General features: G+C 47.3%; 1 protein-coding gene and 1 pseudogene across 2 annotated transcripts; one reads left to right on the forward strand and one right to left on the reverse strand.

Moving 5' to 3' along the window:
* The first annotated feature begins 6,495 nt into the window (after positions 1-6,495).
* LOC144133011 (serine/threonine-protein phosphatase 2A activator pseudogene) lies at positions 6,496-7,820 on the forward strand (annotated as a pseudogene). Its single transcript, XR_013314958.1, has one exon. The product of XR_013314958.1 is annotated as a serine/threonine-protein phosphatase 2A activator pseudogene (transcript).
* Positions 7,821-9,712: 1,892 nt separating this feature from the next.
* On the reverse strand, positions 9,713-53,731 carry LOC144133012 (uncharacterized). Its single transcript, XM_077665799.1, has 12 exons — positions 53,442-53,731; positions 49,708-49,886; positions 37,137-37,233; positions 36,972-37,027; positions 34,786-34,833; positions 31,748-31,862; positions 29,364-29,424; positions 26,333-26,431; positions 22,816-22,896; positions 22,071-22,261; positions 13,179-18,710; positions 9,713-11,143 (listed from the first exon to the last, which is right to left on the reverse strand). Exons 2-12 carry the CDS (start codon positions 49,865-49,867, stop codon positions 10,024-10,026), a joined length of 7,560 nt encoding a protein of 2,519 aa, XP_077521925.1. The 5' UTR covers positions 49,868-49,886; positions 53,442-53,731; the 3' UTR covers positions 9,713-10,023.
* Positions 53,732-72,089: the final 18,358 nt, after the last annotated feature.

The raw sequence follows: 72,089 nt of genomic DNA on the forward strand, positions 1-72,089 counted from the left end.
AATAATGGCAAAATTGATTTTCTGTTAATTCAGTTATAAATGGCTGCTTATATAATGAATAATTATACTGTAATAATTTAAAATACAATTAGTCCAAAATAAAGTTAGCAAGAAACAAAGGGGGGTTGAGGCATCCATGAATTTAACTGCTTGTGGAATCAAACATGCGCTCCAAGAAACCAAAGAATTCACCAGAAACAAGTATGAGAATCTCTGCATTAACTGCTTACTTTCATACAGGTATAAATAGAATATGCTGATAGGATAATTTTACGGCAATAAACAGCACTGAAAAGCAATGGAAGAATAAAATTTTACCTTGCAATAGTTAGAATATAGTTTACAACAGACACAAAGCCTTGCTACTGGCCCTTGAACTGCGTTAACTTTGTGTATTTCTGTCGAACCCTTTCATGATGTAGCCTATGTGTGATTGACCTGGCAACGTGATGCATTCTCACATCCAGATATTTGTCAACTATTGCCCTCATTAAATGAGCTGAGTGGCTCTCCAGGGCATAACTATCGAGCATATGCTCATCTAGAGCCTTAAACAGGTCTCCGCCAATGAATGTAGTCATTGTAGTAAGGGCAACCTTAGCTGAAAGTGTTTGGGATGGCGGTGAGGAATATGCAAGAGCCCTGCGCAAGTGCTTCTCTGTTTCTCGGCAAATCGTTAACACATCTCTTGAAGGATAGTTAAGTCCACCGGAGGACTTTCTTTGTATGAGAGAGTGTGCAGTGTATACAGGGCCTGAAACAGTCAGTGCAGAAGTGCACTCGGAGCACTTGATGCGGGCCTGCAAATGACGAATAACAAAACCGGCAATGTGTGCAATGATGGAATCACCAAGATCCGAAATTTTGCCTGGATCTGCGCAGTACGCGTGATCTTCCGGAAGGGTCTCTGTTGAAAGGGCTTCACTGTCGGCAAGGCTTCTTCTCGAGGTGCTCAAGTTAATCACGTCAGTGGAAGAAGGCTTTGCGGTTGAACTCGCATACAAAATTTGAATTTGTTCTAGTGGAAGACAGTTCTCAGCAGCAACATCCTTCACCTCATTTTTAATTATTAGGCGTTTGTATGCTGCAGCAAACTGTCTTGCTGTAGGATTGTCATTGCATTCCCCCAATGAACGAATTGCACCAAAGAACAATTCCAAGTGATCTTGACTTAGTTTTATTGTCGGAAGGTATGCCAGTAGCTGATTGTCCCGGATTAAATGATTGTATAGAGAGATAACACTTTCGATGCAGATAATAAAGCCGATAAATCCAGTTTTTCTGTTAGTTTCAATTATTAGCTTTCCATCTGCTGACTCTCTCAGCGAAGAAAAGGAGGACTTCAGATTTTGCAGGTATGCAATGACAACAGTCGAGTTTTCAATGGTCAGCGGCTTCTTCCACCCATACTGTTTTAGGTGTCATGAGTTAAGGATATCAAATGTGTCATTTACATACCTCAAAAATTTTTCGGTTGCGGAAGTTTGGCGGAGTCTTGGAATATTCTGTGCTCTGCATTCTGCTAAAGCGTCAGCTACAGACTTGCTGAAGAGCTGTGCAGCAAGAGAGACTTTCATCGGCTGACTTTTCCAATCTATGTGCGACTGTCTCAGCTTATTAGCTAAATGGAGCCCTTCTGCATACTGAACCTCATGGAGGTCCTCAGTATGCTTCCAATTAGCCACTCCACCGTCTTCATCTACAATGATTCTTTTGTCAGAAAGTGTGTTGCGCAGGAGCTTCAGCATATGGCATGCATCCAGCATTGCAAAAACCGGTTGTTTTGTAACTGGATGTGGGAAAGATGCATTCAGTTCAGCAAGGTCAAGCTTGCAGCCAAGGCTACGCAACATTGATAAGTTTGCTGCAGCACCATCACATGTGAGGTTCACAACATGTGCTCCTTTTTCATGAGCATGAGAGAGAGCCTGTAGAACCAGGCTGCTCCTTTGCTCTCCTGTAAGTCCATCAACTAAAAAATAACCAATTGGAAGTTTCCAGCGTCCATTAATCGCTACCAGCATTAAACCGAATGCGTCTCTAGCGATTGGGAGGCAGTCATCGTTTACCTCAGTTCCCATATCGACATATCCATGAAATCTTTTCCCATCCCACTCTACATGCCTTCGAATTGACATTTCATCGACAACCAAGTTGCAAGTTGTTGGGTAGCCTGTGTTTGAATTTTGATTAACTTTAATTTCTAGTGCAGCCAGGGCTTCATTTGTGAAACCAGCAGCACCATCAATGCTCTGGTACCATTTCGACAAGGTTTTTGGATGCGGTAAGCAGGTGTCAAATACAGCTCGCACATAGTTGTAGGCCTTTGGTGAATAAAAGTGTAACGTCAAGGCAAAGGCCCTGAGTTCCGGTGAATAAACAGTTGGCGTTGCTTCCCCTGACTTCTGTGCCATTTGACGCATCAATAGGTCTTTGTTAGGTCCTGCAAGGCTTTCCAGCGTTGTGATGCCTTCGTCGATAAGAATGCGGTTTTTGGATAAGTCCTTGACCACATCCTCTAGATGGGCGACTTTGCGTGCAAGCCGGCGTCGGGACTGCTGCAAACTTTTAATTTTCTTTTTGCTTGCAGTTTGTAGATTCGTATACCGCTTAACTTCGCTTCGCAGAAAAGCCTTTTCGGGAGTATCTTGTACGGCCTGCTGCTGAAATGGATTTTAACACAAACTAAGCACTACCTCATCACACATTTCTAAGAAAAACGTAAACAGCTAAATACATTAGCTCATTTCATTTCTAAAAGTTCCATAGTACATCATGCAAAATGGTCAGTGCAAAAGTTACCAGTTTACATGCCTAATCCACTAGCATTCAAGTTTTTGTATAGGATATAATGTAATTTTATGCATGAAAGCAGGTCAGGCAGCCCCACGGCAGTGCTGTACAAAAAGAAAAAAACTTTTTAGTTCATTGTGCTAGAACATAAATATTTGATATTGGTAACCGTTTCAATTGTACAAAAGTAATTCTTAGGAACAAAAGGTATCCGAGCAAGGTGGTTCGTTACTTTCTAGATGATTTTTTAGCTACATGGCTTGACAATTCATCTTGAAACAATTACAGGTGAAGCCCAAATAAAGCATGTATTATGAAATGTTAATAATTCTCGCATGGTAGTGCTGAATTTTTTTTATTTGGGATGCACAAACTCTATGAAGAATCAATTCTGTACAAAGCTCTTTGAGTCTGTGGACCGTCATTAATCATGGAAAAAAGATTAGAGTTTCCAGCAACAGGTCTTTCTTATGCCTTCTTACCATTTCACATTGTGACGTTGATGGTCTTTCTAAGATGTTGCTAGCTTGCAAGGATGGAGGTGAAGAGGCATCCATACTTTCGTCATGCTGCCTTGAACTGCCTGGCTAGAGAAAAGATGACCACAATGCATGCAAGCAAAGAAGTTTGTTCTGTTAAAGTAGTCAACTTACGGTTCCCACTATAACTGGTACAAAAACAGAAAAAATAACACTCAAACCATGAAGTGCACAGAATAAAATTAGATGTTACCTCATTTTGCGAATAAAGTGATCTTGCGATGCTTGTAAAACTTGAGCCTACCTTCACTGCTTTGTGCTTATGGTCAAATAGAATGTCACTTTTGGCATGTCATGGTGCACTGACAGCATCACAAATATGGCATTAGCATAATATTTAGTAAAATCCTTTCTAAATTAAACAAATTGTGATTTCCTGGCAGCACAATTTGGGATTCAAGTAAGCCAAAACAAACTTTTAAAGAGATCCATAAAGGTATTTCTCACCATATATATGTGCGAAATCACTCAATGATACCTAATAAATTGTCCCTTCACTGGTTAAGGTATTTCACTGTTTTCAAAAGGACCGTCTTGCAACATTTGAACACCACTAAAGTTTGCAGATAAGTATGCCCTCTAAGAACATTGTAAAGGCCATTTGTGTGTACACCCAGTGCCACTACAAACTATGGCCTGCAGCTATTTTCAGCATCTGCAGTTTTGCAACTCTTCCAGAATGCAGCTTCACATATAACTATCAACAACATAAACTATGTTGTTATATTCACCAAATATTATATAAACAAGTAGAGCATGCAAATACACAAAAGCCATAGTAGAAAACATAGTAGACGTATCATAAGGGTAAGCCCATTACGTTGACATAATGTAATAGCAACCCTTAAGCCCCAGACCTATGACTTGAGCACTATGCATACGTTTTACTTTTAATGAACCACTAATAGGTCAAACAAAGATCTTGACATTTGCAGGATATGAACATGCACATACTTCTGTTACATTGGATGTAAAGTTATTGGAGGTGCTTGACTTACCAACACATCTTGAGATGCTGACAAGTCACTTAACACGCCCACAGTGACAGGCTCATCCGAAATGTCCATATCTTCTGAGGCCACGTCAGAAGCTGCCTGTAAGGGTGCACACGAGAAATGAATCCTGTCCGGTGCAGGTGTGTTTTTTTTTTTTAACAGCACTGCCTAGTGAGAGATTGAAAGTAATTCGACATATATATACTGTATCATCTTGAGGCGTTTGCATCTCTCGATGAAACGTGCTCATGGCCTCTGTTGTCAAAGGCGCAGTGCTTTGTTCTAGAGAACGCTGGCAAAAAATAAAACAATATACAATGTACAATGCGTGCGCTTGGCATCAAGAAAAGCCAATAGAAACGGTCACTTAATAATATATATAAGGTCGCATTTTTCTTACGTATTAAAAAAAATGCAGCCACAAATCAGCGGCTGTCTCTCAGCCTTACCATTGCAAAAAAAAAAAAAACTCTTTCGCATCTGGTCATTCTTGAATGCAATTAAGAAAAATTAAACCAAGTACACAGCAAAGTATATTTGCAGACATACATCAGAAAGGATGGCCTTTTTGTTTTATCTCGCGCACGAATAAAACCAGTGTGTATATTCCAGGACATTAGGAGTACAGATGATCAAGCGGCAGTAACGAACGGCATTTTTCGAAAAACATATATGTTACAAACGCCATTCTTGTCGCGTTGCAAGAGCAATGGTTACCGCTTTGAACTCCGCTATATTATTCAGCCAGCTTGGTAATTTCGTTTCCGGGGGCTGTTTGACGTGTTATTTTCATACTTCACGGACTTGTCCATCTCTCTGAATGGGGGAACTCTAGCACGCAAAGGCAAACAGCTAGTCCAGCAAAAAGCAGAGGACCGGAGTGTATATACGTTTGCGCTCAGCCGAGACGTGGAAACCTGAGACTGCGCGCACTTTTGCTCCCTCGAAAACCACCACCTTAAGAGCCAAACGTGACCTCGCAGCGGAGCGGCGGTGCCGCTGAACATACATATATGTAAAGCAACAAAAATGCGCCGTACGTGAGCCTAGCTTTGACGTCGCCTGGCGAAGCACTAGTTGCCGCAAATTTATGTGTGTGTATTTTGCTTATTGAAAAAAAATAACTATTTCACTATTTGCTTGAAATAATCGTGGGAACAAGTGAAGACGAAAACGATAACGTAGATTCCACAAACCTGTGAAATTGACTGCACGGCTCTTTGTTTCAGCCGACCTGAAACCATAAAATCCTCAGACTTGAAGTGTATAGAGCAGACACAGCTCCATTTCGATGGCGTCCAAGTTTCGTCGCGTTCCAGCGCTTCTCTCCAAAGAGTTTTCCGTTTAGGATCTTTGGAAACCTGTTGTGAAAATTGCAGAACGTATCAAGATATGTGAAATTGAATCGGCATTCAGGTTAAGTAACGTCATTTTTGTCCTAAGTCAAACTAAAACGAGTTTCGTATTAAGCATTACATAGGCATGCCGTAGTCGGCAATAGTTTCGTTTCTCAAGGAATGAGCGCAGCGTATTTACTCACCAATGGAACGAAACCCCAGGACGGCGTTCTTCGGTGCGGCTCCTGCATCCCGGCACACAGCACTTCATTGCGCAGCTCAGACGACCCAACCGCACTTCGCGAAACACACGGGCGCACTGAGGCACTGGCCTCTCGGCACATACAAATCTCCAAGCTCCATGGCCTGTGTGCGCTTCTCAAATTTCGAGCGCAGCCGTGTTGGTCGTCTGACGTAACACAGCGAGAGAGCAAAACCGAAACCGAAATCCGGCTAAGAACTACCGCTGCCTTGTCACGTGAGGGCCTATTTCCCAAGATTCCATTATATTTTTTATGACTAGGCCGACTAGGCTTCAAGTTTATGACGTCACGCTCCCTCCTAGTTTTTTTCTTCCTCCATGGATTATATTGCAGTTTTTATGTCTCACGTGACAAGCCAGTACACGTTGACGTCACAGTGCTGATTCGGTTGTTGAAACCGGAAAAGCATGCATTTAGCTGTCGTAGGAGATTACCAGGTGGTAATCCATGTATAATAATGCCTTACGCATCTTTACAAATAATAAAATGCGCACCCAAAATTTAGGTATCTATACTCCTTTAAAACTCTTCGTAGACAAAGTCAGCTGCGTACGTCAAAAAGTTCTAGCGCCATTGGGCTCATCGCCATCAACAATATCACCAGCGCAGATTTATGAGGGACGAGGAAGATGGTTCGGTGTCTGCTGGTTGCTTGGGAAGCCAGACGCGCTCAGCCATTCAACGTCGAGGCATTCCTACTAACGGGATGTCAGAAAGCGAAGAAGAACCTGTGTACGCCGAGCCGCAGCCGTGCGTACTGACGCCGGATGACATGACCCGCTGGACCGAGAGCGAAGCGTACATGGAGTATGTCGGCTTCGTCCTCGCCCTCAACGAACGTGTCAAGGGCAAGAAGCTGACCGATGACTTCATCGTATCGGATGTCACTTCGAATCTGCTGTCGGTGCTGGAGACGCTGGGGCGCTGGGTTCAAGAAACGCCTCCACTCAGCCAACCGCAGCGGTTCGGAAACAAGTCCTTCCGCACCTGGCTCAAAAGAGTCCAGGAAGGGAGTTGGCGGCTCCTAAGCGGAGTGCTTCCTGCACATCTCCATCCCGCTCTGGTCGAGGTTGTGCCCTATTTTCGAGACAGCTTCGGCGACATGACCCGGATTGACTACGGTACGGGACACGAGATGAACTTTGCAATGTTCCTCTACTGCCTGTTCAAGGTGGGCGCCTGGACCGAGGAAGACTCGCAAGCCGCCATCCTGGCCGTCTTTCACAGGTACCTGGAGCTAGTACGCCGTCTCCAGCTGGAGTACCGCCTGGAACCCGCCGGCAGCCACGGAGTCTGGAGCCTCGATGACTACCAGTTCCTGCCGTTCATCTGGGGCAGCGCTCAGCTCATCGACCAGTCGACCATACAGCCCAAGTCCTTCCCAACGCCGGGCTTCGCCCAGAACCATTCGCGGGACTACATGTTCATGGGCTGCATAGAGTTCATTGTCAGAGTCAAGAGCGGCCCGTTCCACGAGCACTCGAACCAGTTGTGGAACATCAGCGCCGTTCCGACCTGGGCCAAGATCAACGCAGGACTGATCAAAATGTACAAAGCTGAGGTCCTGGGCATGTTTCCAGTGGTGCAGCACCTAATGTTCGGGAGTTTGCTGCCTTTCCGACCGCATAAGAAGCGGGACTTGCCGAAATAGCGACAGTCCGGGACTGTGCGCGTTATCCCGACACGAGCCACTCTGGTTGTTTAATAATAGCCGTTCTAAATCACTACGACATACGAGGTTTGATCGCTACGTATGTGCCGTTCCCTCAAACAAGCGCGAGGGCTACTGACGAGAACGGATTGCACATCGCAATGTACCAAGCACATGAGGCGCTTTTTGCGCGAAGTCGCGAGGAAGAAAGTAAACACATAAATAAAAAAATGAAAACTTCATGCGCCTGGTTTGAAAGCGGCTGTAAATTGCGTGCATAACGGAGAGTGAAGGCTACTGACTGTTATGCCGCATACTAGTCCTCGATAGCGAATTGATAATTTGCAAATTAATTTTTTCATTCGCGAGCTTCGCGGCGACGTCCGGTGCCGGTTTGACGCGAGAATCACGCTATGCTCATGTGGCTCACGTGACCTCAGCAAAAAAAAAATAGTAGCAGCGGTGGAACTGCTAACATGTGGCTTGTAGCAGTTTTATTACTACTTCTAGCAGCAATTTCCCATTTTGTAGCGGGAAAAATGGCGTTCTGTAGCAGACGTTTCAGCTGTTAAAAAGTGTTTAGCAAAATTTCACGACAAATAAAGGGTGTCGCAGCAAAATGTCAGCGTTTGAAGCCTGCAAGTTCAGACGATCGCTGTGATTACAGCGAAAAAAAAAAAAAAATTCAATGCCCTAAACACAAAAGCAGTCTTCAGAACCCTCCTTGCTAGAAAAGAAACAAACAAAATGCAAATATGACATTCTTGAAAACAAGGCCTCCATGTACTATTTCCTGTCTGAGCAATTCTGGCTTTGTCAATGCTATCGACAGAACAACTTGGAGATCGTATCAAAACAAAGTGTCAAGAAACAAGAAGTGGCAGCTTGGGCTAAAATGCGAGCGGCACCATTCCTTCCATGCACCATCGTAACGCGTGAAGAGCAGAGCTGGCCAGGCAATTCTGCCAAAGCGTGGCTTTCTTAGATGTAGCGCACTTAGTGCTTCCGCAGTGGTTCTTCCACGGTCAGCTCTGCAACGATTTGGGCAGCAATATTTTCCTTATAGCACATAAACAATGAGAGAATAATTTGAGCTGTTAGCTTTAGCAGGTAGTTAGAATTCCGAATGAAACTTTCTATAAGTATGTAAATAGTTCATAGGAGTGGCATTCGTATCCCAAGCCATTCTAAGCGTGCTTTCACTACAGCACCAGGCGGAGCTGACGGCCGCTAGGGAAGACTAGCGGTGGCGCTCACCACGGCAGAAATTTGACAAGAGCTTCCCTCTGAACCCGACCCCGAATCTCTCGTAATGCGGCCTGTTTTCTAGGCCCTCTCGGTGGCAGGCGTGTACGTGAACCTCTTGCTGCTGTATTCTGTTATGTTCATTTCACCAATAGAGCGATATAGCACCCTGGAGACATACTAGAGTAGAAGTACACCGGTTTTGCGTACAACCCCCCGTCAAAAGTATACAGCCCAAAGGGTTTGCTTGCGAGGCCTGCAGCGTGCCTAGTTATACATCCGCAGCGGCCGTAACATCTCGAAAGAGGAATGGCTTCGTGTTCTCAATCCTCCCAAGCTTTGGACTGCTAAATGTGCTAGGGAGCCACGCTAAGCAGCCTAGAAGCAAACCTCTTGGGATGCACATTTTTGACGCAGGCTGCATGCCTGTTGCGCAAGCGCAGTGGTCCTACCCGGCCACATATTTGCAACAGTAGATGTGAAGTTATCAGTTATAGAATACTCCGTTATTAGTACAGCAGACTCAATTTGCATGAGAACTGAAAGATCGGATCAATGCAAGTGAAGTTAAGACACACACATCCCTGTGTGCCAACAGGTGAAGTCAATGTGATCACAGGAATTTTCAGATACGCAATGTAGTGGTCAACACGTTACGGAGGTGTCTGCCGCTATGGAAGTGTCTGCTGTCCCAGGGGGTACAATGCTGTTTAGCAACCATGCACGCAGTAAGCATTACACTAATCTTGTTACATGTTACATGATACAGCAGCAACCTGCTCCCATGGTGTGTCACAGAACCTGCATTTCTTACCCTGGTGGCACGATTGTCGGGGCTCAGCCTCTACCACCATACTGCTGCCCACCACAAAAACAGACAAGTGAAGTATGTAGCTTAAATTATACAAAAATTTATTTATCATACACTATGTACAAAGCTCTTCTTGTCCTGTACATGTTGTTTTACAACAAAAAACAGATCCTTACCATAAATAAGCTAGAAATTAGCAGTGCTATATGTTAAACAATGTCCAATGCCTCTTTCACTGGGATAAACAAATTGCAGGGAAAGACTGCACTTGCGATGAAACAGGTGCACAAAGAGAAAGGAGAGGAATATGCTCTCTTTACAACAGAGACAAACAAGTGACACAGAGCAAAACAAACCGGGAACACATTTGCCACATGATCAGGCCTCCACTACCTAGGGACACCTGACAGAGCTGGAAACACAGACAACTTTGGTTTCTTCTTCGGCTGGGCACTTCCGCTCTTCCACCTCAGGCTCCGACGCTCCTTAAGCAGTGTCTCCTTGTCATCAAGGAGCTCCAATCTGTGCAGTACCACTACACAGTCCTTGGGAACGACCTGCGTTTCAAGAGGTGGGCACACCTCGATGGGAGGCTGCTGCTGCCGCTGCTGCTGCTGCTGAGCTGCAGGGCTCTTCACTGCACCGGACAAGGCATTGCTGGCTAAGCGCCTTCTCTTCTGGATGATGGGAGCCTTGCAGATGCTGGCGGCAAGTGCTCGCTTCCGCAGAAACCTCCTGGACACTGCAGCTTCGGGCTTAGCTAGTGGCTCTGGCTTGGCTAACGGCTCAGCCCTGCCCGAGCCGCCGAGTGTCGCAGGCAATCTTTGGTCAGGTGCTTCAATGCAGCCTGTCAACATCCGGCAGCTCCTCTGGCTGCCACTGACTGTAGTCCGCGCAGCACTGTTGATCCAGGAATTTGCTCCAGCACCTTGAGTCTTTGGTATAAACTTCAGTCCATCAAGCAACCTCGACAGCAGGTGCCTGTCAAAGTTGGGCCCAATCACAAGCTTGCTATTTGACTGTGGTGATGAGATGACTAGTGAACTTTCAGCAGTGGCTTCGACAAGCAGCACGTTGCGAGCCATGCATGGCCCTTCTCTCGGCTGCTGATGGTAGGCGGGGACAAGGCTATTGCCTAGCTGGCTGTCCAAATGCGAGGCCGCTTCCAATCTGCACAACGGTCCAGCTCCCTGCTGGCCAGACAGGAGCCGAGATAACGCCGAAAATATCATGTGCTCAACATTATGAGAGCCTGGGCCTGTGTAAGCTTGCAATGCCAATGGGGAAGTGCTAGAAACTGCTGCTACAGACTGTGCTGACACGTAAGAATGTAGTCCATTTTGGGGAACGCCACGGTTGACTAGATTGGGCAGATGTCCAGTCAACAATGAGGAGAGCGCATCCACAATCACAGTGCCTTGAGGAAGCCCAAAACTTGCCGCAGGAAGAAGCCTCGATAGGCTCTTGGTCGGCAGACCTACTGGGGCAGCAGGCCGTGGTAGGAGACAGCTGTAAAGGGTGGAAAAAGCCAGTGCACTGTAGCCGTTTACCACTAAGGACACACCTTTAATAAGCGACCCCCAAGGCCAGACAATCTGAGATTTACTAAGCACCTAGGTGATTACCTGCAGTGATAGCCTCTGGGCACAGTTTGCAACTACTACATGTCCTATTTGCAAACCTTTGAAATAGCCATTTACTGAAATGACATAAAAGCAACGCTAAAGACACTCCTGCGCACAGAATTTTTGTGACACAGCCATATGACGAGTTATCCTCTCCATAAACACACAAAGGCACCACCCTCACGCAGCACTCATTTTCTCAAATACCACCTCAAAACTGCCCAATTTCATCGACGAACTCGCACACTGTACCATTCTAGCTTCTCTGCACATACCAAGCAGCCCTGATCTAAGCCTGTCAGAGCTATCATGACTTAGATAAGAGACACCCTTCTCTCACCGTTACTTCTACCCCTCCCCATGGCCTTTAGTGACATTGCGAATCAGCTGAATTTAACACCTTTACACACTCATTGAGGCAAATGCTTGCACGACAACTTGTAGTAATTCCTGTATTGAACAAGGTTGTACAGATCGCTACAAAAGTTTATGGGATGCATATGTGTGAAACAAAAATGATTTTGATGCACTCAAGCAAGCCGATCACCTGAAGTTCCCGCAGGTATAAGAGGATGAGCATGCCTCACCGCTGGTGCCAATAACAGGTGATTGAGGTGCAAGGCAGCACTACAATAAACTTGTTCCTGAGCACATGCACACTGTAAAATTTTGCCGGCCATTACCTTGTCTACCCTAGTACCTTTTCTGAGCGTTTGTTTTATTAGTCGCGTGCACTATGGCTACAATTCACATGTAACCCCCCTTTACTCTATGTCCTAGCAGGTCTGTAAAGCCTAATGAGAAGACAAATAAGCTCCTTAGTTTGCATCAGCAGCAATTAAGATCACTGTGCTATGAAACAAAATTTGACTACAAGCACTTAAGGGTGGTGGTATTAAGGGTGTGGTAAATACAGCAGAACCACACCGATCCATTCCCGTTCATGTGAATTTTCAGTTTGTGCATTCAAAATGTTTTATGCGTTACACAGTTTTTCCTCTGGTTAATGCACACCTGGATAATACGATATTCCTAAAAGTATAGTATGACACAATTTAAAGGTTATCATAGCCAATTCAGCTGGAAAATTTTTCCTGATGTGATGCCCAGTCACTTTTTTTGTACAAGTGAAGATGACCCCCTCCCTAAGAACAACAGTCTACAAGCACAATAAAATCACTCCAAATGTTGTGCCAACAAACGATGATTGGGCTTTACAGGAAGTGAAAGTGTCGATAAATGACTCTGTACCTAATATCAAGCATTAATGATTAAAATCGTGCAGTTCCGCATGACATGCTTTCCTGGACTATGTCCTTTTCAATGTATCAATGCACTGTACGTAAGCACTAGGACAGGGGAACGGACAAGAGACGACGCAGGTAACTTGGGCACATTACCTGTGTCCATGCACTTTGTCCGTTCCCATCCTAGTGCTCAATAATTTGAAGATGCAGAGCCAACTAGCCACCTTTGTAGCTTTGCATATGCCTTCTTGCAGCCTTTTCTTTAGAGGACGTGTCAATGAGGTTCTGCTGTACTTCAACGAAATACACAGCACATATGAAATACATAGCATACGAAATACACCTTGTGCCATGGCACTCTTTGGCCGCAGATGCCCTTGCACCATAAAAATTAACTATCATCATCATCTTTAAAAAAAAAAAAAACACCGCAGCGGTGGCCTAGTGGTTGAGCATCCGCCTCGCATGCGGGAGGTACGTGGTTCGGTCCCCAGTGCCGCCAGGTACCCACCGGTGATACAATGGGTACAAGCTTCCCCTGGCCTGGTGCTCGGTTTAATCAGGGTGAAATGCATGGGAAATGGGCCTTTGACCCCCATCTTGAGCAAATACTTCAAAAAATGCCCCCAACATGCAATGAGCAACTCAGAAAGAGCAAAAAACAATACTCACTGCATCTGGCTCTGCACAGGACGTCTGGAAAAGCAACCCCCGGACCTTTTAAGATGAACTGTCCTGCACATGCTCGGCTGCCCAGGAAAAGCTGCAGGTGCCGCAAACTTCCTCCTCAGCCCCACCAGGTCCCTAAGCTTCAAACTACACTTTAAACGTTTCACAGCCTTCTTTCGCAGCTCTCCACATCTGAAGTGTGCGTTGACAGTCGTAACAACAATGGTGCCGATGTCTGGCTCTGGAACTGAAACCGCTGCCGGCTCATCCTGCACACCCTCAAGATACAGCTGCTGTAACGCAGTACCCGTGCTTGAGACTCCCCACTCAGACGAAGAAACAAGTGCCTCCTCTGACGACGCTGGTGCTGTTGGTGATGCCCTGCAGCCTCGGCCACACCGCAGCAAGAATCTTTCCACCAAGGCCTCGAGGGCAAGCACCCGCGTCAGCTGGCTCGAGGACAAGTCAGTGGTCAGCTTCTTAAGCAGGCTTATGACCTGAAGAAGAACCTTCTCCTTGACAGAAAATGCGTGTTCCACCGCAAGCCTCATCTCCGTGGGAGCTCTTTCCAGGGTGCAGAAGAAGCTGCCAAGGTTAGTGATGTAATCGTCGATGATGTCGTGCACAGTCGCCCTCCCCTTCATGGTCTCGATGATGCTGAGCGTCGTGAAGAGGTCCAGCTCGGCCACCGTCGTCCGGTACATGTTCTCGCTCGCTTTAGGACTCGGCATCCTAGTAGTCACCTGGCTGCTGTGAGGCTTGCCGGTCTCCCGGGCTTCGTTTGAAGAACTGATTCTGTGCCCTTCTGGTGGTCGGCAGGTGTCTTTCAGAGAAGACTGCTGCGCTCTGTCCGAAGGCCTAGGGGAAACGCGAGGCTGCTCGAGCTCGGCATGCAACCTGGCAGAGAACCTTTCCTCTGGTAGGACAGTTCGTGTTGACTTGTATGTGGTGGGAGGCGATAAGCTGCCCTTCTGGTGAGCCGCTGTGTAGGCGCTCAGCGAAGCTGGTATGTGGATTGCACTTTTGAAGTCGCTCTTTGACGTTACGGACAGCTCTGGGTGTGTGTGCGACAACAGGGGGCCGCACCCAAGGAACTTGTCGTCTATGCTTGTGCCCCTGTACTGTGGCAGTGCTTCTTTAGCAACAAGATCTACACATTTGCTGCCAACATTTGACTGTTGTGGCAAGCGTAAACAATCTACAGGGTGGTGTGAGGAATGTGACACCTGATTTGCTTGTGTGTGGCCTTTCATTGGTGCGTTGTGCGTGACAATGCTAACCGAGAGAGATCTAGGCACCTGTGGAACGTTGAGAATGTGTTTCTGCTGGTTTCTGTGTGGCATCTGTGCTCTTGCCTCTTTCACTTGCCCTATCGAGATGCTTTTGTTAGCAGCTATCCTCTGAAGGGCCGCTTCTTCCGCCAGCTGCTTCGAAGAGCAAATGTCGGCAGCGGGACACCACAAGTTCCTCTCCTTCTGAACTTTGCTGACTTTAGCGTCTGTTGTCTTGGCGGAAGTACTGACATCACGAAGGCCCAATGGACTGAAACTTTTCGCTTCTAACAATAGTGGAGATCTTGCTGGGCTCGGCGCTTTCGGTGCTTGTCCTGCCTTGGAGGGTGTTTTTAACACTGCAACACCACCAAATGTTGGCAAGCAATTCGTTTGTGATTTAATAGGCTGAGAAATTTTTGAATGCCTACCAAGCAATGAGTCGCTTAATGCGCTGCTTGGTGCAACACTGACTTCATGTGTTAAAATGTTCACACTTGCTTCTGCCTTATGGGTACTCCCCTGTGAAAACCTTTGTGAAGGCTGTGGCCTGTAATGTGCAATGGCCGCAGCCGGAATATTCTTCAAATTGTTCCTGCTGCATGGGTCATCTTTTAGGCCTAAGGTGAGATAATTATCTGGCACTGTAGCCTTCATTTTAGATGGGGACACTGAACTTGTTCGAGGCACTTTTTCGGGTGTTGCAATGCTTTCAGTTGCCCTTGACTCTGCCGAACTGCAGGATAACCTTCGAGCCCCCTGCCGAAGCTCCATCATGCTTTCTTGAACTAGAACAATGTTCCGAACACTTTCAGACATTTCTTTTGTTATGAAAGGTGGTGTGCCACGACTTTTCGGCTGCTCTATGGCAATTTTTTCTGGTACAACTGCTTGTTCCTTGGGGGTTTTTACTTCAGGTGCAGGCATTTCTTCCGCAACTTCCGCTGCTGGGAATTCGAGTCGAAAGACACCAGTTTCATTAATCCGTGGAAGGATTTCACAACCAACGGTACTGCTTGGTGATACGCTACCGGAGACATGTCCCTCGGTTGACTTTGGTGACTGTTCTGACAGGTGTTTCTCGACAGTCATGGCAACATTAGGAGTTCCTCTACTTCGTGGCTCCAAGGACAGTGTCGGTGGCCCGGTTTTTGGCGACTTGTTGTCTAGCCTGTTACCAAGTGGTGTCGGTTGGCGAGGAGAAGTGCTTGGTGAGGTGTGCCCTTCTGCCATGTGTAGAGTGCCTTTTACGCTGCGAGAGGAGTTCGCCTTGCTTTCTTGAACTAAAGATGATGTACTTTCCCGTGTGCCATCTTGTGAATTTTTTGGAACCTTACATGAGTTCAATGAGGAAATTTTTTCGACAACTTGATGAAGGTTTAATTGTGACCCAGTTCCGTGACCTGCTGGAAAAGGGTCAGCTGATTTTGTGACCCCCTTGCCTTCAGCCGCTGAAGCTGGTGATGTGTTAAGTGACTCCCGAGATGATTCTTTTGTGGTTTCTTGCAACGACTTTGACTGGGCCTCTGATGAGGAACACGGGTTTTCAAACACGGGTGATGGTGCCTCAGTTTCTTTCATTGAAAGGTTCAGGGCTTCCTTGAAGAACTTGCTTTTCTCAGAATCTTTCTCGGGCGATGATTCACTACTTGTGCCTGCACTCGAGCGAGCCGAGAGGTCAAGACAAGAGGTAGACGACCTGTCGGATTCCCGCAGACGCTTATTCCGAGCGTGAGTGACAGTAAGCGGCACGCTTGTGGCTGCATTAGGAATGTACCTCGGGATGACAAGCTCTGGAGACTTTTTTGGGTGGTCCAACTCTTGCCTGCCTTTGCTGCTTCCCTTTGGGCTATGACTGCTGTTTCTAGATGCCGTTTCTGTGCCCGCCTCTTTCTCGACAGGAGATTGTGTAGAAGGGGTTACAGGCTCCGTGGAAGAACTTGAAACTTGAAGAGAGGCACTTGCAGAATTTTCCTGTTGAGCATCAGCCAGGGGTGCTGGCTTTTCGATCTTAACAGGATTCGTTCTCTTGCGGCCTCTTCGCTGCACTTTGATGGGTGCTTCTTTCGGCACCACAGAGGCACCAGGTTTTGACGGTGTATCCCGAGTGCCTGCTGTGGTCTTTGTGCTGGGCGGTGGTACAATGCCCTGATGCTTCACAGTCTCCACTTCGTGTGTCCGAACCCACTTGCTCTGCTCGTTGACCCATTCTTCCACAGACTTCCGCTTGCTCTTTCGCAAGTCCTTTCTGGTCCCGTGGTGTATGTGGCGAGAGGCGACGATCTGTTCAAGCCCCTTGCTGGTGCTCGACACCATGTCCTGGTGCACCGGCAACTGTCCAGCCTTAGCCGCTGCCCCAGCAAGCTCGCCTTTCTGCTTGGTGTCGGGCACGGGAGAAGGCACGGATGACTCCGCGACAACGTCCTCACAAAACCCCGAATCGTGAAGCGTCTCGGAGACGACCGCAGGACGCAGCTGCTTCTCGACCTTCAGGTTGCACTTCTCATCGCGAGTCACTCGCAGCGTGATCTTCTCCTGTCCCTGCTCTGGAGGCTTGGAGCCAGGTGTGCCGCCTGCCAGGGTCTGAAGAGGCTCCTGTGTTGCTGCCAGTCCTTTCTCCAAGCTCAGCTCCTTCAGCTGCGTCACCATTGTCTTCAACTCCGCTGGCCCACGCTTGCGCTTGCTCTTGCGGCGCCCGATCGAGTCCTCAGCATCTGACTTCTCTTCAGAGACGTCTCCTTGACTCCTTGATCGGGGCCGCAGCTCCGGTTGCTCTCTTGGTGCGGTTGGCGAGGACAGTGGTGCTGCGTCTGAATGCGGAGGCGGAGGAGGAATGGGCTTGATCTTGAGGCTTGTGATCACCGGGATGACTGGAGGTGGCTTGGATCTGTCTGTGGTAGTGGTGGCAGCCAGCTCGCTACTGCGAGCCATGTGAGCCCGCTCGATCTCCTCATTTAAACTGTTCACGGTGGCCAGCTTTGGACGGCCCCGCTTCCGTGGAGACGCATGGAACAGCGAAGGATGAGACTTGCTCAAGGTCAGATATGAAGGAATAACAGGCAGCGGAGGAGTCACTGCCCGAGTGGGTGGTTTTGAAGCTGGCACGTCGTTTTTCGGCGCCAGGTCCCCCTGGCTGGGGGTGGTCTTCTGAGGACGCTTGTCAGCTGAGCCTTCACTGTTGCTTCTGCAGGAGATCCTACTGGCCCTCAGTGTAACTGAAAGGCCCCCAGTCTCTTTTGTGTCCTTCTCTGATTGACTGTTCTCTTTCAGTAAAGCGGCAGCAGCCTTCAAGGCGTTCATCTTGGCCTCTGCCTTATGTGCGGCACGGCTTATACACGTCTGCACTTCTTCCGTTAACGGTTTATCTTCAACCTTCTTGGTCTCCGGCAGAGCTCCGCCATCTGGAGCTATGGGACATGCCACCTCATCTGGGGCCTTGACAAGTTCATCATCAACTGCATCGTTTTTGGCCGTCACAATCTTCACCAAGTTAGAAGAAAGACCCTTGTCAATGCCATTCAGTGAAGGCATTACCTTGGGCGGGTGTCGCAAAACAAAGCCTGCCGTTCTGGCACTCGAGCCGGCGTCCACATTTGGGGTTGTGATTGCCTTAGCTCCAACGGCGTCTCCCAATAGGTCCAGTTTGCTAGGCGTCTGCTGTGTTGACAAATTTTCATCGACTGCACATGCCGACGTTTCCTTGTCACTTTCATCCATGCTTGCCAAGCTCTTCACTAGTTCTGCAGGTACTTCCACTGTTACACATAACGCAGGCGCTTTTGACACACCATCTGCTTCCTCACGACTTGTAGCTGCCAACTTGCTGGAATCAATGGTGTCAACAGGTCTGGGGACAGGAGCAGAGCCTATTTCCAGCGCCTTTGCAGTATCCACTTTCACGGCATCCGGGCTTGCTGCTTCCGAGGTTGAAACCAAAGTCTTCGAGGCCACTGTGCCGACTCTGCTTGAGGTCCCGCAGATGATGTCAGGTACTTGTTGAATGCTGCCCACTTGTGCGCCTGTAGTTGTGGCAGTATTGTTCTCCGGTGGTGCGTCCGCGACAACTGCTGCAACACTTAGACCCAGACTTTGCGCGGGGCTGGTTTCGCTTTGTACTTTTGTCTCTGTGATACTAGAACTGGTTCCACCGGGTTTTGTCATGGGTGACTCGGCAGCTGGTGCTTCGCTTCTGTCACCGGGCTTTGTGTTTTCGGGCGAAGCAGCTTCCTTTGTGCAACCTCTGCTTTCTTGAGCCACACTGGCACTGCAAAAATTAAAAAAAGAAAAAGAAATAAGGCTGTCTTCAGTGAAAGCCAGAGGTTTTCAAACTAGGTTCCACGGAACCTTCAAGTTCTTTTGAGTTCTTTAAGCACCTAAATCCATATATGCCACAACCCCTATCTTTCTTTGGCCTGTTTTATTTCAGGACTGACCATACTGTAATTGCTTATAGTAGCAGACATTGTTTCAGCATAGAGACTGTCATTATTAAATTAAGTTTTAGCATTTTTTGAAGGGCTGTGTCCTTTTTTGCTTGCATGTTAAAGAGGAAAAGACGTAAACGAAGATATGTGGTGTTAACACATTCTGAAAACCATTCAGTTCTCAGAGGCTAAAAAGATTGATGCTATAAGCACTAATCCATGAAGCTAAATAAAAACAAACTTTCTGTAGGTCAATATTTATCAGACAGGCGTATGCAGTGGTTATTTACCATACTAGAGCCGAGCGGAGGAGTGGTGTGATAAAAAATTCCGTCATGCATGCAACTGACATTTTAACAGGACATATAACATCAACAGTAAATGCTCGTTAAATAAAATTTCAGGAGACCAGGGAAAACGTCTGATTTATCGAAAAACCCCGGAAAAAAACAAAGAACTGCTTGCAATAGGTAAATATATTTGGTGAAAATTTGCGTAATGGTTGCCTTATTTTGGGATGAGAACAGCAAGGCAATGAGTTTTTTTTTATGTTCCCATCAAAGCTTCATTGCGTGCATACCGTTGACAGCATTGAAGCAGAACTGTTCGAAAATCGTAAGGGCTCCTTGCAGCTTTCCTAGTGCGACACGGTGGAGTTCCAACGATACAATTTCACACTCATCAAAGTGGCACTGTCACGTGTAAGCAGGATTCACAGCATGAACAGAACTGCACGCGGTGAGCACGTACCGTAAAAACCGGAATATAGGTCGAACTTTTCTTCAAAAAACCATGGTGAAAAGTCGACCCCCGTCTTATATACCGGTCATTGGCGGAAAAAATACGGAAGTCTTGCAACAATGGGTGGCTGAAGTCAACAGCTTCCATCACCATCGCCATCAGCAGCAGTGCTGCCATTTTGCGTTTTAGTAGATGCAAAGCGGAAGCTAACGGCAATTTACCGTCGCCTTCAAGAAAAACACGATTGAGTACGAGGAAGCTCACGGGAACCTGGCGGTACAGCGCGAATTTGGAGTATCCGAAAAGACCATTCAGTACTAGCGGAGGCAGAAGCTGCGTATTACAACTTGCAGCAACCAGAAGAAAACATTTCGTGGGCAGACCGTAGTGTATCGAGAATAGGAAGGAAACGTTGCGCTGCGAGCAAGATCGCTGCCTGTGACTGCCGAATGCATCCGCGTGAAAGCGGCAGAGATCGCGCGTGCCTCTAGACTCACGAGGGCGCAATTCAAAGGCTCGCCATCCTGGTTGCGGCGATTCATGAAGAGGAGGGCTTTGCTCTACGGCGCCGTACTTGCCTGTGCCAGAAACAAACACGCGGGCCGATTGGTGCGCGATATTGTTAAAAAAGTTGCCGGGTGTACATACAAGCAGCATTTAAATGAAATTAAATACTGTCACCATTGTCCAACCTCTCGAGTCGCATTTGTTTCCAAGTAAGGATGTCTTTCGGTACTTTTCCCATTGAAAAAAGATCTTTTTCATTTTTAGAATTGGTTAGTTAGGGGGTCGACCTATATTCCGGTCCGACCTATAGTCCGGTTTTTACGGTAGTTTTGCTGCACTGGAAGAATGAAACCATGTGGACAGAAGTGAAGGAAACTGCTCAGCGGTGATAAAAAATAAACAGAAAGAAAACAGCAGCTTGGTTAGATTGGCTGGTAGAGCCGCCATCGCTGTGCACTGGTGCAAAGCTCACAAAAGCTGCACTGAAACCCAGTGGTCTGATTGTTCTTGGAGACAGGGCCGTCCGTTCATCGTCTCGCCTGCTGTAGCATGTCAGTGAGAGGTGCAAGAGCGACTGTGCAGCATGAAACTAAGCATGAAACTAAGATTTTGAGTACGCCTATTACGACGATCTCTTGCTGTGCCGGTTATATCTGGACTTGGCCTCCCAGAAGGCCTTCTGAAGGGAGGCCATTTGAATTAATCGATGCTTCATTTGTAGCATTCGATTAGTGAGCATCTGACGCCACAAAGTTGCATGGGTGCTGGACGGAGCCGAGCCAGGAGTTCGAATTATCCGAATCGACAGGGGTCGAATTAACGAGCTTTAACTGTATTCACATCTATTACAAGTGCACTACTTTTGTACACCGCGTTGCTATGACTACTAACTATCAAGTCAGTGAGTTGCAATGCCAACTGCCTAGTGCATTTCATGATCTCATGATTTTTTAATGGCACTACTCAAGTGTGTGTGCTCCCTTTTCTTCTTTACAAGTGTTTATGCACACTGCAGTGGTTGCCATATCAGGCTCCTCTGACGAATTTCCTTGGGCTTCCCCCCGTTTCCTTCATCAACCTCACCTGGTAACAGTGCATGCTGTAGTAATTGTTCACAGCTGGCTGGTTCATTGCTAAAGCCAGTTAAGTATGGCACTTCGATGGCTCTGATGAGCTAATTGAGACAAGGTGGCAACAGCAGTTGCAAGACACCACAAAAAATGCCCGACACCATGAACTTTAAAAATAAATACAAGAAATGCATCTTAGGAGCCATAATGAGTAGCTCAGTTACATTCAATCCTATTGCAAAAAAAAAACTGCCACTAATTAAACTTGCATTAACTTGCAGTCACAGATATCCTAGCTGAGAAAAAGAAAAAAATGGGTATGGGCAAGACATCAAGTGCAGAGAGAAGAGGACGTAAGCGTAGCGGGGGGGGGCATCAGGGATTGAGGCAGGCAGACCTGATTACATAGCTTGCAAGGATAGGGTGGCTGCAGCTGAGAGAGATAATTGGATTGTTACGGGAGAGGCCCGTGTACAGTGCTAGACATAGTTAGGCTGATGATGATGGACTGGTTTCTCAGAAGGCCAAGGAGCTGGGTGCGTTGGTTAGAATTCATACTGCAACAGCATGAAAGACTGGTACCTCAGTCACGTTATCGAAAGATACAATGTGACACTAATTAGACTTGCATTAGCTTGACAGGCTAATCAATACACTGTAATAGCAAAAATGCATTCTTTTAAGCCCCATTGAACTCATCCATCACAATTACCTTATCTAAAAACATTCGTCCTCCTCATTGCTGACTTGCCTGAAGTAAGTGCATTCAACAGCGCAGAGATTCAGCCGGAGTGAATGGAATAAAAGTTTTGACCACTACACATGCTTTCAAAGAGAGTAGAGTACTGTACCATACCACAGAAGAATGATAAGGTCGTTCACCTCTGGCCCAAAGTGGTTGGACCTCTAGTGTCGATGCTCGGAGTGATAAGTGACGTGAAGCTGCTGCTTAGCTGAGGCACGTTGTGCGCTACACTTGATGCTGATGTCCGCAACTGGACCTGCGATGCAACTTGCGCGGCTGGCTTCGGCACATTCTCCGACACGCGGTAGAACAGTTGCAAGGGGACGTCCTGCAAAGAAAGAAAAAAAAAAAGAGTGACTTAAACAAAAAAAGAAAAGTCACCGCTGCAGCATGTGGACAAAAGCCAAAGATACGGTAATGGCCTCCAATTCTCAGCAGTGGGAAATCTGAAACTTCCGTAAAATTCGAACAACGAATCTGCAATGTCCCACGGGGAAAATACAGCAGAACCTCGCTATTACATTTTTCACAGGACTACAAAAAGGAAACATAGCAGCCAGCACCCTCCCCATTGAGGAACACTGGAGCATGGCCAGTGAGTCGGAGGCACTGCACAGAGAATCCAAATAAACAATCACCACCACTGATGAGCAGTGTGCTAAGTGGGGGTGTCATCAGCGGTGGAATCTCACTGCATGGCGCCAAAGCAATACTTTCTGCAATAAGGACTGTTCAGTAGACAAACCTTCCAGTCCTTTAGCTGGACGCCAAACCTTTAGTATTCCGGCAAAAAGACAAGAACTAACAAACTTTGCATTAGCTGTCACAAGAAACATAACTTTTCAATTTCGGAATGTTCCTTCAACTTTAAGGCCCACTCACCATTTTCCAAGAGTAGATGTAGGCAACGTCCATAAGCATATAGTGGCTCCAAAGCACGTCATCCATGTACAGTATGTCCACCTACAAAAGGACAGGCACAGATGCTTAGGCTAGTAACATTCGTAATCAGTAACACTCATATTCAGCGAAAAGGTACAAAAAGGCTCGTCTCGCATGCGATGAAGAAGTTACTGCAAATATACGGTCTCACAGAACACCCGCACACCACTTTTATCATTTTTCCAGAGCCGAACTCCGTGCGTCAAGGTACTTAACGCCTTCCCGATATGTAGAAGTGCCCAGAGCCATAACAATCAATCACGAGTGGCAATTTCTTGGCCGTGGTTTAGTCGTGAAAGCTCAATTTGCGCTGTTCTTTGGGCAATGTGCTGGCACAAATGCATCTCAAATGGTGCAACTCCACCTAGTAGCCAGAGGGAGTGTTTCTGACCTTATGCCGCCATTTTGCTTTTCTGGCAACACGTGTGCGGTGAGTGCAATGAGTGTACTACTCACAGAACCGCACCATTTAGACTGCGAGATAGATAATCCAAATGGCGTACAACTGGAAATACAGCTCTTACTCGCATAATCTGTGCCGGCACGTAATATATGCACTCCTAATTTACTGCCCAGATTATATAAAAAAAGTTTACTCGCATATTTTGCTCTCCTTATTGCGCAAGCACAGCAGCACGCACGCAGGCGCACACAGGGCAGGCTTCAGAACATCAGCGCAGCCATGTAAACGCATATGGCAGCGAAAGGCGAGTGAGTGGTGTTAAAAAACACGGCAATAATTCGTTTGTAAATTGATTCCGCTACAGTCAACTGTAGTATGCAGTAGTATGTAGTATGTAGTATGGGGTATACTGTAGTATGTAGTATGGGGTATGCATCAATTTATATTTCCTGTCAACTTTCTTTTGGCTAGCGAGGGGCGCGAGTTGCGGGGTCGACTTATACATGGCAATATACAGTAAAACCTCGTTAATTCAGACTTCAAGGAAGTGGAAAAAACGTCCGAATTATCCGAATGTCGAATTATCGAATGGCCCCCAAACTGCCAAAAACGGTTCCTGTGAAAGAGAGATTTATTTTGTGGGAACCTGGGCAATTGTCGCATTTTACGACGAAATATGCACAACAGCGATTTCTCGCTGTTCCATCAAATGTTTAATACGTGCATCCTATCGGAAGTGGTGGAAGTAGAACTGCTCCATAATAGTAGCGGTCTCTGCGGCTTCTTTCAGCATCCGAAATGGTAACGCTGGATCTTCTTCGCGTGTGGCGTCACATGTGAGTAGGCTTCACTGCACAAACGGCGAACAGCACGCGACGAGCTCAGAGTTTTGGCACGCTGGGCGAACGGAAATACCACGCGGATAGAAGTGAGGGAAGCGCGCATTGGCGCCAGAGCGGCAGGATGCCTTCGAAAAACAACTATAAGCAACAAGTAATCGTTGTACCAAATGGTGTGTAGCTTGGCTGGCTCGCTGAAATGCACAGCCGATAGCCGCCGTCACCACAGACTGGCGACGAAGCTTGGAAAAAGAAACTACGCGGCTGGACTCTCTCTCTGCCTGTCGACGGGAGCCTGTCGACAGCCAGCACACCTGCCTCTGCACCTAGATCAGAGGGGCGCGGGAGACAATGTAATATGCAATTCAGGCCTGTGGATGAATATCTGGACGATCGCCTGTCGAGCAAGTTATATCCCGACATGGCGACTCTCCGGGGGGCCCGTCCGGATTGACCGATGTGAGCCTCACAATGTCCAAATAAACGAGCTTCCGACACACTCTATTGCATAAGCGTTTGGCGGGAGTCCGGCGGCAGTCCGAATTTCTGAATTAACGGGGGCCAAACGAACGGGGTTTTACATTGCACTGTAGCAGCGCTGAGTTTTCGGTTTCAGAATGGAAGGCGGTTTACGGATGATGGCAGTAGCGATGCTGGTCTCCAAAATTGACTTCAGCGCTGTTCCTGGCATGTCTTCAGTCCAAATTAACCGGTTCGAGTGCGATTTCACTTTGAATTAACAAGTGTGTGGTGCCATTGACTTATGTACATTTTTGACGGGAGGGAGCAGGGAGGCCGCATTATCTGAATTTCCGAATTATTTAAAGGGGGGTTTGCACATCCCATTTCTGAAGCCTTAATTTTAGGGGAAAAAAAAAACTGCACGAATTACGCGAGTAAATACTGTATTAGTGAAGACTAAAGCTGTTCCTTCAAAAGTAGAGATGACTCGCCTGATTTAAAGTTATAAACAAAAAAGTCTTTCCTTAGAGGGACATCATTTTCAAATAAAAAAGTGATGCTGTTGAAAGCAGCCAAAAGTGATGAGACTTTACATCTCATGGGTAAGTAAAAGCACGCTGCTCACTCAGCTTACAAATGGTGTTGTGAGTGAGCACTGCAATATAGCTAATTGGGGCTAGGCCTACTAAAAGTGAAAGTATTGGTTTTATGGGCATACCATGCCAAAGTGGCTCAGGCCGTGAGGGATGCAGTAGTGGAGGGCTCCGGAAAAATTTGACTACCTAAGGTTCTTTAAAGGGGCTCTCACTAAAGGTGTGGTATTTTATTCTTGGGATGTTAAAGCATGCCGCTTTATGAGTATCCTCCAGCAAGAATGTATTTTATTGCGTTTTGTAAAAGCTGAGTTATCTGTAGGCAAAATTTCAATTTCAGCGTCTTTGTGCTTTTCTCTCTCTTCTCGGCACTTTTGCATGCTCAAAGTCTGAAATCCTCTGCCGGCCCCACCACTAACTTGCTCAGGAATTCCCAAAGGTGGGGGGCTTCCCCTGGCCTGCAGGAGTGATGCTGCTGACTGGTCATGGGCGCGTGGCTAGCTTTGTGACGCCTGAAAGAATCTAACCAATAGCCATCTCTGAACAAAATTACGAAGGAGCGTGCAACTGAGGAGGACGCAAGCATGAACAGTTGCGGAAAGGACTCTCTAACTTTCATGCATGATTGTGAGTTCTCTGTCTGTTGTTGCCAGGAAGAAAGAAAAGGAAAGTGCACAGGCCTGCTCACTGGCTCAAGACGAGCCACAATTGCTACCACGTGCAGATAGTAGGAGAGTTGAAAGATGGGATAGAAAGACAGGATAGTAAAGACACGCTAAAGACAAGGCCGATCCCGGAGGCAGTGCAATACCGGGCCAACCGGTGGCAGGAGTGAAGTTCTCTGCTGCATGTGGAAGTGCATTGTTTGGCCCGGGTGTTCATGACGAGAGAATGCAGTGACTGAGCGAGTCTATGTACTCTCCTCAGAAGGTGTTTAAGAGCCCCTTTAACGTGCACTGACATTGCACAGTACACGGGCCTCTAGCATTTCCCCTCCATTCAAATGCGACTTCCGCAGCCAGGATTAAACCTGCATCTTTCGGTTCAGCAGCCGAGCATCACAACCCACCGTGGTGGGTTAAAAAGTGAAAGTATACATGTGAAGCATCAAGTCCGCATGCAATCGTTAACAGTTTGAACGACACTTCTCGTCCACCCACCTTGTATCTGGCACTGATGCTGTACTTCATCCGAATAAACTTCTGAAGCATGGCAATCGTCATAGCCGCTGGGCAGTTGAGGTATCGTTTGGCTGGCTCCTGTTCCAAAAAAAAGGCAACAGGGAAAAACTTTTTTTTTTTTCGCTCTCACTGTCTTAGAGCAAAAAGTGTTTCAGTTGCATCCACTCTACATTATACACCGCAAACATAGTCTTCGTAACTCGGTACATTTATGGTGCCACTCACAAACAACTGATGTTTTCAGTCATTGCTCTTTAAACATGCACAAAAAATTGACAGATGATTACGGTGGTCGACAATGCGAAATCTGAGCGCAGCTCTTCTCGGTTCAGAGAGAACCTGGAGTCATTTTGGTGCTCGAGCATCTTCGTCTTCTTCTTTCGGCACGTGGCATTTGGCTCTGCCTCTACAAGCCTGCCTGGCAGGTGGTGTGTTACACTGCTAGCCATCCTCAGCGATCTTCACGGGGCAGCAACCATCCAAATGGCTTTTCACCCTACTACTTGGTAAAGCCCCTCAATGAAGCAAAAGTAACGAAAACCTTCGAACTTTCCAGCTTCCCTCCTCTCCTAGCGCGCCGCTCGATAACCGAGCCTCCCATTGGCCGAGGCATCGTGGTCATGTGTTAGCGTGCGCTTTCTGGCTCCGCAGCAGACGCCGGCGCCATTGTCGCGGGTAGAAATCACGCTTTGTTTTCTTTTTGGGCGACAAAGTTTTGGCAGAAAGCATTTCTCCAGCTTTGACGATGTCTACGTGCTGCGGCAACACCAAGCTTCTGTTGCGCTTACGGTTGACCAAACGAAGAGGCAGTGAGAAATGTTTTTTTGTCATTACGTCCGGAAAAGACAATGCGGCTCGCTGAAAGGTTTCGCTTCGTAAGATCAGCCAGGAAAGCATTGATAATGTGCTGGATCCGCGTCTTTCCGATTTGAGTGGCCGCTCTTCAGTTGTCGCGTTTTTTCCCGCAGGATTTGGAGTGAAGTGCGAGCGACTGCAGTCTTCATGCCGTTTTGCATGGTTGTAAATGGATTCGTTCGCTCGTGGGCTATGAAAGCCGTGCATCTCATTGTCCTAACCCCACCGCTCACGCTGCTGCCTCTGCCAGGCTCTTCAGGTGTAGTTCTGATGTCGCGGGCATTACGTGGTGTATTGGTTTGGTTGTAGTCGGACTCGTTCGCGGGCTCGGCTCAAAACCTGCGCTTCATGTTGTGTGAGCTCCGCAGTACACGCTACTCGCTATGCAGGTCTAGGTTTCAGGCTGCGCGCATCGCTGGACGTATTTTTTTTGTTGCAGTTGGACTCCTTCGCTCACGAACCCGATACTAAAGAGGCGGTTCTCACTGTTTGAGTGACGCTGTTCATGTTGCACATCGCTGGGCGTATTCATTTTGCTGCAGTTGGACTCCTTCGCTCATGAACTCGGTACTAAAGTGGCGGTTCTCGCTGTTTCAGCAACGTTGTTCATGCAGCTCTCGGTGCAGGTCCTAGCTTTCAGGTTACGCGCATTGCTGACAGTATTTGTTCTAGTAGGGTTCAGACCAAAATCGGTTGTTACTGTGCCTAGGCACAGTAACGGCAGCTATTGCTTGAATATTCCATATGTGCGTGGATAATACTTGAGAATGCAAGCGAGGACCTCCGTTAAACGTAGTTGCATACATTTTCTCCTTGTGTTTTCAATTTTTGTGTCAAACTACTTGGTTCAAAGATGGCTGAGTAAATTCGAGTTTTGGCTTTTCACCGCTTGAATTCCGAAAGCGATTAATTAACTGCGGCCTGCTGCGCGTTATGCATATGCTGATCCAAGACGACAATCACCTAAACAAACAACATTCTAGTGAGTCATGCAGATCCGTAGCTGTGCGCGAAGCAGCTGTTAAAAGCCTTTTTTGATTGCTGCTACTCAACCCAAACGATTAACCCCACATCAAAATTCTTCTGCTCGCAACCATATTACAGTGCGCAACTAAGGCACTGTATTCTCCTATTTACAAACAATAAGGGACTACCATCGGTCGGATCATTACGTTAGCCCGCGAGCTGTTCGAGAAATAGTAAATCCGAAATAACAGCTAAGACTTCCAGCATTGAAAAAAAAATTAAGATGAGTAGGTGCCTACGCACAGCCAACTGCACGAGCAAACGCGCCTTTGAGAGAAAATATTACGGTAGCATTACACCGCCATCCATTCAAATAAAGCCTAGGCCACAAGTCTGGTCGTATGTCGATCAGTCCACTTCCTCTTGGCGGAGTTAAGTTTTGAATAAGATTGGGAAAAAGACGCTGGTCCAAGAACAACACTCCGAGGATGTTCACTGCAGTGCCGCGAACTCGCTCGCGCGTGCCACTTGCACCATGTGCACCGCGAGCAAAGCGATCGCAGTACAAAAAGTTCCGATAAAGCAGTGCAACACGGGCCGGGGCAGTTGTTTCGGTAACTATAATTTTTGAATCGCCCATGCCATGATCTCATTGTGACACAAAATGCCACGAAGAATTGATTCGGGCGCGCGATCCACTGCGCGCCAAAGCGCGAGTGTTGGGGAACCAACTCTGAGGACGGTCTGCGAGCTCGACCGCGCCGCCACCTCTACTGCGCATGCACCGCTATCAAAGTGATCACAGTACAAAAATAAGTCGATAAAGCAGTGCAACGTTGCTCGGGGCAGTTATTTGAGTATATAATTTCTTAATCTCCTATGCCATGATCTCATTTCGACCACAGCCAAGGCAGAAAACGCACACACGGTCTACTGTGCGCCTAAGGCCTAGCATTGGGAGCGTCTGCTAGCATCCCCCTGCCTAGGTGCCGCCACCGTCGGCGCCCGGGAGGAGCCGAGAGAAGGAGCACCGGCATAGAAGGAGATGTCATTACTTTTAGTTCATTGAAGGGCTTTACTACTTGGATAAGCAGTTACGACAACAATGCCGACGACTACGACTACTATGAAATGAAACACAGGAACAGGCGCCTAAAAGCTGCGCTCTTAAAACAAAGTTATTGTTCACCTTGAACACTTGGCCACTTGGTCCAGGTCCAGATCCCTCGGGCTCAGTCTTTACTGCGACACTGGGAAGACAAAAAATAAAAAGAAACTAGAGCTGAGATACATTCGTACAACTTGTGGGAATTGGGCTTCTTGAGCGATCGGAGTGCGCGCTCGCTGGTGCCGTTTTGCTTGTTGGAGACACCCCCCGCAGGGTGTCCGCGAGCTGAATGCAGGCAGCCGTGATGGCTGTCCTCATTTCTGAGGGAAGCTCTTTTGAAGAACCGCTGTAAATAACCCTCCCTTCGGTTCTTCCCGCTTCGACTTCCCGTCCCCATTGGGTCACTCCCAGTGACAGCTGGAGGGCGTTGTTTCGGAGAGAGGCCCGAGCGGGAAATGAGCGGGGAGATCGCCACCGACTCAGGCAGCAGAAGGGTGCGTAGATTTCGCCTCCCAGGTGCCCCGGCCTTTGCCAGGGGACAAAGAGCGCAGGCGGTTTAACCTCTGCACCTAGTACGTATGCTTGAGTCCAGGCCCGAACTGCTGGAGTCATGTCGCACGCCTGTGCGGCGCTGACGCGCTCCAGATTTGGGAGGGCCTGATTTGGCTGGTTCTCCGTCATTACTGGCCACTGCCGGTGACGACGCGCGATGAGCCATCGACGTGCGGCCTGTGTCGTCAAGATGTGCTCCGCACATTCCCCATCCTCCCTTGTGTTGTGCTGCACGCAATGTAGCTAACCCTCTGGTTGTCCGGGCGGCGTGCGATCGCCCTTAGCTGTGCCGTCATGCACGTATGTAGTCTTTGCTTTGCACACATGGCTCCGCGGGCCCGCTTTCGGGTGCTGATGCTGGGCTATGGGTTGTATAATGGGGTCTGGGGATCAGTGCAGTGTTATGTAATGCAGCTTCCTATGTAATAAACATTTGTGCTCTCAAATAACTGCGCCTTTCTTCCTTCGGAGCTAGAGCGCAGGCTCGCGGTGAACGCTGGCTATGCACTCAGCTTGCTCTGGCCCGAACCCGTAATATGTGGGCGAAGTGCCACTCAATTAACACTACGGTACGGGTTTGTAACTAAATCCCACAAACTAAACATCTTCGCCTACTGCTCTCGCTGCATCTCTATTGTATAACCAGGCCCAAATAGCGTCAACTTCGCCTGCACTGTGCATGACAAGACAAGCACATAGTAAGCCATGGCTTGCGCCTAGCAGAACTAGTTGAACCAGTGGTACAGCAGTAATGGCAAGCTGCCATATTCTGACAGCGCACTAGCTGCTGCTCCAGTAATTAAACTTTATTTCTCTTCGTCTACGCCACGAGATATGGTACGGTATGGTATGTGCAGTTTAACATCCCAAAGCTGCCCATAGACTTTGACAGGTGCCCCAGTAAAGAGATCTAAGTTAATTCAACCTCCTGAGGTTCTTTAAATGTGCGCTAATGTAAATTAGCATGTGGGCATTTTTGCATTTCACTTCCACTGATGCGTAGTCACTGACTGGGATTTGACCCCATTACAGAGCTTTCATTCCTTACGTAGCATGTGTACCATTTCTGTGCAGAGAGGACTTTGAAGTGCCAGATACCATGAGTATGTCCACTCTGGCTGGCCAACCACTCATTTCTTCTATAGAGACTTAGACCCGTAACACAAGCAGATCGTGTCACTTTCGACAAGCGACTTACACCTCTAGGGGACGCTTCTGCAGTGTCACACAACAGAAGGACAGTAACTGAAATATGCACTCACCTCGAAGCGATTTGAGTAATTGTTTTACCCCTCAGCCAGAACACGCTTAAAACTGTTGTTCAGCGCATGAAGCAACAAACAGCACTCCCCTTCCCAATGTAGCAAATGACGTGACATGCCAAAGTGACACTATGCCAGGCAAAGTACACTCACTGAAAGTGACACTAAATTTGCCCGCTGACACGCAAGCTGTAGCACTCAGCAAGGAACTGCAGGCCCTTGCAGCATTTTAAATGAGAGATAAATGCACTAACGAGACTCAAGAATTGAAGAGGACCCCAAATGACACCGCTAACCTCTTGCGACCAAGTTTGCTTCCTCTAGTTTGGAATTACTGCTAAGCAGAATCATATGGCACAACACCACAATGGAAAGCAGACAGCAAATGTTGGAACCAATCAAGAAAACTTTAAGTGGAAAGTAGGCGTGCTTGAATAGTGCCTTTTTTTTTTTAAATCGAATTGAATACGAACAGTGTAGCTAGGGGCCTAACCAAGAATGATTCAAATTTTACATTCTTTACTTTGCTCGCAGACAAAAAAACCTTGAACGAATAATTTCTTCTTTGTACACCACGAACTGAAAAACAATTCCGCAACATTATGCCACAGAGATAGCATACTCTGCTTCCAACAGGACAGGCCCACTTACATAGGCTTGTACTCCAGAGAAAGACTGAAGGCTTCATCAGGAGTGAAGATGATGCGTCCAGAGCTCGAACTGTCCAATTCACCTTTCTCTTCGGGACTCAGTGATGCTTGGTCCCCTGCAATGAAATGAACAAAAAAAAAGCATAAGTACACTGCACAAGTACTTAAGGTAACGAAGGATACAAAGCGTTTTGCCTGAAAACAGCTGCTTCACTGTTCTTGGACACTGTTACAGTAACCGTCACCAGAGCTTTGTACAGTCGCCGACCGATTTTTCGCACTCGAAGGGACCCGAAAAATGGTCCGAATAATGGAACAGTCCGAAAAATCCATGAAGTAAAAAAAAAATCACTTTCCTGAGATGAAATCGGCTTAAAGTCACTGATTTTACCTTGCGGAAAATTTCTCTTGCTCGCGATGACTTGCGCCTGTGTATTTGTGCCAAAGTTGTGCTTTCACTGTACACTCTAGACAGCAAGGTCACGGCGTTTAGTTGGAATGCTTCCCATGCTTCTTTGACGGACCCGGCGGCACCGACGGGGCCATGTTGTCCATAACCCGAGTGTGCACCACACTGCTCATCAAACACACGCAAAGACAAGGCACTTTTCGTTCAAAGACGTGGAACCGCCAGACGCAATCACAAAACGACGAACGGATGTAACTTCGTGAAGACTGAGCGCCACTCAGTCAACGCGGTCAGAGAAACTCAAGTGACGAAACGGCGAATGGCGAACTTTACTTGCCGCGGTGGCTCAATGGTTAGGGCACTCGTCTACTGATCCGGAGTACCTGGGTTCGAACCCGACCGCGGCGCAGCGATTTGAAGAAGGCGAAACAATAAGGCGCCTGTGTGATGTACGATGCACGTTGAAGATCCCCAGGTAGTCAAAATTATTCCGGAGCCCTCCAATGCGGCACCTCTTTCTGCCTTTCTTCTTTCACTCCCTCCTTTATCCCTTCCATTACAGCACGGTCGGCCGAGATGTGAGACAGATACTACGCCATTTCCTTCCCCCCAAAACTAATTTACCAATTTTCAACCTAAGCAACAACGTTGGTGACAAAAGCAGGTTGACGGCGATGACAATTCAGCTGCCACCTCGAAGTGGCAGAGATCGCAGGGTCCTCTACTGGCAAAAATGAGGCACCGAAAGTATGTCAAGTCAATCCAACTGCAGAGTAAATCTACCTCAATTCAAGATGGCGCCTTCTGCACCGGCAGAAAACTAATAAGATGGAAGATTTTGGCCCGCAGGCGACTGAAGTTAGTCCGAAAAGTCGAACTTTCGGACTTTCAAAGTCCGAAATATCCATCCCGAATATGTATGCGCTTCTGTGGGGTGACTGACGGTGCCTCATCGAAGTCCGAAATATCCTACAAGTCCGAATTACCCGTCGGCTACTGTATACCAAAGCACTGGTTACTTTATTAACCCGAGTGTAGTAAAGTCACAACTGTAATATGAAGGCTGAGTTTCCCAAAAAGAAACCGGAAAAAGTTTTATGACGCAATTGCGACAGAAGAGGTTGCTGCTTCGCTTGTATTACAGTAAAAGCTCGTTAATTCGACCCCTGTTAATTCAGGAATCCGGATAATTTGAACTGTTGACTTGCTCCCGGCCAACGTCCCTGTAAGTCTATGGTGTCAGATGTTCCCTAATTCGGGCACTACGAATCTCACACCGGTTAATTTGGTTGGGCTCCCAAAGGGGGGCTGCATACAGGTATTACTGGCACAGCAAAAGATCAATTCAATTCAAATCAAGATCATCGGATTATCGAATCAACCCTACTCTAAACATGTGCTCCGTATTGCAAAGTCGCTTGAGCACCTCTGAAGTGCATGCAACAGCAGGCCTGACGACGAATGAACAGCTCAGTCTCCGAAAACAGTCGACTGCATAGTTTTGGTTTAGCTTTCTGAGCTTCGCACCAGTCTGCGACGACAGCGACTCGATTAGCCAGCATCTGTGAACCAAGCTAATCCAGCTGAGCATGATGGTGACTGGCACATCACTGATGTTTCCTTTTGCTCCGTTTTTTTTCTCTCGCCACTTCAGAGCATTTCTTTCGTTTGTGTCCGCATGGCTCCATTCTTCTGGTGCGCCGAAACTGTGCACTCGTCACATGTTGTTTGCTGTTTGTGCAGTGAAGCCTCCCGACATACGACAGTGCTGCTTAATATGGGTGTGACGCGGTAATGTAGATTCGTACACTCCACACTCCATGCAAGTGCACTGAGCCAGTTTGCAAAGTGGCCTCCCTTTCATTCTCAATCAGTTAAAGGGTCAAAAGTACTCTATTTATTGCCTGGCTGCCAGGGACTTTTCTAGTGCTCGCAAAAATGGGGTTTTTTCAGCGTGCATTGAAATCTTTGGAGAAAATAATTTCTTGCACTTCCCAATTTTACTCAAACACACCCAGGCCCACTAGGAATCATGCTTAGCAGCTAGAAAACAACGGGACCCATATTCTGAAGCAGCCATTAAGCGGACATGTTCACTTTGGTCTGCGTCGAATGGTTACCGCCCCAAAAATGTGGAGCTGACAGCTTCCCAGTGACAGCTCACACGTCTTAATGTTGCAACCTCTTGACTGAAACTGCAGTTCTTCCAATAGGTCCAATAACCGCAGTGCAAAAGCAAATACCACAAGACTTGCATTATAAATTACGATGATGATGATGATGATCATGTATGAATTTTTAAGGTGCAAAGGCACCTGTGGCCAAAGAGCACCATGGCACAAAATATATTCTATAAATACACACATTTTAGGTTAAAGCATTAGAAAGTAGAAACAGGCAGCTGTGTTTGAGTTTGAAGGCCATGGGCACTTCAGTGCACCTAATGTAATCCGAGATAGGTGGCTGCGTTCACCATGTTTTTTTGGAGCAAGGGAACACAGCCAATTTAGGCCACACCCATCTGAGTCTGTCCACCTCTGGACACCTAAAGAGTACTGGCCCATATATGGTAAAAGATCATAGCTAGCCAACAAGCCAGAGACATGCTGAAAAATCGGCAATCAACTCACCTTTGTTGCCCTTGGAACTGTAGAAGTCCCGTCGACGCTTCATCTCCTCTGCGGCCACATGCGTAGGACACACAAGAGATCAGTTATTGGAGCAAGGAATTTCCTCCTGGGCTGTGTATCAATCAGTGGACTAAAGTGAGGGCAGTCAAAGTGGCTTCCGCAAAACACTTGACTCCCTTGGAGGGCTTTCTCTTTTTTTTTCACCTTTTTCTTCTAGGACCCACTATATTTTGGGACTACAGTCGCCGACCGATTTGTCGGACTCGAAGGGACCCGAAAAATGGTCCGAATAAACGAACAATCCAAAAAATCAGTGAAGTACAAAAAAATCACTTCATTGAGATGAAATCGGCTTAAAAATGTCACTGATTTTACCTTGCGCCGAATTTCTCTTGCTGGCAACGATTTGCGCATGTATTTGTGCCAAAGTCGTGCTTTCACTGTACACGCTAGATGGCAAGGTCACCGCGTTTAGTTGGAATGCTTTCCACGTTTCTTTGATGGACCCGGCAGGGCCATGTTCTTCACAACCCGAGTGCGCACCACACCGCTCGTCAAACACACGCAAAGATAAGGCACTTTTCTTCAAAGCGGTGGAACCGCATGACGCAATCACAAAACGGCGAACAGATGTAACTTCGTGAAGACTGAGCGCCACTCGGTCAACGCGGTCACAGAAACCCCAGTGACAGAACGGCGAATGGCGAACGTATGAAACCCGCCGCGGTGGCTCAGTGGTTAGGCGCTCGGCTACTGATCCGGTGTACCCGGTTTGGAACCCGACCACAGTGGCCGTGTTTGGATGGAGGCGAAACGCAAAGGAGCCCATGTGCTGTGCGATGTCAGTGCACGTTACAGATCTCTGGATCGTCGAAATTAACCCGGAGCCCTCCATTACAGCCCTTCTTTCTCCTTTTCTTCTCTCGGTCCCTCCTTTATCCCTTCCTGCCAAGATGTGAGATAGCTCCTCACAATTTCCTTCCCCCAACAACCAATTTTCAACGTATGGGATAAGCGATAACTGCCTGCGACAACGTCGGTGACGGTGACAAAAGCAAGTTGACGGCGATGACAATACGGCTGCCACCTCGAAGTGTCAGAGATCGCAGGGACCTCTACTGGCAACAATTAGATACCGAAAGTATGTCAAGCCAATCGAACTGCAGCGTAAATCCACCTCAATCTAAGATGGCGCCTTTTGCGCCGGTGAAAAGCCGATAAGATGGCCGATTTTGGCGTGTAGGCGACTGAAATTAGTCCGAAAAATTGAACTTTCGGACTTTTGAAGTCCGAAATATCCGTCGCGAATATGTATGCACTTCTATGGGGTGACTGATGGTGCCTCATCGAGGTCTGAAATATCCTACAAGTCTGAATTATTGGAGTCCGAATTACCCGTCGGCTACTGCAATCGTACTGTAACTGCTTATAGGAGACTATTTCACTAGATGCTCAGTAACTATTAATTGAATCTGAATCTTGTGTTTAGGGGTGCTGCTTCTGCATGGGTGCTGCTTTTGCATGTTCCTTTCTGCATGCATGTCAGGCAGAGAGTGATGAAAGCCAAGAAGCGTGGGACTCCTCAGCACCTTTTGAAAACCTTTGGGCTGTAACAAGATTGAAAACCCTCGAACTAAAGTAACCAGGACAAGACCTTCAAGCACTAATCACATCTGCACTCTCAGTCACATAAACATGCCCTAAAGACAACCCAAGTGCATGAACAAAAAGGACAGGAAGGGACAATCAGAAACAACTTCACAACGCAGGATGTGAGCGCATTTGAAGAATGGTGATGTACATTCGTATGAACAGCAAGCAGGAAGGAAAAACGTGCTGAAGGTTCTGCGGATCTTCCCCAATCCCCAATAATACAACTGCTCTTGCTGACATGCCCTTTTGACTAGTATTAATAGCTCTGTTTTCTGTGCTCCAATTTTTTTACTTTTTTGCTACCGTTCCTCTCTGCAAAGCATGCATGCAACTGAGCATAAATAATAACCCGTTATTTTGAAGAGAAAGGCACAGTGACCGCCTCACTCGCGATGGACACCTGAGAGAGCAAGATAGTGTCCATAGTATTAAAAGACTCTGGATTATCTCCGAGCACCTGAAACTCTTTAGTCCTAGCGATGCCTGGCACACAAGTGTCTCTTGCATTTCAAAACGAACGAATGGGCCCTTACTCTGATAGAGTCCTGGAACAGTCTTGTACACGATGTTCTGCAAGATGTCATCTCTCCTGTAGAGAAAAAACAAGCACGAAGAGACATTGTAAGCTGGCGCAAAATTTCACCACGCACACAATGTGGTGGCCGTGGCACTTGCAAACGTGGAACTGGGGCACTCACATGAGATGGCTCTCCATGTTGTTCTTGGAAAGTCGGAGATCACAGACAGGACACGTGTGACCGGTTTCGAGGTGCTTCAGTATACAGGACCTGCAAACTGGAAGGCACACAAACACGGTCGAAATCCTATTAAGACAGTGGCAAGCAAAGAAAAGAATGCCTGATGTAACACAGCATCAAAATGCAGCAGTAGTTCTACAGCAACAGTGCACAGAATCCATGTCATTGCTATTAACAAGTCTGTTGAACACCAATTTTTTTTCAATCCAACCACCTCCATGCATTCAGAGGGCTTTGATGTCAGTCATCCTATTTTAGTCACTAAAATGTGCCTCAAATGTAATTTCCCTTGTGTTCAACTGCGTCTGGTTAATAAATGTGTGAAGCCTTTGTTACCATATTTCGTAGCTTTTATTTTATTGTAGTCAGAAATGCGATGGAGGCACTATGGCCACCCAAAATTTGATTTTAAACACCCCCATTTCTTCCATACCTGCGCCTTCCAAATATCGTGGCCCTTTTGGGCCAGTCTGTATTGAGCAACGTGCTAATGAAAAGAAAGTATATCACAGATATTGGTATATAAGAATTAGAGAACAAAGAGCAGGTGGGCTTCAGTTAATAAAAAAGTGTTTTATTGTACTTCCTCATCTCACAACAAAGAAACAACCCCACAAAGAAGCTTTTGTGGGAACTCTCAACTCAGAAATCAGCGAAATATGAACACAAAGCGCCGGACGCAAAAGCAGATCCAAGATTTGCTAGAACGTGTGCTGCCTTTGCAGACTGGCATGAAACAACCATTTTGATCAACGACCATGATGCCATTATAATCAGTTGAAAAGATCCTAACAGGTCAAGTGAACTAGCTATGCACCGATTTAAGTAGTCACATTCGATTTGAAGGTTACAGCCAAAAAGGTCCAATGAATTTTTCGTGGTGCAATGGCACTTTTTTTACACTAAACATGATGGTGCAGGGTAAATGCATCTAATGGCTATTTATTCGCATGTATGGCATTCAGCCTTCCTGGAAAAATAAACTGCTAGGGCACTTTGAGTACATTAAAGGGCAAATGAAGAGATTTTAGTCTTAGAACTCGATGGGCTTAAAGTAGCTGAATGTGAAAAACTCGCACATAAAAAATATGAAGTCTTTTTTTTCTCTGCTAGAATTTGAAATAGTGGCATATTCGCCGGATAAAGCCATGCAGACGTTCCGGCTTCTCCGCAGTGCACAGCGCCGGGTAGGGGCTGCAATGACGACGGCACATACAGCGGCGCTATGTCTACAACTAAGAAATGGTTTCTTGACAGAAAAAAAACCACCACCACCGAAGATAAAACCTTCCACACACACTGATGGATGTCAAGTTCACAGTATTAGAGTACAAATATTAAACTAACATTTAGAACGCTTTCAAAAGAATTAGCAAGGCAGCTTAAGCTTGTCAGGCCTATGGATCTATAACTGCCAGGAAAGGTGGGCGGCTTTCCAGATTTCAAGATATGTACAAAAATTATGATATCACTGCGGCACCTGCATTGGAGGAATGCGTAAGCACTGACGCCTCTTCGCCCCTCTTTTCCTCTGACCCTTATCGATTAAGCATTGATCGCCTACTGGTCAAATGATCATCTGATTGAGAGAATTGTCAATTCATCCAATTTCCCATTCATCCAATTTTGAGTTCGCCCATTTTGCCACGCGTTTTCAAATTTGGCGCCATGCTGCGGTCCATTCACACTTCCGATTTTCAAATTTGGCACCATGCTGTAGCTCTGCCCACTTCCGGTGCTTTCAAATTTGGTGCCACCTTTGCTTCAGCCACACCCACTTTTTGGACATTTTTGGCTCTAATTAATTACCCCACATTACCCTACATGCACCTCAAGATTTCCCCTGCTAGATTTTTTTGATGCTCTATTTAATGCAACCATTCTTTTTCTTATAACTCAATTCGTTCTAACGTTATCGTGATGACACGAAACCACAAACATCGCCATACAATACTTACGCATTAATAACAACTTTTTTCCAAGCCACTGATATTTCTCCTAATACCCGTATTTTGGTTTAAAATTATGGCAGTGCCCATAAAATGGTTTCGGAAAGACGGATCAGGATTTCATAATGTATTTCAACTGGGTCCGATGCTGTCCGCATACAGAAAGAAAGAATTCTGTTTATTTCTAGCAGCGTAACTGAAATAGTTCACGAGCCTCATTATTGGCAGTTTTTTTTTTGTTTGACTACGTTTTAAGACCTGAAAAATGATTCTGCATACTGAAACGAACTTGAAACTGCGGAGCAACGTTTACCCAAAATGTCTGCCTGTTTTATACTTGTCAGTATACCGGGGGGCTGTTAGAAGAGAAACCGCAAATGGGGAGTAGCTGCCATTTAGTTTGTGAACCCGTTCCCACATTTTTTTCTATGTGATTTAGCTGTTTACAGATGAGACGTAACTCCGGCATAATGCTTCCTCGGCACTGCGATGAACGGGACAACGTTGCAGTGACAAGAGAGGCATCAACAGAGTTGCAAACAGTACGAATTTATGTTGGTGTGGAAGACAAGCTCCCCAAAGTAGCAATAGCAAAGCCCAGGAAGCCACTAGGGCTTACTTAAGGGGTGGCACAGCTTTAAAACCACAGAAAACCACAGAAAACCACAAAATTTCGGTTTTACAAAAAATTAAAAGTATCCATTTGTAGGACTCGTTATCTAAGCTGTCCAAACATTTCACTGCTGAAATCTACCAGCAAGTGCTCCAAAAAAACATCAGTTTATAAACCACAACGGTGACGTATACCGTGAAACAGTAGAAAAATCTATTTTTTCAACCCCCTGTATCTTCACAGTGCCGTGAAAGAGCGGCGCTATCTTTGGCACAGTGCAAAGCTTGTTTCTTCACCTTTTAGCCTGCCGCGCCTCAAGTCAATTCCATGCGCAGAAGCAAACACGCAAAACACAAAAGTGTCAAGGTCTGGCCATGTGACTTCCCCGCCTTGGCATTGATCTGCTCAGCAACCTACCCCTAGCAACTGGTAAAGTTCGTGCAGGAGCTGATGGCATGGTGTCCACCCTTGCTTGCCCGTTTCACATTATATTGTTTGGGGTTTAGGCTTTGGCAACACTCTGGGCTTCAGTGAGCGACACTCCATCAAAAAGAAGTACAAAACTAAGCATTGTTATGGTAGCTGCAAGTGAAAGCCATTAACCAAATGACAGAAGCCAACTGCAATTTCTCTTTAGTGTCCCTATAAAAGTACCCACCTCGCTTAGCAGAGCCACGTTTAAAGGGGGAAGCTCGTCTTAAAAAAAATTTAAATATCATAGCCACAACTATGAAATTGTCAACGAACACGTGCGTTTGCTTACTGATTCGAAATAAGCCATTTAATTTTACGTAAAACTTGCGCTTGAGCACTTATGTAATATTTATTCAAATATTTATTCAAATACCCTAAAGACCTCCGGGGAGGGTATTACATAGGGAGGACACACGAAGCACTTTGACAATACTTTGCTCGAAACAGAAAAGAGAGAGAAGAAAAAAAAATACAGACACAATTTTGAAGTACAGTAATAAACAATAACAACAACACTATAGCGCAAATAGAAAGCGTAAAAATTCAAACAGCCGGGATTAAGAATACAAAAACAACGCAGAAAGAAAAAAAGAATGGAAAAGAAACATTTGGAAGAAAGTAGTGGTATTCGAGGGAGCACAAAAGAAGGATTACTAACTCTATAAAAGTAAAGTGGTGCACAGGTGCGTCACATTCTGATGTGGGTATGCAGCATTTTGTGAAATTTGTCTGGGTGAACTTTGGTAGCAATATCTGATGGTAGGTTGTTCCAGTCACTTATGGTTCTAGGTATGAATGATTGCGCGTAAAGCGACGACTGACAGACTGGGCGACTGACTTTGTAAGGATGATCATGGCGAGGGAAGATGTGGCAAGGTGGCTGAAAGAAGTCATGCAAAACATCGTGGTGATAAAGCTTGTGAAGCAGAGATAGTCGAACGTGTTTTCGTCGTAGTGATAGTGGATCTAATCCGCCACTGGTGTACGGGGAATAGTCCGAAAAAATGAAGCGGACAGCACGGCTTTGCAGGGATTCAATGTTACGTATGATGTAATCCTGGCTCAGGTCCCAGATTGCACATGCATATTCAATTCTAGGTCTGATTAAGATGGTGTATGCGAGCTTTTTTAAGTGTGAGGGTGCTTGCCTTAGTCTGTGTTTCACGATTCCGAGTGAGCGATTAGCAGTTGCAAGAGTAATGTTGATGTGATGATGCCATGTTAAATCGGTTCGAAAATTTACTCCTAGGTATTTATATGTAGTAGTGAGCTTGACAATATTGTTATCTATAAAATATGAGGTTAGAATGCGGGAATACGAATGTGTAAATGACATGCACTTAGTTTTAGTATGGTTTAGGGTCATTTGCCAGTCAGAACACCCCACATTAATCGCGTTTAAGTCTGACTGCAATGCTTGTTGGTCAGTTTCAGTAGTAATTTTACGGTAAATAACAGAGTCATTGGCGAACAGTCTTACACGGGACAAGATGCAGTTCGGCAAATCATTAATATATATTAGAAAAAGCAATGGACCAAGCAAGCTCCCTTGTGGAACGCCGGACGTGACTGGAATAGAAGAGGAATTGCAGTGGTTTATATTTGTGAACTGTGTTCGGAATGACAAAAAATCTTTTATCCATAAAATGACGTGTGTCAATGTTAAGATGATTTAGCTTCGTTAGTAGCCTGTCGTGAGGAACGCGGTCAAAAGCTTTAGAAAAATCCCGGAATATGGCATTCACCTGGTTGCCAACGTCAATACAGGATAGCAAGTCATTAGTAAATCCCGGTAACTGGCCATCGCATGAATATCCAGTTATGTTATTATGTTATGGAACTTTTTACCAAGAGCTTCATAGAACTTTTGCTGCAAGGAACATGGCAAAAAGCATGCCATTGCTTTTTCCTAAAATGAATGGATGCAATATAGAGGCTAAAATTACTGCTCTGCCTAACATAGAACCCAAGTTGCAGGGTGTTGAAGTTGTGACTTCAGAAACAGGAATACAAGCTTCTCTTTCTGGTTCCAAAGTGGCAATTTCAAAGCCTCGTAACTCAAATTGCATGGTAGGCAGGATGATAAATTTACCCTTCTTGCATTCCTTGATGTCATGAATAAGCAATCGCATGTGTTTCATCAGGTTCCCTGCCGCAAGATTTCTTCAAAGCTCTCTGCAAAAATCTTGCATAACATATTATGTGGGTGCTCAAGCACTAGTTTTAAATGAAATTCAATGACGCCAGCGCTCAGGAAGACGAACGCGCCGATCAAGAAGAGAACGATTGCAAGGCCTATCTCCAGAATTTGGACTACTCCCTTCTAATCCACCCCGAAGGGCTCCCACAATGAATACCAACCCAGCTACAGTTCCGCCGGTCCTGCTCCACCACCAGCGTGAGCCACCGCATTTCCACGGCCAACCCCACGAGGACGCCGAAGACTGGCTGGACCAGTACGATCGGGTGGCCATCTACAATGGCTGGGGCGCTGACTGCAAGATGCGTCATGTTTATTTTTCGCCCTCGAAGACTACGCGAGGACCTGGTTTATCAACAACGAATCTGGCCTTCGAACGTGAAATATGTTCAAATCCGAGTTTCTCCAAGTGTTCAAAGACAGCACATTACGCAAGGAGAAGGCTGACCTGCTTTTGCGTGCCCGACATCAACTCCCCAATGAGAGCGTGACGGTGTAAGTCGAAGAAATGAAGCGACTCTTCCGACGTGCGGACCCAAGCATGTCGGAGGAGAGGAAGGTAAGCTTCCTGATGAAAGGGGTTAAGGAGCAGCTATTCGCCGGCCTGGTTCGAAGTCCTCCAGTGACTGTAACTGACTTCATAAAGGAGGCGAGCTCCATCGTGAAGTCTCTTGACATGAGGGCCCGACAGTACGACCACCCAACAGCATCGATGCACACGGCCACTGTGGAGGGAGGCACAATGAACTCGGCAGAATCTCTATGTGAGATAATTCGATCCATTGTGCGCGAAGAACTGGTGAAGCTCTTTCCGGCTAAGGTACAGCCTCAGGTTGCCACACTTGCTGATTTTGTTCGCGAGGAGGTGCAACAAGCTTTAAGCACGAGCACACCACTACCTCTCCCAGACCCGGTACAGCCGCAGCACCCTGATCTCAGCTACCCCGCTGTCACCCGTCGTTTCATTCCGTCCCAGCCGAACCCACGGTACGATGCGCCTGCCTCCGCCGCTATGCGGAGTCAACCTCTCCAGCCGAATTCTCCACAGCGCCTAGGACGACGCAGAACGGATATCTGGAGAGCACCAGACAATCAGCCGGTGTGCTACCATTGCGGTGAGGCTGGACATGTTTGGCGCCGCTGCCCATACAAGGAGATGGGTCTTCGAGGATTCCCCGTCGGTTGTCCTCGTTCGACGTGTGGAGAACGACCGCAGGAGATCGCGGACTACATCTCGCAAGCGAGCTCAGCACAGCATCGCTTCTCTCGATCACCATCTCCTTGTCGCTACAGTTCTCCAGGACGAGACCAGTCTCGGAGTTCCCATAGGGGAAACAAGATGCAGCAGCCTCTGGAGTTGCGGCTGCTCAACGACAAAATGTGCAAGATCCTCCATCGCCGCAATACAGTTCCAGTTCACACACAACGCCGAATGCCCTAGCCGTACCGACGACTCATCAGACAAAGTGCCTCAAGACAAGCCGATGTCCTCACGTACCCCTCCGTGGCCACGACGCCTTTCCTCAATGCCGGACTCCTTCGACGCACTGCAGCCGAGACCGAATGCCTCGACATCCTCAAAGTAAGACGCTAGTAACAGCCGACTTACGAGATTTCGGTCGATGGCGCCGATGTAACCGCGCTGGTGGATACTGGCGCTGATTATTCTGTGCTCAGTGGAAATTTTGCGGCGGCACGGAAAAGGTCACAACTGCTTGGGACGGCCCACAGATGCGTAGTGCAGGGGGCCACTTGATCACGCCAACGGGAACATGCACGTCGAGGATAACCGTGGAAGGCCAAACATTTCTGGCAACATTCGTAGTGCTAGCTGAGTGCTGTCAGGACGTCATACTCGGCATGGACTTTCTGACTGAAAATGGTGCCGTCATTGATCTGCAATCGCAGTCCGTCAAGTTCTCGACCAAGAAGGTCATATCCGTCGATAGTGTTCTCCCAGCGGAGCTGCACATTCTAGACGAACACGTGACTGTGCCTCCACGTTCCAGTGTAATGATAACCGTCGGCTCAAAGAACATACGGCAAGTTGAGGGTGTCGTGGAAAGCAAGCATTTCTTGCTTCTGGACGGAGGACTTTCCGTCGCCAGGGCGGTTGTCCTCCTCGAAGATAGCAAGGTGAACGTTCTCACAAATTTCAGCAACGAACACCAGCAGCTTAACAAGGGGACAACTGTGGCATATATTGACGCTCTTAGTGAAACTAGGTATGTGCACAGTTTAACGACTGCTTCAACGACTGAGCCTGATATACCTCCTGGTGTTCAGTACGACATTAACCCAACCCTGCCGCTCGAGCAGCGCGACAAAGTGCGCGAACTGCTCGATCGCTACTGTGGTGCCTTCGCGTCGTCGTCACGCGTCGGGCGGACGCATCTTGCGAAACATTGCATAATTACTGATGAAAATGTTCCACCACTCCGGCAGTCACCTTATCGAGTGTCCACTAAAGAACGTGAGGCTATCAGAACACAAGTGAAAGAAATACTCGCCAACGACGTTATTCGACCTTCTAGGAGCCCGTGGGCGGCACCTGTCGTGCTTGTGAAGAAGGACGGCACCTTATGATTCTGTGTTGACTACCGTCGGTTAAACAACATCACCAAAAAGGATGTGTACCCACTACCCAGAATTGACGATGCCTTGGATCGCTTATGCAACACCGGATATTTCTCCTCCATGGACCTGAAGGCTGGATATTGGCAAATTGAGGTAGACGAGAGGGACTGCGAAAAAACTGCATTCATCACTCCAGACGGCCTGTACGAGTTCCAAGTGATGCCATTTCGTCTTTGTTCGGCATCTGCGACATTCCAAAGACTCATGGATACCGTTCTTGCAGCTTTGAAGTGGAAAACTTGTCTGGTCTACCTGGACGACGTCATCGTTTTTGCCCCGTCTTTCGAGGAGCACCTGCGTCGCCTCGAGGAAGTATATCAGGCCATAACGTCATCAGGCCTTACTCTAAAAGCCGAAAAATGCCATTTTGCATATGAAGAAATAAAGTTTTTAGGCCATGTCGTGAACTACGAAAGAGTCCTTCCAGATCCCGAGAAAACGTCCGCCATTGCCAATTTTCCACCGCCGCGTGATCAGAAGGAAGTTCGTCGATTCCTCGGACTATGCGCGTATTACCGCCGCTTCATGGAGAATTTCTCCAACATTGCTTCACCCCTTACTGATCTGACAAAGGCGCATGTGCCGTTCAGGTGGAAACCACCACAGCAGATGGCGTTTCAAGAGCTTCAACGCCGCCTGCGGTCACCCTCTGTGCTGGCGCACTTTGATGAGCTTGCAGACGCCAGGGTCCACACCGATGCAAGCAACGTTGGTTTGGGCGCTGTCCTAGTTCAAGTTCAGCGGGACAAACCACGTGTCATCGCCTATGCGAGCCGCACACTATCGAAGACAGAAGCAAACTGCTCTGCTACTGAAAAAGAATGCCTCGCCATCGTGTGGGCAGTTTCGAAGTTCAGACCATACCTGACCATACCTTTATGGCCGCTCTTTCAAAGTAGTGACCGATCATCACGCACTATGCTGGCTTGCCAACCTCAAGGATCCCTCCGGGCGCCTCGCACGATGGAGCCTTCAACTCCAAGAGTTCGATTTCACCGTCATTTACAAATCTGGTCACACACACGCAGCCGCCGACTGCTTATCTCGTGCTCCCGTGCAAGCAGCTCCGGACGACGCTGCTGATGACGATGAAGTCTTCTTGAATGCAATACATGCCAACGATTTCGCTGAGCATCAATGCGCCGACCCCGACCTCCACGACATCATTCGTTACCTTGAAGGTACCAGCAGGAGAGTTCCTAAAGCCTTCAGGTGAGCTTTGTCGTCTCTCTGCATACGAAACGGTGTTCTCTTCAAGAAGAATTTCGCCGCGAACAGTAGGCAATACTTGCTGGTCGTCCCTGTGAACCTGCGCGACGAAATTCTTCACGCCTGCCATGACGAACCAGCTTCCGGCCACCTTGGTGTTACTAGAACACAAGCTAGAATTCAAGACAAGTACTACTGGCCTCGCCTGGGCCCTGACGTTGCGCATTACGTCCGCACTTGCCGGGATTGCCAGCGCCGCAAAGTTCCGCCCGTGAAGCCAGCCAGATTCCTCAAGCCAATTGAGCCGCCTTCACAAGTGTTTAAACAAGTCGGCATGGACTTGCTCGGGCCCTTTCCTACATCAGACCCCGGAAAAAGGTGGAGAATAGTAGCCACTGATTATCTCACACGTTATGCAGAGACAGCATCTCTTCCAAGGTAGCACCGCCACCGAAGTAGCCCAGTTCTTTGTTACTCAAATCGTCTTACGTCATGGTGCTCCACAAGTTTTAATTACGGACAGAGGGGCTGCCTTTACCTCTGAGCTCCTGCACCATATTCTAATTTTCAGTCACACCAGTCACCGTTGAACGACTTCTTATCATCCCCAAACTAACCGACTGGCGGAACGTCTAAACAAGACGCTTGCGGACATGCTTTCAATGTACGTGGACGTGGAACATAAAACATGCGACGACGTCCTAGCCTACGTCACGTTCGCATACAATACAGCCGTGCAGGAAACAACCAACATGACACCATTTGGCCCAGTTTATGGACGTCAGGTCAAGACAACACTCGATGCCATGCTGCCTCATGTCGACGATCATCCAAATGACGACGTTGCGTCTTTCTTACAACGCGCCGAAGCTGCCCGCCAACTCGCACGGGTTCGAATTCAGGACGAACAGGGCCAGGACACACAACGCTACAACCTACGGACGCGGCATGTGGAATACCACCCAGGTGACCTTGTCTGGGTTTGGTCTCCAATCCGACAACGCGGACTGAGTGAAAAGCTCTTGCGCCGCTACTTCGGTCCTTACCGAATTGTGTGACGCCGTGGAGCCCCCAATTATGAAGTCGTCCCTCATGAGACTCAACCATCTCGACGCCACAACCGGCCCGAGGTGGTCCACGTGGTTCGCCTGAAGCCCTACTACGCAAGGACACCCTAACTCTTCTCGAGACCCCCTGCTTTCTTTTCAACATCGGGTCGATGCCTTCGGAGGAGGGGCTAATGACGCCAGCGCTCGGGAAGACAAACGCGCCGATCAAGAAGAGAACGAAGTGTTGAGGAAGCGCTCTCGTCCAGGGCTACGCCGCTACTGACTCTCGGCCACTTAATGCCGTTGCTGACTCTACGCCAACGCCAACGTGACAATATTAGAACCAGCACACAAAAAAACCTGTTCCTTAAAGATTTTGGAAATGCGGCTTTATTAATAAAATTTTTTTTGTAAAACCAGCTTGCCCCCTTAAAAGATTAGCACTGAAACGTACGTGGTAAGTGGGTGGGTATGCTTGTCATTGTGGCCAAAAGGTAACAGCAGCAGGCTATCGCTACAAGCTCCAGGCTGGCTAGGTTATCAGTGACATAATTGCAATGTATACGTCCCTTCAATTTGGCTGTACTTGCCGCACCGGCCCAAGCCGTACAGCACTTTAGCACTTATTTTGCAAAAGTGCCGGCCTAGCGCAGCCGGAGTTCCTGGCTGGCTTGCACTCCCCGAAGTGGAAAAGTGGAAGTGCAGCTGTAGTGCAGCAATACGGCGGTGCCCCATGTGTTGGCTAGAGAAGCGGCCTACACATACGACCGTAGATTTAATGAAATGATTACAGTTATTTGTTGAAAGGAGGAGGTGAGTAACTATTCGCGGCATAAGTTATGAACCTAAGCGGTCATGTCCAGCCTCATCTCAGCCCATATTCATAAAGTGTCCCAGTATATAAATGCAACAACTTTCTTTTTTTTTCAGCGAAACAATGATTTCCCGGGGCTAGTTCATGGCAACACTTATTGGTGCTTGAAAAATTCTAGCGGCTCAGGATTTTGGCAGCCGCTGATGTCGGCGGAACGAAGCTGGCTGTAATTCAGTGCCGATGACAAGGCTGGCAGACCACCAGGCCTGAGCTAGACCGTTTGTTTTGGAAGCAGACAATGCCAAACAGCACTTGAATTGCCCTGAGCTGACGTTACATGCTGATGGCACCACCGTGGAAATTCACAGAACTAGTGCAGGAAGTGTAGCCAAATCAAAGAGACTAGGCCGTGTGTACAGTGATTTTTTGGTTCAAAGTGAATTTAAAGCAAGCAGTAAATTTCTTTGCATTATTTCGAAGCAAATATTTCGTGTACTGCTGGCACACTAAAAAAAGGTTGCATGGCACTGTAAGAATTTTCAAAATTCCATATGTTTCTAATACACAAGGCTATTATGTGAAAAAAAAAAAAGGAGTGCTTTGCAGCTTTGTCACTCTCATTGAGGCAGTGCTGACTTTCTGCAAAACTCGCTACCAGAAATTCGGGGAGTTGACAAATGCAGGGCTGACATATCTGTGGTGTGTGGGACTTAATTGTGCGAGCTCCAACTGAGTCCTCGAGTGTGATTTCATCGTCGCACAGCTCTCACTTTTAAGCCACAACCGCATCGACACCCGCTGGCATATGCATGATGCATCTGTGCGCGCAGCACCACTCCCGCCAGGTGTCGAAAAAACACCCACCTCCATGTGTATCATACTAGCTACCTTTAGTGCTCATACTAAACTAGCAAATTTTACACAGGGAAGAGCGGCTACAATGGCTGCAGTCAGATCAAACTTGTCTCGTGGAAGTCAAAGGGGCTGTGCATCTCCCGAATGATGAACACCTCGGTGCTCGTTCCTGCGCATGCCCAGCATGGGTGGCACAGGCACCTTGCAGGCAGAGAGGTGGTACATCTTCCTTCTCTTTTGTGTCCCATCTAGTTTCCGCTGTTTTTCACCATGAATACTGACCAACTAGCCTAACATTTTGCTTTGCTACAGATATGGAAGCGGTGCACATGCCTGCTCAGGAATGGCCGAGCAGCTGTAATCTTTTTTTTAATGCATTATGTGACCTTATGCGACCTTAACTATACTTCGACATAACAGCTGTTGAAAATGGAACCAAAACAGAATGAGAAGAAATTCAACTACAAATTGTTTACAGGGTGCGAGGGACTTCCACGCAGTGATCCATGTCCACTTGCATCTCTTACGGACCATTCCAAGGAACGAAACACGGAATCAAAAATTTGGGTTTCCATGCTCCCATAACACCATCACGAGCATGCAATTACAGGTGCCCCAAGTGTATGCCCCAGAAATAAACCGAGAAATACAGCGTAATCGAACCCCAGCACCAAGAAGCAGGGAAGGAATCGGTGGGGGGATCTGACTCACAGGAGTGGAGACACTTGATGAGTGTCATGGCGTCGACGAGGTAACCCTTGCAGAGCCGGCAGGTGAGGTAGGCATTGAGGCCGGCCACATGGGGCCGGGGGCCGGCCCTGCCACCAGCCCCCGGCGGTGGTCCACCCCTGCCCTGCGGAGCAGCGGCCATCCGCTACGCCCACCGATCCCTGGAAGACAAGAGAGAGGAAAGAATGTGAGCAGTCAATTCCACTTCCCTATTCAGTTCATAAATTTCACCAGTCGAGTTACTAATAAATGGACAAAATGCAAGTGCTATGTGTGCACTGACAAGGGTCCCAAAGTTGAAAGCAATACCGAGACTCCACTTCAGGCTTTCGTGCCATTCAACCTGTCCCAAGTTTCTTAAGCATGCCATTCATAAAGGCAATGAAAATAAAAAGCAACTAGTGGTCAGTTTCTGCTAGGAAAGGAATAGACCTCGCACATATCACTGCAGAGTCAAAGTAGCTAAAATGTAGACAGTGCAGAGTTGGATGACTGGACAATGTTTGGAATGATTTATCAGGCAAACCCCTGAAGTTCCTAGCGAACTACTGATGCCCAAGCAAAGGGGACAGATTGAGAGGCCAAGAAAAAGAATACTTCATAAAGGGTTCTTCGCAAACGATGAATAACAAAAATTAGCACTTTGAACAAGAAATGCAGACAATAAGAAGTATGGTCCTAAAAACCGAATGCAAAGCAAAAGCACATGTTAAGAATACTTTCAGCAATAAAAATTATAAGTGAAACAACTTCTGTCTGTCCACACACAAAAAAAAGACAGCTTGAAGCATAATACCACAGAAGTCCAACGCAAGTTCTGACAATGTGCTTGTGTTATAAAAAAATGTCACTGCAGAGGATTTAAGGGTTTGTTTAGACCCTGCCAGAGTGAGTGATAAGTTCAATGGTCATCAGCCAAAAAACATTCATAGGTGCTGTCGAAATCAAAAATAATGATGACATTCTACAGCCCCAATGAAGAAATAATTTAGAGGGAGCAGCCCATTTTTAAAAGAATGCACAAGGATAAGCAAGGAGTGCTAACAACGGAGCACTGCAGTGCTTCACACACAGACCACCTTCACAAACTTGTGGCCTTTTAGAAAGGTTCTGTTCAATACAGAAGTATTATTCGCAGTGTAGTTAGCATGACAGCTGAAACTCAGGAGCTCATCAAAAAGCAGTGCGAAATGACATAGCAAGACAAATGCACCCTTAAAAATTTGGAATAAAAATGCCCAAAATGAAAAGTTCAAGTGGTTTCAGCCCTTCTTTATTTGTAGCTATACAGCTAGAATGCTGCCAACTTTCAGAAAGTTCAGCTGTTAAGAAATTCTCGACTGCAGCACTTTTTTCACAACCTATGATCCCAAAACAGAGAAAAAAAAAATGGTCAAGGCAGCCAGTTTCAACAGCTGCCAGCAGCACGACTGCAATTCCGACGCTCGAACCACCCAAAATGACGATAGCAGATTTGTTTCGCTCTTCTTTCTTTTTGCTCAGACAATATGACTCCTTGCAAGCGATCATAAGCAGCCAGTGACTTTGAAATCAATGTTGCGCTGAAAATAAGTTGATCTTTGGAGATTATAAGCAAATGCTAACACACTGAATATGTGGTTGCATAGCAGCTCATTGCGTATTACTTCCCTGAATACAGTTATAACAACTAGTAGTAGTTATAAAGAGCTGATAGAAAAGGCCATCCAAGACTACCATGGCAACTGCCACACAGAATAGGACGAGCTACTATGATGATAAAGCAGGCCAAGCTTGTTTCGAGCGTTTTGAGCAATGCTCTGCAGAGCAAAGCAAGCAATTTTTTAAAGAAGGCGTTTGGTTCCACAGACAATGCTAGCACTCAAAAGCAGCGGAAAATAACTACAAATGGTACAAACACAAGCCCCGTGCTCCAAGCAGAACAGCTCCGCAAACATTTTGCGCCAGAGCAAACGGCTCGGGCACTCTAGACAAGCCTACTCGCATCTATACACAGCACTCCTGTCACATTACAGTTCTCCATTTGGATGCTGTCTCCTCAACAAACTATGAGAAAAAAACTCGCGATAAGGTTCCTGTCCTCACACTGCACTTGCGGCTTGCATACTCACACTCGGAAGACTCTTTCTAAGAAAGCTTAATAGTAAAAACAGTCCCTACATATACATTTTAATGCTTACGTACATTATGCTTTGATGCTTGCATAGAAGAAACCTTAATAATTATATTCAGACATTAAAGAATCATGAACCGATTTTCACAGGCACAAATTTTTTTATGTGCTATAAAAAAAAGCCACAGCTGTGTTTGTCTCAAACATTGAATGCAAAAGGTTGAATGCGAGCCAGTAAGAAATATGGATTTTACTGCCTTGTAGACTTTCTTGAGCTTTTGGGAGAACACGTCTATAAACGACGTCTTAAGTCTGAATGCAAAACCAGGCATTTCTCTATACAGCTGCAAAATGGAATGTACAGCCAGTGATCACACTTGTGAGCAGTATTTTTTTTTTCGAAACACTGAACGGCTAAAAAAAAAAAAAACGACGGAGCATTGTCTCAGCTCTGCAGCTTTAGTTTTCTAGTTGTCACAATACAAGCTACTATTCAAAACTTCACAACCGTAACGCCGATCCATGTCACACTCCAAATTTAGGCAGTGTATTCGCTTGGGAACTCAGAAATTCCGCAAACAGCACTGGGGTCATGGCAGCAGTGATGATATGTCTGACTAGCGGTATTATCTTGAAGCCGTTGCCACCAATCATGTTTTTTCATCGCAGTCTCCTCGGACGCTGCACGTCGACTAGGGCCTAGCGGGTTATGGCGCAAGGGGCCTAACGACGCGACTGACCTCAATGTCTACGCATTCAATCGCTCTCCGTAAAGTAGGACCGCAACAACAATGCACTTTCAAACCAGCCTTTTACTCCACGCGTTTGAAATTTACCGTAGGGATAATACCGGCGTAGTACTACTTATTAGCGCAACACTAGTGCCGCTCCGAAACCATGACGCTTACTGACGTCAACACCCGTTAATTACCACAACATAAGTGACCGCCGACGTTGGATGTCGTTTGAGGCAAAAACCGACCAACCCCACTCCGGCAGGAGGTCAGCAGCAATACGTAATGCGGATAAGAAGCCATGCGTCTCAGCTTTCCTGACCTCCAATTATAAGCCGCTGCGGTTGATACGCGCAACTTCCTCAGTCAATCTGACCCACGTCAGGCCTCGCAACAACTCCCGGGCCTCTTAATACGGCTTTTACGGCTCCTGGATGCACATCAGAACAAAACAAATTTCATTCTTAAAACAATCATTTTACGTAAGGCAGCAAGCAGTGGATGTTGATCAAAGCGCAAGGCACAATCCGATTACGATGCTAGAGGCGTTCGTTGCAACCACTCTCGGCTAGCTCGCGCTCTCGAGGAAACTAGTTCGCTTGTCTTCCGAGACACTTTTTCAGGCAATTTTCCTCGTTCATCCCACGTTCGTTATTTGTGTGAGGACAGAAATATGTTTGGCAAAAAAACATCGGACTTGGGTAGAATCGATAGCTTTTTTTTCTACCACGTCACCGGAGCGGCGTTCATTCCGCCACCGCTGACAGCCAAACTGCCATTCACGGCAACACCGGTTGCTTTACTGGCTACGTGCACGTTCGGCGTGCCGTACGCGGTGCAAGGAAAGGTGAAGATGCATCTGCCCTTACCTCATGAAGGCGGAAAACTCCATCGAGCCAATCTCCGTGTGAAAGTAGTCGCGGCCATTTCGTCCCATTGCTAGGCCTAAGCAACGCTGGCTGTCACGGAAACCTCGCCACATTCGTCAACAGCGACGAAGCTCCGTGCTCGTCCGTGCGGGCGGCCGCTCAGTCTTCGCAGCGCACAGTCTATCCGTCGCAATTAAACGTAAACTCGGCTTTCCGACCGCGGACGTCCATGTTTGTTTGCGACCAAAACCAGGGTTCTTCGACTCATTTCCGAGCGCTCGCGAGGAGGCGCCACCAGTGAAAGAACCTCCTCACCCTCGTCTCCTACAACGAGCATCGCCTCTCGTCTTTTTTACTTTTTTTTTGCTTGCGCCGTCCCTCGCACGCACCGGAATGGGCTGACGGCTGTCGTAGTATTCTTGAGGTCACGTAGTTGCTGCAGCACCGGTCGGTCGAGGAGCGCAACCCAAAACGACGGTTGTCAACTCGTAATTGGTAGAGTAGACGATCAAATGCAACCGTGCGCGCATGGGGGTGTCAACGCACTGCCATGTAAACATCAGATGATGAGCACAGTTCCACGCGTCGGTCGGTGCTGCGGAATGTAGAGCGCAGAGCATCGCGCGTTGCTGCATCTCGGCAATGGAGAGGGCGGCCGATGATTTTCACATCTCGCTTGTGACGTCATTGTTCATTAGTCGGTTAAGAAACCACGCTGTAATTTGTAACTCAGCGTGAAGAAAACAAGAATGCCAACAAAATGAAAGAGTTTGGAGCCAGATATGGGGCAGCTGCCATTTCTAATGGAGCTATTTAAAATTAAAAAAACAAAACAAGGGTAGCTGCTCGAGCGCTCAAACCTAAATAATCGCGCCTGCCTGGTAATAAGACAGGACGTCAGTAAACAAGCGAATTTTCCTGAAAAACAAGCATAACAAGCTCATGAGCTCGCAGATAACGCTTAACATGTGTTGCACATATTACCAAAACTACACCAATAAATTCCGCGGACACACGGACAATTGCTCGCGAGCCAAACAAAAACAGTGCAGATGGATAAACAACTTATATTGATTAGTGTTAAGAACTAATCAGTAACGAGGCATCTCTTGCAACTTAGAGCGTACCACTGCGTAGTACGTCTTTCCTATGTTCTCCGAGAACGCAGGCCAGTCTTGAGAGGCTTCAGAGAATTATCCTTGATATCCGCATCAATTTGCTATAATCGCGATAAAGTTAAGATCATAATATCCGGTTGACAACCTCGCAACCGATTCGGACTTTTTTTTTTATCCGTTGATCCTCTTAGGAACGCATAAATCACTCATTGCGCTTAACTATTACGAGAAAGTATCTAAAGCTCACGGATGATGCTCACGGATATTCTGAAACTTTCTACACGCCAAACACGACAGGACAGGGACCGCCCAGAAAACATCTCGCTCGAGGGTGATCGGGAAGGAGCAGTAGGAGCCAGCCCCAGTTGATCTCGCCGCACTGCCTTGTCGCCATGGTTACCGCGTCACAAAAATCGATGGCCATGCGCGGGAGGAACGCAAAGCGCTGCCGCGTCGTCTACAACGTTCCCTCCCAACGTTCTGCAATCGCACCAAGTGCATAAACTGTACTTCAAAACGTCACCCTTTGTCACGGTGGAAGAATATTATAGGTGTCGGAACGGCGGCGCTTGGAGCGGAGCGGCCGTGTCCCGCCGCGCGTGCATGCTTTGACAGTTCGCCGACAGATGGCATAGCGATGCAGGGGGCCTTAAAGCCCCTTGATGTTTTGAAAGTAGCGACACTCTCCTCCTTCGCGGCGCATTCCTCCTCGTTTCTCCTCGCCCGCCAGCCGCCCGCGCTGCACACGGCACTCTTTTTCACCCAAGCGCCCGCCGGCCAGCCGCGCCTTTGAACGCTGGCGTGCTTTTTAAGCACCGTTTACAGCTTCGGTAGTGAAAGTAATTCTCATAAACGGTTACCCAAGCGATTAGAATGCTGAGAAAAAATTCTGTGGATTTTTTTTCTTTTTTTAAGGCACTTAATTTCTAAATATTTCCCAGAAGAAAACATTCTTCTGCGGGTGTCATTTACGAAAACCGTCTCTGAAAGGAGATGTGATGTTTTGCGGCGTGTAATCAACTAAGTAGTGCCATCGGCCCGTTGTTTTTTCTTCCGCTTTACTTTAATTTCTTTCTCAATCAAATCATTACAAGACTGATTCAGCTCAATGTAAACTACTATAAACATTACAAACAAAACGTCCCCATGCGTCCACCTTGGAATCGTAGACTGCTCCCTCCTTTCGTTGTACCTAATTAAGGTGATTATACAATACCCGAACGTAGTTCACTGGCTACTTCAGCTCATATCTCGTGATTCCAGATTAAGGAACACTCCTTCCGTAAATTTACTAGAAGAATATTTCTGCATGGATTACACCTCGTCTAGTAAACTTGGGAAAAGCGGGAAAGTGAGAGAGGTGCCTTACCTCGCACACAACGCTGCTTCTTGTCGGCACGAAGTTTTTTCTCCCGATATAATGAAGCCATTGCTTCGTCTTCAAGCGATCCCGCTTTCCTTGAGGTACCATGAAAACTGCATAGCCATCCTCAGGCCGGTTTGAACAGTTATATGCGCAACACTGTGGCATTTGGCGAGCGCGCCGCAAAGAAAAACAACGTGCGCAAGGTCTCCTTTGCTTGAGTGGGTGAAAAATGGCGCGCGAAGAACGAAAAGCTTCACAAAGAATGCAAAAAGCGCGCGTGTAACCATGGCGACCCCGGGGACAGCCAGAGTGACCAATTAGCGCGAAGCGGAACGCGCCGCGCGTCTGCGCGCGGCGTCGCGCAGAGGGTGCCCGCGCGGAGATCTGAATCCGAGTAGGTGGCGAGGAGGTGAGGAGAGGAGGTGATGCGGCGGCGGCAAAGTACAAAGCGTGGCGGTACTTTCTCTTTATCGAGGGACTTTAGGGGGCCTTGGTTAGCGCCGCCTGCGCCGGTCAAAGCACGTGTGGGCACGCATCTTGCTTCAGTTTTGTGGACGTTGTTTTCTCGACAATCATGCAATTGTGAGCACAATGGGCAAGAAGTGTTTCGTTCCACATTGCACGACGGGATACAAAGGCTGTACCGAAAAACTGTCCCTCTTTTCCGCGCCGAAAGATGAAGAACGCTTGAATCTTTGGCGTCGAGCTATCCCAAGGAAGGATCGCTGCCTTCAAGTGAACGACCACGTGTGTGAAAAGCACTTCGAGCCCCACCTCGTGACTAAGGCATGGACAGCGCAGTACAAAGGACATGTCCTGGTGAGTGTTCCACGAAAGGCTTCATTGGCGAGTAATGCTGTGCCAACAATATTTCCCGGTTGCCCGCTGTACCTATCGAAATCGCTGAAAACAAGAAAGCGGCCCGCGGAAAGACAAGCTTTGCCTTCGTCGAAAAAACGAGTCGCATCATCAACTGACTGTAACCAGGAAGGGGCCTCATGCAGTAAAGATAGTGATGGCGTTAAAGGAAGCCCGTGCCAAACATCCGCGAATGCATTCGACAACGACATGAATGTGATCGAAGGCCAAACTTCTGAAGTAATGCCTCAGCCTGTTGGTCCGTACTCATCACTGGAAACTACATGCGCCACTTTCGCAAGCTTATTCGCCGACCTGCCACGGTCATTTCTTCCATCGAGTTCTTGGGGGTATCACCTGCTTGGCGTGGGAGAAGTACGAAGCGTCGTTTTCTCCCAGCTGGCGCGCACCCAAACACCTGTCGGGGTTTTGCTATCGGATGCATTCCCGCCGACACAAAGCCCTGCACCTTCTTTGGTAACCACTAAAACTGTTGAAATTCAGGAAGATATGCTGGCGAAAATTGCCATGATGGGCAGGCCAGTTTCTATGGCAGATCTTGGATATGAAGGAACTTTATCAACTGTAGATGATGTAAAAGCTCTCTTAGAGCATGTGGACAACACAAAACTCTGCGCTGGTGGACCTAATGTTTTGGAGTACCCGCATGCTGTAACAAAGTGTGCATACCTTGATATTATTCAGAAGTGGCGCCATAGAGGATGCTCTATAGTTGTTCACTCAAACTCTTCAGCATGTCACAAATGTGCAGGTCTTTCAAACGTCCTGCGGATGCACCAGAAAAGAACAGAAGAAAGAAAGCGCAGGCTTCAGCCTGCTGCTGTGCGTCTCTTGCCTTCATACCAAAGCAAGGACAAAGTTGCGGTCTTGCGTCGAGCAAATTATGCTCTGAAAAGAGCGAAGAATCGTGCCATCAACAGAGTGAAGAAACTGTCAGCGGAACTTGCGGAAGCTCGCCTCAACATGCAAAAAATGTCAGAAGAAGAACTGGAGGACAAGCTCTTCAAAACTGACATTCCTAGTGCTCAGCTGACGGTAGTGAAAGAGTGCGTAGCAGCAGCTAAGCTAGCTAACAAGAAAAGCCGCCGCTACACGGAGGAGTGGCTTCTAATGTGTTTGCTTCTACATATACGCAGCCCATCTGCATATTGCTTTCTCCGAGACAATGATGTGCTCCCTCTTCCATGCGTAACGACAGTGCGCAGGTACTTAAGCATGGTAAGATTCAAGTGCGGTTTTGACACGCGGTTTTTCACGGCACTGAAGAAAAAGATGGCCGCTAAGGATAACTTCCAGCGCCATGGGATTCTTGTTTTTGACGAAATGCGCGTTAGAAAAGAAATACGAGTGCATTCAAAGTCTATGACATATAGTGGCTTCGTCGATTATGGCGATTCATCAGAGGCTCACGACGACCTTGCAGACCATGGACTTGTATTTACATTTCGCTCATTTGGTGACAAGTATTCTCAGCCAGTCGCAGTGTTTGCAAGCAAGGGCCCAACAAAAGGAGCCATACTTGCACAGCTCGTCTTAAAAGCGATATTTTTGCTTGAAGAAGCGGGGGCCATAGTCGACGCAGTCGTCTGCGATGGCGCTAGTACAAATCGTTCAATGTGGAAAGAGTTCGGTGTGAGTGGAGCGCTGAAGAGTACTAGGAACTACTTCACACATCCTGCTGATGAAAACCGTAATGTGTATGTATTTTCGGACGCGCCCCATGTCATGAAATGCGTTCGGAATCGTTTACACGCACAAAAAGTGTTGTGGGTGAACGGGGATCGCGTTCAATGGGCACATTTTGATAGGCTCTTTGTAGAAGATTCTAAGCAGCCAGGGAACTTGCGTGTGTGCCCTAAATTAACTTTTTCCCACATCAATCCTTCAACGACCGAAAAAATGCGGGTGAAGCTGGCCACTCAACTGTTCAGCATGAGTGTAGCCAAAGGATTAGAATTCTATTCACAGAGGCGCACAAAAGGACTCGAAAATGTGAAGGCAACGGTGGAATTCACGCTGAGGCTTAACAATCTTTTTGACGCCCTGAATCGAACTCATACAAAGGAGGGCGTCACAGTTGGAAGCAAAGATTTAAGAGTCCTCGCTTCGTCGCTCTACTGGCTAAATAAATGGGAAAAAGAAGTGGTATCAGGAAAGATATCTCGGGCAAGTTTCCTCACCGATCAAACCGCTGAAGGTCTTCGCGTGACTATTTTGTCCACATTGGAACTATCAAGGTACCTGTTGAAAGAGTGCGGTTTTAAATACGTCTTAACCGGAAAATTTAACCAAGACGTGATCGAACGCTTCTTCGGTGTTATCCGGCAAGCTGGAGGTCAAAATGACCACCCGTCTATGCCCACGTTTCTGCAACTATACAATATGCTATCAGTCTATAGTCTCATTAAGCCCCCTAAATTCGGGAATTGTCAAGTCAGCAATGTTGAATCTGAGCACGGTCTACCTGTGCTAACGTTGAATGACTTGAAACTTGCTTTTGATGATAATGCCAAGTCTGAAGGACACGTTCAGCTGCTGAAAAAGAAACTAGATGGCCTGGTTGCTGTTGAAGCGGAGGTTGACCATGTGTTCGACAAGTTGCATGAAGTACCAGAAGCTGCCGACTGTATAATTTATTACTTAGTTGGCTTTATATGCCGCAAGTACTTGAAAAGTACAACGTGCACGAAGTGCCGTGAAGGATTATTGGAAGAAAGTGCCCTTCATCAACAGCCGGAAAGCAGCCTTGTTCTGTGTAAAACTAGAGGAGGCCTCATGCACCCAAAGCGAAGTCTCTTTCACTTTCTCCATGCCACTGAGATGGAATTTCAGAAGCATGCGGCTCTAAGAAATGCCTATGAATTGACGCTGGACAACATGCTTGACAACTGCGAGTTTCAGTTCCCCTGTTCCGACCATAAAGAGGAAGTTATGGCAGCCGTGCTACACAATTATGTAGCCATGAGAATGAGGCAATTTTGCAAACGCCAGAAAGCTGATGCGAAAAATAAGACACAGGAGCTGCGTAAGCTGTCCAAGCTTCAATAGGTGAAAATTTGGCTTCTGTTTCGCTGTTTAAATTGCGGGAGTCATGAATACCTTGGTGTGCGTGGAATGTGCGGTGGTGTCCCTTTTTGTTTATGCAGCAAAAATTTTTTTCTAAAATTGTATTCACCGGCTGTTCTGAGTAATGTCAAATAAAAAAGCAAGCCGCACAGCACCTTCATGGTTTCACTGCTTGTGTTTCTTTAGGTGACCTCAATTTATGTGGCTAAATGCATTACCTTTTAAAAAACCAGACGAATGAAATTATTTTCCTTCTCCTTATCGTGTACCTGCAAGCCTCTGCGGTTTACCTGTAGACGCAGTGCTTGTTCTTGCGTTGTGCACGGTTTTGCCTTCCCGTCTGACTAAGGCAGGTTGCGCTGTAGTACCGCGTCCACTGTTATTTGCGCATATTGCTGCGACGGCATAGGCTGCGGTAAATAATGTCAAGAGACATTGCGCTCGACTCGCGTCGTACGAGCGCGAACGCTGCAAGGTGCAGGGCATGGCGAAACTCGCGGAGCATAAGCACTATTCATTGCAAACAACTTTCAGCCTCAGCTTTACCCAACATTCTTGTCAATTGCAAATTGGGTACTGAATACGCGCGTAATTATCAATTTTTTTCGCGTCCATGTCTGCTTTCATTTAGCGCCTACGCTTGAAAAATGAGGCCCCTTTGCGTGTAGCGCCATCTGTCGAGCACAGCGCGATGTATGCACAACTTTTTTCCGCCTGCGCAGCCTTCGTCCGGCCACCTAGCTTGTTCTTCCATCGTGCCCTTTGTAGCAACTATTTTTAGTTTTTAACAGTTACAGCGCCATCTACAATTTATTTTTCTAACTATAAAATGATACAATAACAAAATATAATAATAAAAATAGTACGTTATAAATTAGTAGGGAGCGCAACTAATTGTATTGTTTCAATATATAGTTGGTAAGTGCATCGAGTTTTTTTACGTACAGTTGCCGGGAGTTTCACGTCTATTGCATTCCTGAGCCCTTGGTCTCTCGGGCAACGTTTTCGCGGAGGATTGCTCCGGGGTGGGTGGTGCAGTTTGAGTCGCTCGCGCTGAATCACGATTCGCGAGCTCTTCAGCCTCCCTCTGCGGCTGCACCGCCCAATACAGCGGCCCCGACCCGGAGGCGATGCAGAAAGAGCGAGGGCAGTGACGCGGGTCGCATTATTGCTGTCACGGCGCGGATTTCGCGGCTAAACGAGGCAGAAAAGGCGAGAAAAAATACACGCGAGGAAAAAGCTCGCGTGTTAAACCACCCACGCACAAGCACGGATAGACGGTGGGCGAAACACCCACTGTCGCCGAGCCACTGCGGCAAAATAGAACGAAGAATTAAAAAAAAAGTTACGGTAACATTCGCGTGGCACATACAAGAAAAAAAATTGAGGGCAGCATTGCTAACGATGCACAAACATGGTTATTGGTACTGTGATATGCTATTTTAGGAAATGAAAGGGGCAGTTTAAACTAAGCGCTCATTTGATATACTATAATCGGAATGGCTAATAGCGGTAAAAATGTATTGATATACAATATATCAATGCTACTTGCTTGGCCGCTGATTACACCACATTAAGATAATCACCAGAATTAAAAACAAGGTTTATTACGACATTCCGGCCGGTGGGCCGGGTTTTGGTTTTTCACATTTTTTTTAGGGGGGGGGGGGGGGGTGCTACCTCGATATACAACGGTAGCTATGCAAAGTCTTTCTACAAATCTTCGGCCTCTGCGCCTAGTTCGCATTTTAAGCACGTGGTCTAACCACGCTGGAAGCCGTTGTAAAGAAGAAGAAAACTGATAAAATTGATAATTATCTGCTTCCATTGCCCCCAACCCGGTAGGTTCTACCTTTTGCCAAAAATACATAAAGAAAATAATCCCGGATGACCAATTATTTCAGGTATAGGAACTACCTCTAAAAAAAATCGCAATTTTAGTCGGCAGCTTTATCAGAGAAATTCCGCCTGGGTTCCTTTCGTTTGTAAAAGGGACAACTTCTTTTTGTTTTACATAATTTATCTCGTCATTCCGGAAAATAGCCTGCTCGTTACCCTCAGCGTCGTCCTTATGCAGTTCAACCTCATTATAACGAAGTGCAAAGGGCCCCGTGATTATATTTCGTTACAGCCGTAGCTTCGTTATATAGCCCGTGTTGGTAGAGCTTCCAAGGGTTAATCTTCCTTCCTTCGCTATATCCATTATTTCGCTGTAAACAGTTTCATTATAACGAAGTGGCAGTTTATACCAACATACCTCCCTCTGATGGCATCCGTACTGTCGCTAACGCTAGCACAGCTTCCCAAGTTCAAAGCCTAATTGAAGGCCCGCCACGGTGGCTCAGTGGTTAGCGCGCTCGGCTACTGATCCGCAGTTCCCGGGCTCGAACCCGACCGCGGCGGCTATGTTTTATGGCTGCAAAACACTAAGGCTCCCGTGTGCTGTGCGATGTCAGTGCACGTTAATGATCCCCAGGTGGTCTAAATTATTCCGGAGCCCTCCACTACGGCACCTCTTTCTTCCTTTCTTCTTTCACTCCCTCTTTTATACCTTCCCTTAGGAGTTCCGGGTTCGAACCCGACCGCGGCGGCTGCGTTTTTATGGAGGAAAAACGCTAAGGCGCCCGTGTGTTGTGCGATGTCAGTGCACGTTAAAGATCCCCAGGTGGTCGAAATTATTCCGGAGCCCTCCACTACGGTACCTCATTCTTCCCTTCTTTCACTCCCTCCCTTGTCCCTTCCCTTACGGCGCGGTTCAGGTGTCCAACGATATATGAGACAGATACTGCGCCATTTCCTTTCCCCAAAAACCAATTATTATTATTACAGCGCGGTTCGGGTGTCCGCCGATATATGAGACAGATACTGCGTCATTGCCTTACCCCCAAAACCAATTATTATTATTAAAGACTAATTGAAGGAACAACCCTTGAAAACGTCGATGTGCTTGGCGTTGAAAATGAATAGCTTTTGAATTAGGTGTAGAGCAAGAATTAGTGGGGCACTAAAGTGGGTCCTAATTATGCCAATATGTTTCTGGGCATTCTCGAAACCTAATTCATAGACTAATTCGTAACTAATTCGTCCAACGATATATGGGACAGATACTGCGTCATTTCCTTTCCCCGAAAACCAATTATTATTATCAGAAAGCTGCCTCCCCAAGCCGCACTTAATAAGAGGTTTTTAGTAGACGACACATTTTTATACATGGCGTCGTGTTGAAGATGAGATACTCTAATTTATTTCTAAATTTAATAAAACTGATGGCAACATCTTAATTGTCTGCAACTGGCGCGGTGGGTTGCGCGGACGCGCATTCTGCGACAGCTATATATACAGACGAACACCCATCCTGCAGGGGCTTTCGAAGGCAGACGAACGCATTCTGCGACAGCGATATATACAGACGAACACCTGTCATGCAGGATAGGTGTTCGTCTGTATATATAGCTGTCGCATCTGCGGAATAGGTGTTCGTCTGTATATATAGCTGTTGCAGAATGCGTTCGTCTGCCTTCGACAGCCCCTTTGCCGGTAGAGGAAACTGGCGTCCGCGCGACTCGAGTCCGCGCGGTGGCTTGAGAAGTCCGCGCAAGCCACCGCACCAGTTGTATCCAATTAAAATGTTGCCATCAGTCCCGCCATGGCTGCTCGCTATGACCCGAAAGTGAATCCTTTGTGCCCACACTGTGACGAGCTCTGTTCTCTGTCCCACGTGGTGTGGGCCTGTCAACACAGTACCCCCTCCTCCTCCTCCTCCCCCTCCTCCCACGGAAGAGGCTTAGGAAACCTTCCCCATTGAGTGCCCGAGTATGACGGGACTAGCTGCCCTCGGACGCCGGGATCTTGCGGCATCCCGGACTACGGACGCGGACCAAGATGTCGGCATTCACCAACTGCGACGACTCATTCTCCTTATTTAATTAATAAAGGTTTGCTCTCTCTCTCGTACCTACTCCCTACTACGATTAGCTTTTTGTATATCAGACTTCAGATATCGCAAAACTAGCTTGTCACTTCCGTGTTTAGAAAGCCCACAAAGAGACACAGTACTTGCACCTTTAAAGTAGCCACGTGAGCCTGAAAAATTGCAAGAAAAGGAATACCGCACAGCTATAGGCTTCAAGGTTTAAACACATATGCTCCAGTGAAGAGAACTTCGCTTCTAACTGTGGGAAAATCCGCAAAGATTTGACCCGACAGTGCTACCCAAAGCCCATTATCGACGATGCCACGGAAAAAGTCGCAGAAATACGACCGCCGTGCAAACTTAAATCACAACAAGCCCGCGCAATCAAATTTCCAGACTAACCTTTGTACTAAGCTACTCGGCATCACCACCGAATATTGATGCTATTCTCAAAAAGCCTCATAACATTCTCCCGCAGAGCGATAGAAACCTCAAAGATGTAGTAAATTCCTCGAGATTAAACAATGGTGGTCCCAGAATGCTTACCTTGCAATAAACTTCGCTGTAAGCTTTTTCCAGTGATCAATGCAGTACGGCAGTCTTGAACGCAGCTTCCCCTTCCTCGCTCAAAATTTGACTGCGTGCGACCGCGTTTTGACAGAGGCGAAACGCAATAAGGCGTCCGTGTGTTGCGCGATTTCAGTGTGTTAAACATTCTTTTTTTTAATTGGCTTTTGGGGGAAAGGAAATGGCGTAGTATCTGTCTCATATATCGTTGGACACCCGAACCGCGCCGTAAGGGAAGGGATAAAGGAGGGAGTGAAAGATGAAAGGAAAGAAGAGGTGCCGTAGTGGGGGGCTGCGGAATAATTTCGACCACCTGGGTATCTTTAACGTGCACTGACATCGCACAGCAAACGGGCGCCTTCGCGTTTTTCCTCCATAAAAACGCAGCCGCTGTGGTCGGGTTCGAACCCAGGAATTCCGGATCAGTAGCCGAGCGCCCTAACCACTGAGCCACCGCGGCGGGTCAAACATAGAAAGATGGAAGGCGCGCGCTAATAAGCCAAGGGCCGATCCTGGAGGCAGTGCAATACCGGGCCGACCCGTGCCAGAGTGCTTCTAGCCGAGCACTCCGCCCACTACATCTCCGCCTTTTACACTTAATCCTGCGCATGCGACGCAGGATTCGAGTGATAGAGTGGCGTGCGGCGAGGCGGCGACGAACGCGGCGCAGCTGTGGGGTCTCTCTGGTTACTGCAAACGCAACGTCCGCTGGTGACGTGGTGCAAATACTACGGTGCCTATCTGGAAGCAGAAGAAAGCGCATGCCGCGGAACAGTGGCGCCAACGGTTCGAGGCGGGCACCGTACGCACTTCAACGCGCCACTAGCAGACGTTGCATTTGCACTGAACTTCACGCACCACATGCGCACTGTTTAGGTTTTGCATTGTAAAAGCCAGATTTTTTTTCTTTTTCACTGCAGGGCTTTCAAGCCGGAGTGACCCGCACTGCTTCCATCGATAAGCCTATTCAGAGAAGAATAGTTTCTTCTTTTTCTTCAGATCTCAGTGCAAGGAAAATAATAGTCATCGGCAACAACGTGGCCTTCGTTTTTCGCAGTGACTACGACCACAAAATAAGCCATAGTCAAGAGTACGTGTGTGCTTATACTTCCGCGTTACTTACAAAGAAAACTTTAGAATTTGCAAAATTTCTCTTGAGAATGACGCAGCAAATTAGGCGTGAAACATGGCAAAGAGCACGCATATACATATATGCATGGACAAAGGCAAGTGATCTCCGCAAAGCCAGGGAAAATATTGCTAACAAAAACTGGTTTGGCTTTGTTTATCGTGTCTAACGTTCCGAAGTGACTCAGGCTATATGAGGTGCGGTGTAGTGGTAGGCTCTGATTACTTTCAAAATCCTGGGGTTATTTAAAGGGGCTGTGAAGGCGGCTCTAATAAAGTTGCGGCATGCCTGGAATATTGAAGCACGCCGCTTCACGTATAGTGTCCAGCAAGGATTTTTTAAATGCGCTTTGTAGAAGCTGAGTTATCTGTAGTTAAAATTTGAATTTCAGCGTCTTCCCGCCTTTTCCTCTTCTCTCGTCCCTTTTTGCACGCTGGAAGGTAGGCGCTCCTTCGCCGACCCCCCTCTGGGAGCGGAGCTTCCCGACCTGCCGGAGCTAAGCGGCTTATTGGCCGTGGCCATGGTAGCTACCTGACGTCTGAAAGAATCTAGCCAATGGACACCTCTCACCTTGTCTACGCATATGCGGGGGACGGAGGAGGGTGCGAGCATGAAAAAGTCGCCGGGAAGGGCTCGCCAACTTTGACGCGTGATTGTGGGTCGTATGCTGCGTGTAGAAGAGCATTATTTGGCTATGGTTTTCATGGCAACACAGTGCAGTGATTAAGTTAGTCAATGTACTCTCCTCGGAAGGTGTCTCAGAGCCCCTTTAACGTGCACTAGCATCGCACAGCACACGTGCCCCTAAGCATTTCTCCTCCATCGAAATGCGACCGCCGTGGCAGGGATCGGACCCGCGTCTTTGGGGTCAGCAGCCGAGCGCCTTAATCATACACTTAGCCAACGCGGCGACTCAGCGTAAAGTGGTGCAAAATAGCTCAGCAGGGATTCAAAAAACAGACTTTCTGAGACAACCGCATCGGAACAAAATTCCTGGCGGTAGGTATCAAACACACAGCTTACATGTGCACGGCTTCTATTAAGCTGTCTCAATGAAGGCTGATTAGAAGTTTACGATACAGGCCGAAGATATGCAAAAAGGGGAAACGACGAGCTGTGAAATGATAATATTATTAAGAAGGAAAGTTGTTTCAATGGTGATGATTAAAACATTTCAATTATAACTAATATTACTAAAGTGGTGGCCGCTCGGTCCCCCATTCCAGGAGTCCATTGGATCTTGGAGCCGCCATAGTCCTTTCAATCAGCTCCTTCTGAGCTGGACAGCATTTCCTCCCACTGCTCAACTGAAGTTAGTAAGCAGTTTATTTTTCTTTTTAGTTTGCCTTCTTTTTTTCGCGTGGTGGCTATTTTTGAACCGCTTGTGAAAACAGCGCAGCGAGTGGCGCAGCGTCATTCAAAAAATAGTTTTTATCTTTTTATCTTGGTCGGACCCGCCGCGGTGGCTCAGTGGTTAGGGCGCCCGACTACTGATCCGGAGTTCCCGGGTTCGAACCCGACTGCGACGGCTGCGTTTTTATGGAGGCAAAACGCTAAGGCGCCCGTGTGCTGTGCGATGTCAGTGCACGTTAAAGATCCCCAGGTGATCGAAATTATTCCGGAGCCCTCCACTACGGCACCTCTTTCTTCCTTTATTCTTTCACTCCCTCCTTTCCCCCTTCCCTTACGGCGCGGTTCAGGTGTCCAACGATATATAGGACAGATACTGCGCCATTTCCTTTCCCCCAAAGCCAATTATTATTATTATTATCTTGGTCGGTGTTCTGCCTCCTTCTTCGCGTGCAACGTTCTTTTGTTTGTCTGCATGTGGCCTCCAGGTTTCCTTGTTTATTGCTTCCTTCCTGTGGTTTGCTGCGGACGCCTTTATTGCGCTCATGTATAGTACAGTAGTCGACACACTTTCGAGCAGCATGCCCTTGTCCATCAATGAAAATCGCTGCTGCCCGGTTGGCCTGATACAGGCTCTAAGGGCATGAGGTGTTAAACACGATCCATGGGAAAGTGCAAGCACGGTAATGTCAGGTTTAAAGCCCTCGGCCCCTTGCAAATGACACAAGTGTGCTTACCGCGTACGGAGTTTGAGCGTTCTAGACAGGCGTTCGGACGACTCTGCATGTAGTGGATCGATGATTTAAAAAAAATAAAACTGGTTTATTGCTATACTGTGCGACCACCAGATTTTCCAGTAGTGGCACAGATGTGCACTGAATGGACACTCATACCTCAATTTCACTGACGTACATTCCGAAAAAGCTCATAATCTAAAAGAAGCCACACTGTCTTCCGCGTCAAAAAACGGTTTTGGTGACGCATACACGGAAAGTTTTCGCTATATACAACTATGCTGACGACACGTCCATGACAACACGGAGGAGGCAGGGAAGGGAAGGGAGGGGAACAAGGGAAGGAGGCTGGTTTTTGTACCTACAGGGGATAGTACAGGGGTTCGGGGGAGGGGGCTACCTCAGCCCTAGCGACCCCGCACCATCCCTTAGTTCCTCCTTCACCTCTCCACACACCTAGCCAGAACAACGGCACGGGGACAAAGTCCCGTTTCCTTCCCTTTCGTGCCTAACCTCCGCTGCAGTGCCACAGAAAGTTGACCGCGAATATAGACCTGTCTTGAAGCCCTGTGTATCGCTTTCGCAGGAACACGTCGGAGGAGTCGGAGCTTATCGTTCCTTCGATAGGCAAGCGGGCTGTCACCTATCGGGCTATCGGCGCACACCACTTTGTAGCAACCGATTGCATTGGGGCCAATGCCGCTGGCCTTTTGTCCTGACTCCGGGTAAAGTGGAGGCTGGCTCGGAAAGCAGAAACTTTAAGGTATGTTAAAGGGCGATCGAAAGGTAGTGCAGGGTACCATTGTTATCTTCGGTAACGTAAAACAAAACGAAGCACGGACGAGCAAGTGGACTGAATTTACAAGAGCCAACAACCGCATGTTTTAATGCCAAAGCTTCGACCACATCACCGGCACAAACGTGGGGAAACAGTACCCTAATACGACATATTTATCGTGATAGATATGGCAATTCTTCTTCGTCCTCGCTCTGTTAAATCAGGGAGGTTGATAAGAACACACATTTCGAGCTTCCGGGCATTCGTCTCTTCCTCTAATTCCTCTTGGAATTTCGACCGCAATGGGGAACCTGCGCTGCCAAGGTGGCACTGCAATTGTTCCATTCGGTGACTCAAAACTGCTGTTGTCAGCCGCTTGGGCCGCTGCAAACGCGAGAACACATTCTGCGCGATTAGATACCCGCGTTTGGCTGACAGCATTCATTGCCTAACTTCTCTCGGCGTAGCCCAGATAGCTGACGCACGGCACGTGCGCCTTCGACAGAGCGCGGAGGCTCACGCCAATAAGCACCTGAAGGTGGCGCGGAAAAGTACTAAGAGTACTACCCAAAACTGCTTGCTCTTCTCGCTAGGCAGTGTGTTATGGCGCCGCAATCGGCACCGCAAACTTCAGCGCAAGTTCCCCATACAAAGCCCCAACACAAGACAATTCAATGAAAAAGTTTCACTTTATGCCAACCTTGTCCTCTGTCACTGTTCCAGAAGCGCTCTCATGCATGCCGCGCACTCAGCTTACGTGGCGCGTTCTTGGAACCCTTTACGATGAAACCGTCGAGGTAGTTAGCGGTACTCGGCTGCTACGTCCTAGGTCGCGGGTTCGATCCTGGTAGTAATGACTACTTCTCGATGCCGAAGAAATAGAAAAAGATCGTACATTAAGGTATCCAAGCCGGTTAAGAACGCTAGGCCATCGAAGTGAGACCGGAGCCTTCCATTGTGGCGTGAGTCGTAGTAAAATGATGTTATAAACTAACTAACTAACTAACTAACTAACTAACTAAATGACTATATTAACATACAGTTAACTAACTTAATAACCAACTAACGAACCTGCGAACTAATTAAACTAATTAATGACTTGACTAATTTACCAACGCAATATATAACACCCATTTTCACTCCAAGCTCCCACAACGACGTAGCCGCCGCAAGCTCGTCGCAACATCGTAGCGAAAGATCATAGGCAGCAGTACAATATCCTAACTTAGCCACTGACGGTTCATTTCCCAGCGAGAACCCAGAATACTCGCTATCATAACAGCCGCCATTTGCTTCCTAGCACGCCATGTCCCAAAATTCAACGTGATAATAAGAGTAAAATTTCAAGGACTGCTGATTCCCGTCTCGGCAATTGCAATGAATTAAAATGCTCAAATGTGCACTCAAAACTTCCAGAGATCTGAAGTGCGTTGCCTACATTTCCGCGTCCAAGGACTAGCTGAAAAAGGTGGGCGCCTACTTTGCGTAGATGTTTCGTAACTGGCATGAATGGAGGGATCGCTGGTGTTTCCTTCTGTGTCAGACCATTTCCCAGCGGCCGGCTGTTGGCGACGTGTGCCTGGTCTGGAACTCCTCCGCACCTCCCCCCACTCCGTCTTCTTCCCTTTCCTCCACCCTCGAAGACCACGGAAATCTCTTTTTCTCGCCCGAAAGGGACCGCCTTGGCAAACAACAGAAGGCGTCCGAGTCAAAGGACATGCAGCTCTTTTGTGTCGACGGCATAAAGGCAGGAGAGTAGGGGGGCGTTATTCCGCCAACCAAAACCGGCTTTTCTTTTCTTTTTTAAAAGAAGCCAGTCTGTCTGGAGCGGCAGCGGCGGCGCAGAAGGCCAACGAGGAAATGTTCAAAAGAAATCAGCAGCGATCCAAGATAAAAGCCCAGAAAGAAAGCTAAGAAAAAAAAAAACGGGTCCGAACAAGGCAGCTTTGCCGATGCCTCAGGGGACAGAGGGAGCTGGGGTGCATGCGTTGGCTCGGGTAGCCCCATTAACGTACTATATTCTTTCCAAGCGTCGTTTTGAGGGGGACTTTTGCTGGCCTGAAGTTGGAGGCGTCGAGATCGTTTTATCGCGCTTTCCCACGTCGCCTCTCCCTTTGGGGCGAGTCGCCTGTGTGCCACGTATATATGCGATTAGGGTGCTGTATTCCACAATTCCCCTGCTAGTGCGTGCTGGCTGGAAACGGTGGGTTAGCAATATGCTAAGCGGTGGAGCAGGGACGCCGCCAGTAGATTCATGGTGGCGGTGGCGCGGAACAGCCAGAGGGGGGTGTTAAAAGTTGGGCAGACAGGATGCCTCTGCGGCGTTAATGCTGTGCATAAGAATTAAGGAAATGAACAAAACACGGCGGTGATTGAGAGCTACACATACCAAAAAGAAGGAGATAGGGGGGCAGTGCGAGCTGCAGTATCGTGAAACGTCCTCCTCGTCCGGGTCTGTAACAGTCCCCCCCCCCCCCCCCCCCCCCCCACCCCCGATGATATTTTTGTGGCCCGGCAAATTTGGGGGCGGAAGCCAACCTCCGCCTCCCTATAGCCTCCCCCTTTGCGTCGTCACTGCAGTGGAGGGTATGGGGTGTCTTGAGCTGACGTCCCTCGTGGAACAGGGACGGGATTACGATCCCTCGAGTCCCTGTCTGAGGGATGTAGAAGTGAGGCGGATTTGCGGCAGATCTCATCTCGCTCTTCGGCTTCCCACGCCCCCTTTCTCCCGGTTCCTACCCGACCGAATCCGAGTTTGTCTGCTGGAAACAGCACGCTGTGGGTTACGTATTTGAATGTCAACTCTTCAGCCTCCATCGAGATTGAAGGAACCCGAAAAACTCGAGTTTGTCAGTATGTAACCCAAATCACGATGCTTCCTATTGGGTTCACTTTATGTTCATAATTAACACATAGGAGGTCCCCACGGTTGCGAAGCCGTCTGTGGGTTTGCCTCTACAGGATGTGCGTAGCATTTTCAGAAAAAGACAGCAGCAAACGCAAATGTGGAAAGGAAAATGTTCACATAAACGCTAAAAATACAGCGCGAATGATTAATATCTAATAGCATAAAATTTTTTTAAAGTTAACAACTGCATGAGCGCAACTGCATCCCTTCCCTTACGGCGCGGTTCAGGTGTCCAACGATATACGAGTCAGGTACTGCGCCATTTCCTTTCCCCAAAAACCAATTATTATTATTATTATTATTGTGAGCGTAAATGTAAAATACATGCGTCAATAGCAAGAACAGCGAAAATCAAAGCAGGAAAATTAATGTTTGAAACTAAACAAAAATTCAATATATTCCAACTAGAACGATTTACAGAAGAAGCGTGTGCAGTAAAGACCAGGGAAAAACATGATTAACAGTGTTACATGACTTGTGCTAGTAAAATGTTTTAATTTCTTTGAGAATACCACAGACGTTTCACATGATGTGATTTGCTTGGATAACTGTTTCGGAATGTTATGAACAAAAAGTTAGCTGTATACATGTTGTAAGTTTATGTTTAGATAGAATAAAGTTTTCCGTTGAAGCGATCCCTGCATTATTATTATTAACTGAACAACTACGTCTTCTGGGATGGAAAATTATTTCATTGTTTAAAATCTTAAAATTAATAATGCTAACTTATGCCGGAAAGTATATCGTCATAGTAATATACTTATAGCAGTAAAAAAGGGCACCGCTAGCTATACGGAAAGCATTAAAGGTACTAAATGTTAATCCTTCATTTTGCAGTTG

Source organism: Amblyomma americanum, chromosome 5 (assembly GCF_052857255.1).
Source record: "Amblyomma americanum isolate KBUSLIRL-KWMA chromosome 5, ASM5285725v1, whole genome shotgun sequence".
Taxonomy (NCBI): domain Eukaryota; kingdom Metazoa; phylum Arthropoda; class Arachnida; order Ixodida; family Ixodidae; genus Amblyomma; species Amblyomma americanum.

Excerpts from the sequence above, each read along its gene's own strand:
- LOC144133012 (XM_077665799.1), bottom strand. The coding sequence starts at position 49,867 with ATGGCCGCTGCTCCGCAGGGCAGGGGTGGACCACCGCCGGGGGCTGGT. Across the intron at positions 37,234-49,707 it reads CATCAAGTGTCTCCACTCCT|TTTGCAGGTCCTGTATACTG; the intron begins GTGAGTCAGATC and ends TGTGCCTTCCAG. Across the intron at positions 34,834-36,971 it reads TGTTCCAGGACTCTATCAGA|AGGAGATGAAGCGTCGACGG; the intron begins GTAAGGGCCCAT and ends ATGTGGCCGCAG.